This window comes from Drosophila simulans, chromosome 2L, assembly GCF_016746395.2.
Source record: "Drosophila simulans strain w501 chromosome 2L, Prin_Dsim_3.1, whole genome shotgun sequence".
Classification (NCBI taxonomy): Eukaryota; Metazoa; Arthropoda; class Insecta; order Diptera; family Drosophilidae; genus Drosophila; species Drosophila simulans.
In genome coordinates, this window is record NC_052520.2 from 22,423,143 (window position 1) to 22,495,231 (window position 72,089).

The 72,089-nt window shown below is 40.3% G+C and overlaps 3 protein-coding genes and 1 pseudogene across 3 annotated transcripts; 2 read left to right on the forward strand and 2 right to left on the reverse strand.

The window, feature by feature from the left end:
* Window positions 1-20,565: 20,565 nt before the first annotated feature.
* Window positions 20,566-22,362, reverse strand: LOC27209015 (60S ribosomal protein L5). The gene is made up of 5 exons (XM_016184540.3): window positions 22,298-22,362; window positions 22,215-22,243; window positions 21,814-22,077; window positions 21,316-21,753; window positions 20,566-20,829 (listed from the first exon to the last, which is right to left on the reverse strand). Exons 2-5 carry the CDS (start codon window positions 22,215-22,217, stop codon window positions 20,635-20,637), a joined length of 900 nt encoding a protein of 299 aa, XP_016025847.1. The 5' UTR covers window positions 22,218-22,243; window positions 22,298-22,362; the 3' UTR covers window positions 20,566-20,634.
* Window positions 22,363-25,398: 3,036 nt separating this feature from the next.
* LOC6739541 lies at window positions 25,399-28,013 on the forward strand. The gene is made up of 2 exons (XM_002076403.4): window positions 25,399-27,479; window positions 27,533-28,013. Exons 1-2 carry the CDS (start codon window positions 25,467-25,469, stop codon window positions 27,641-27,643), a joined length of 2,124 nt encoding a protein of 707 aa, XP_002076439.1. The 5' UTR covers window positions 25,399-25,466; the 3' UTR covers window positions 27,644-28,013.
* Window positions 28,014-29,088: 1,075 nt separating this feature from the next.
* LOC123327150 lies at window positions 29,089-34,754 on the reverse strand (annotated as a pseudogene).
* Window positions 34,755-62,717: 27,963 nt separating this feature from the next.
* On the forward strand, window positions 62,718-64,029 carry LOC6739542 (caltractin). The gene is made up of 2 exons (XM_016174414.3): window positions 62,718-63,092; window positions 63,155-64,029. The coding sequence occupies exon 2, from the start codon at window positions 63,166-63,168 to the stop codon at window positions 63,712-63,714; it is 549 nt and encodes a 182-aa protein (XP_016025848.1). The 5' UTR covers window positions 62,718-63,092; window positions 63,155-63,165; the 3' UTR covers window positions 63,715-64,029.
* The last annotated feature ends 8,060 nt before the right edge of the window (window positions 64,030-72,089 follow it).

A 72,089-nucleotide genomic window follows, 5' to 3' on the forward strand; every position in this document is an offset into this window, starting at 1 on the left:
AGTAAAAGGGTATACGAGATTCGTTGAAAAGTATGTAACAGGCCGAAGGAAGGGTTTCCGACTATACATAAGGATCAGAATCAATAGCCGAGTCGATCCGTCTTTCCAACTGTCCGTCTGTCCGTATGAACGTCGAAATCTCAGGAACTATAATAACTAGAATTTTAAGATTCAGCATTCTGAATTCTAGAGACAAGGACCTAGGGCACCCATGTTACCACGCCCACTCTAACGCCCACAAACCGCACAAAACTGCCATTCCACACATTTGATAAATGTGTTGATGCACATTTCTATTAATCTTGTAAATTTCTATCGATTTCCAAAAAGAATTTTTGCCACGTCCACTCAACGCCACAAAAGCCGCCCAAAACTTCCACTCCCACATTTTTGAACAATTTTTAAATTTGTTCATTATATTCTTCATTTTTTTTCCCCAAATATCTATCGATATCCCAGAAAAATCAGGAAATTTCGCGTTCGCATTCACACTAGCTGCGTAACGGATATCTGATAGTCAAGGAACTCGACAACAGCATTCTCTCTTTTGTTATTTAACAATGCTATCTTTGTTGACAACTTCTAACTTAAACTTTTATATTTACTGTTAAACATCCATTCAAAAATTTGGTTTTCCCGACGGGGAATCGAAACCTGGTCCCCACTGTAGTATCGAGTTTGATATTTTTTTATTTTTGCACTTTACACACAGTTTTTTTTTTTTTTTTTTAATTTTATTAATTGCAATTAAACAAGTTTACTGCTACCTATGTGGCAACTTGACCAGGTTTTACATAAAATTTTACAGCATAGGCATACCAATATAACATTACTTATACATTACTTTATAAATTAAGTTATTCTAACCATATTTAATTGATTTCTTTTCTATGAACAAATAATTATAATAATCTCAATGGGAGATCATGTGGGTGGAATCTTTTTAGCCTTCTTTTTTTCGGGGGATGGATAAGCCTTCTCGCCAGGGTGTTGGGGTGGGAACCTAGTCGCCGCATATAAATTTCCGCATGGGTCCTCAATACATCGCCTTTCTTTGGAATATTAAGATCTCTTTCTATATCTCTGGTTCTCATGTACCAGGGGGAGTTACATAGTGATCTAACTACTTTACTTTGAGCAAGTCTTATTTTATTCAGGTTAGTTCTGGCCGTAATTCCTTATATTTGCAACGCATACTTCCAAATTGGGGTCAGGATGGATTTATACAGGCGAACTTTATTTGCCAATGAGAGTTTGTTTCTCGGCGATAAGAGCCACGACATTTTTGCAGCCTTTGAAAGTACTGCTTGCTTGATCATAGTCGTATGTCTTTGAAACTTTAGTCCTCTGTCCAAAATCACCCCGAAGTATTTGTAGAAGGTCTCGTGTCGAAGTGTGGAGCCGAGCATGGAAATTGCAGAGCAGTTCAAAGGCCTCTTTGTGAACGCAAGCACATTTGCTGCAATTAATGCGATATTCCATTCCGTTGCCCACTTCCCGAAGGCCGTCACATATTCCTGTAGGCTCCTGGTTGCATCACTTATGCTTGTACTCCTGACCATTACCGCGGTGTCATCCGCGTAGGTTGCAATAAGACCGTTTTCGTCTTCAACTTCTGTACAGCACAAGGAATCCGGCATATCAGAAGTATACAGCGAATAAAGAGTCGGGCCTAAAACACTGCCTTGGGGTACGCCTGCTGAGATTGTACGCGTAGACGATTTGTCGCCATCGACAACCACACTGAACTGTCTGTTCGATAGAAAGCTTTTGATAAGAAGAAATAGCTGTGGCATCAAAATGGTCTTAAGCTTACTTAGAAGACCATCATGCCAAACTCTATCAAAGGCTTGTTGTATATCCATGAATACAGCTGTTGTATACATCTTGTCCTCCATGGCCTCCAAAGCAAAGTTTGTCACTCGGTGTAGCTGTTCTGGAGTGCCATGACTTTTTCGGAAACCGAACTGCCACTTTGGTGTAGCTTGGCTCACGCTTGGAAGTTTGAGGATGCGTTCTAATATTACCCTTTCCAACATTTTCCCTAGCGCGGGTAGAAGACTAATGGGCCTATATGCATCTACTTCAGTGGGTTGCTTTCCAGGCTTCGGAATCATCGTTTTGATTGCTGATTTCCATTTGCTTGGAAAGTGTCCCAGCCTTAGAGCGCTAATGAACAGTAGGACTAAGAAAAGTACAGATTTGATGGGAAGGAGTTTGAGCGTCCTGTTATCTAGGAGGTCCTCACCAGGCGATTTTTTAGGTTTGAGCTTTTTGATTTGCGTTACTACCTCTTCCAAAGTAACAGGGTTTGTGGGAAGGGCCATTTGAAAAGGTTGGTCCAAGAGAGTTTGCACCCTGTCTCGGTATTCTGCCGGAGTAAGATTCAGTGGCCTAAATCTATCCTTTAAGCTGCTTGCAAAGATATCGGCCTTCTCCTGACTGGAGCCGCACCAACCACCAGCCGGATTTCTGATGGGAGCCTTTGGAATAACTTGTCTTTTAAGGTTATTCGTGATTTTCCACAGCGAGTTGTTAGTCGATGCATCAGGACTTGCATTTTCCAGCATTTGGTCAAAGTGGTCTTGTTTGTTTTTCACCAGAACTTTGTTAAGACGATTTTATAACCTTTTGTAAATGTTGTGGACGCGTGCGTCTCCTGTTCTGGAAAATTCTCGTCTAGCTCTTTGTTTGAGATGTATGAGAACTGAAGCGTTTTGTGGAAGTACACTGCGTCTACTCTGGGAAGGAGAAATTCTGCTTCCTGGTGTAGCAAGTATCGCAGCCACGGAATTTTGTCCATGAACATCACTATAGCATCTTCGATGTCTTCTGGATAATTTTTGTCCATGTTTAGGTTAATGCTTCTGTCTAGGACAATCCTAAATATTTCGACAGAGGAGCCGGGAGCTAGTAAGGATTTCTTTCTGGATTTATATTGGGGAGTGTGGCTTAATGTTGCTACTATAGGTAGGTGATCAGAAGATAGATCGTATTTTGTTTCAATTGAAAGTTTATTTATTGGCACCCCATTTACGATAAAAAAGTCCAAAGCTGTTGGCGTCAGTCTAGTGTTAGATGAGTAAAAGGTAGGTTTACCTGTAGCTAGAACTTCGCTAGAAATAGTTATGATGGCCTCTTGTAGTCGTTTTCTTCGACTGCATGCCCTTAGGTTGCCCCACCATTGGTGCTTAGCATTGTAATCCCCTCCTCCTAAAAACTTGGGGCCCAATGTGATCAGTAGCTGATCAAAATCGTTTTTAGTCCAACCCTTATTTGGAGGAAGATACAGAGAAGCTATTTTGGTAATACCACCACTAGTTAAAAAAATGGCTTGCCTTTTGTTGTTACTACCTGTAGCAGTCGCTTTTAGTGGTGTGAGTTGGGTTGTTAAAAGCGGGAGGGCGTAAGGGGGAAAGGAATGCTCAAGGAGGGAAAGGGTCAACCATCGAGTCGTCGGGCTCACAACACCAGGGAAACTGCAGTGACTTAACTTATATATAAACATTTCAAATAATTCCAAACATCTTCAATAGGTTGGTTATGTTCATTACCTCATAGGCGATCTGTCAATGGCTCATATAAAACACCGGCTCCACTTGCTCGAACGCGATACGTGTACTTATGACATAATGCTTTCAGTTGCGCTTTAAGTATTTATAGCTTGATTTTTATTTCCAGGAAAGCTTTTTATAAGTAGGCTGCGAAATTATTTTCAAATCAGACGAAATTCAAGTTTATTCCAGGATGCTATGCCATTGCCGCCGGCGGTAGTGCAGTGAGTAGAGCTCCGACACCCCAGTCAGTAGAGCACTACCGCCGGCCGAAGTTCAAACCCAGGTTTTATGGTATGTGGGATTCTGAAGCTAAAAAGCAAAAGCCAAAAATTACTGACGAATTTAGTTTTTAATCTAATCATAGAGACATAGTATGCGGTATTATGAAAAATTTACATAAGCACAAACAGACATAAATACAAATTATAACACAATTACACTTTTTATTTTATCAAAATCATACTTGGAAATCGAACTTCTGAAATTAATTCAGCAAGTTTAACCATATATTGAAAGAAAAATTGTACCATATATTTATTTTGATTATTGGCCGCAATCGGGATGGTTGTTATACCCCTTACTCGTAGAGTAAAAGGGTATACGAGATTCGTTGAAAAGTATATAACAGGCCGAAGGAAGGGTTTCCGACTATACATAAGGATCAGAATCAATAGCCGAGTCGATCCGTCTTTCCAACTGTCCGTCTGTCCGTATGAACGTCGAAATCTCAGGAACTATAATAACTAGAATTTTAAGATTCAGCATTCTGAATTCTAGAGACAAGGACCTAGGGCACCCATGTTACCACGCCCACTCTAACGCCCACAAACCGCACAAAACTGCCATTCCACACATTTGATAAATGTGTTGATGCACATTTCTATTAATCTTGTAAATTTCTATCGATTTCCAAAAAGAATTTTTGCCACGTCCACTCAACGCCACAAAAACCGCCCAAAACTTCCACTCCCACATTTTTGAACAATTTTTAAATTTGTTCATTATATTCTTCATTTTTTTTCCCCAAATATCTATCGATATCCCAGAAAAATCAGGAAATTTCGCGTTCGCATTCACACTAGCTGCGTAACGGATATCTGATAGTCAAGGAACTCGACAACAGCATTCTCTCTTTTGTTATTTAACAATGCTATCTTTGTTGACAACTTCTAACTTAAACTTTTATATTTACTGTTAAACATCCATTCAAAAATTTGGTTTTCCCGACGGGGAATCGAAACCTGGTCCCCACTGTAGTATCGAGTTTGATATTTTTTTATTTTTGCACTTTACACACAGTTTTTTTTTTTTTTTTTAATTTTATTAATTGCAATTAAACAAGTTTACTGCTACCTATGTGGCAACTTGACCAGGTTTTACATAAAATTTTACAGCATAGGCATACCAATATAACATTACTTATACATTACTTTATAAATTAAGTTATTCTAACCATATTTAATTGATTTCTTTTCTATGAACAAATAATTATAATAATCTCAATGGGAGATCATGTGGGTGGAATCTTTTTAGCCTTCTTTTTTTCGGGGGATGGATAAGCCTTCTCGCCAGGGTGTTGGGGTGGGAACCTAGTCGCCGCATATAAATTTCCGCATGGGTCCTCAATACATCGCCTTTCTTTGGAATATTAAGATCTCTTTCTATATCTCTGGTTCTCATGTACCAGGGGGAGTTACATAGTGATCTAACTACTTTACTTTGAGCAAGTCTTATTTTATTCAGGTTAGTTCTGGCCGTAATTCCTTATATTTGCAACGCATACTTCCAAATTGGGGTCAGGATGGATTTATACAGGCGAACTTTATTTGCCAATGAGAGTTTGTTTCTCGGCGATAAGAGCCACGACATTTTTGCAGCCTTTGAAAGTACTGCTTGCTTGATCATAGTCGTATGTCTTTGAAACTTTAGTCCTCTGTCCAAAATCACCCCGAAGTATTTGTAGAAGGTCTCGTGTCGAAGTGTGGAGCCGAGCATGGAAATTGCAGAGCAGTTCAAAGGCCTCTTTGTGAACGCAAGCACATTTGCTGCAATTAATGCGATATTCCATTCCGTTGCCCACTTCCCGAAGGCCGTCACATATTCCTGTAGGCTCCTGGTTGCATCACTTATGCTTGTACTCCTGACCATTACCGCGGTGTCATCCGCGTAGGTTGCAATAAGACCGTTTTCGTCTTCAACTTCTGTACAGCACAAGGAATCCGGCATATCAGAAGTATACAGCGAATAAAGAGTCGGGCCTAAAACACTGCCTTGGGGTACGCCTGCTGAGATTGTACGCGTAGACGATTTGTCGCCATCGACAACCACACTGAACTGTCTGTTCGATAGAAAGCTTTTGATAAGAAGAAATAGCTGTGGCATCAAAATGGTCTTAAGCTTACTTAGAAGACCATCATGCCAAACTCTATCAAAGGCTTGTTGTATATCCATGAATACAGCTGTTGTATACATCTTGTCCTCCATGGCCTCCAAAGCAAAGTTTGTCACTCGGTGTAGCTGTTCTGGAGTGCCATGACTTTTTCGGAAACCGAACTGCCACTTTGGTGTAGCTTGGCTCACGCTTGGAAGTTTGAGGATGCGTTCTAATATTACCCTTTCCAACATTTTCCCTAGCGCGGGTAGAAGACTAATGGGCCTATATGCATCTACTTCAGTGGGTTGCTTTCCAGGCTTCGGAATCATCGTTTTGATTGCTGATTTCCATTTGCTTGGAAAGTGTCCCAGCCTTAGAGCGCTAATGAACAGTAGGACTAAGAAAAGTACAGATTTGATGGGAAGGAGTTTGAGCGTCCTGTTATCTAGGAGGTCCTCACCAGGCGATTTTTTAGGTTTGAGCTTTTTGATTTGCGTTACTACCTCTTCCAAAGTAACAGGGTTTGTGGGAAGGGCCATTTGAAAAGGTTGGTCCAAGAGAGTGTGCACCCTGTCTCGGTGTTCTGCCGGAGTAAGATTCAGTGGCCTAAATCTATCCTTTAAGCTGCTTGCAAAGATATCGGCCTTCTCCTGACTGGAGCCGCACCAACCACCAGCCGGATTTCTGATGGGAGCCTTTGGAATAACTTGTCTTTTAAGGTTATTCGTGATTTTCCACAGCGAGTTGTTAGTCGATGCATCAGGACTTGCATTTTCCAGCATTTGGTCAAAGTGGTCTTGTTTGTTTTTCACCAGAACTTTGTTAAGACGATTTTATAACCTTTTGTAAATGTTGTGGACGCGTGCGTCTCCTGTTCTGGAAAATTCTCGTCTAGCTCTTTGTTTGAGATGTATGAGAACTGAAGCGTTTTGTGGAAGTACACTGCGTCTACTCTGGGAAGGAGAATTTCTGCTTCCTGGTGTAGCAAGTGTCGCAGCCACGGAATTTTGTCCATGAACATCACTATAGCATCTTCGATGTCTTCTGGATAATTTTTGTCCATGTTTAGGTTAATGCTTCTGTCTAGGACAATCCTAAATATTTCGACAGAGGAGCCGGGAGCTAGTAAGGATTTCTTTCTGGATTTATATTGGGGAGTGTGGCTTAATGTTGCTACTATAGGTAGGTGATCAGAAGATAGATCGTATTTTGTTTCAATTGAAAGTTTATTTATTGGCACCCCATTTACGATAAAAAAGTCCAAAGCTGTTGGCGTCAGTCTAGTGTTAGATGAGTAAAAGGTAGGTTTACCTGTAGCTAGAACTTCGCTAGAAATAGTTATGATGGCCTCTTGTAGTCGTTTTCTTCGACTGCATGCCCTTAGGTTGCCCCACCATTGGTGCTTAGCATTGTAATCCCCTCCTCCTAAAAACTTGGGGCCCAATGTGATCAGTAGCTGATCAAAATCGTTTTTAGTCCAACCCTTATTTGGAGGAAGATACAGAGAAGCTATTTTGGTAATACCACCACTAGTTAAAAAAATGGCTTGCCTTTTGTTGTTACTACCTGTAGCAGTCGCTTTTAGTGGTGTGAGTTGGGTTGTTAAAAGCGGGAGGGCGTAAGGGGGAAAGGAATGCTCAAGGAGGGAAAGGGTCAACCATCGAGTCGTCGGGCTCACAACACCAGGGAAACTGCAGTGACTTAACTTATATATAAACATTTCAAATAATTCCAAACATCTTCAATAGGTTGGTTATGTTCATTACCTCATAGGCGATCTGTCAATGGCTCATATAAAAGACCGGCTCCACTTGCTCGAACGCGATACGTGTACTTATGACATAATGCTTTCAGTTGCGCTTTAAGTATTTATAGCTTGATTTTTATTTCCAGGAAAGCTTTTTATAAGTAGGCTGCGAAATTATTTTCAAATCAGACGAAATTCAAGTTTATTCCAGGATGCTATGCCATTGCCGCCGGCGGTAGTGCAGTGAGTAGAGCTCCGACACCCCAGTCAGTAGAGCACTACCGCCGGCCGAAGTTCAAACCCAGGTTTTATGGTATGTGGGATTCTGAAGCTAAAAAGCAAAAGCCAAAAATTACTGACGAATTTAGTTTTAATCTAATCATAGAGACATAGTATGCGGTATTATGAAGAATTTACATAAGCACAAACAGACATAAATACAAATTATAACACAATTACACTTTTTATTTTATCAAAATCATACTTGGAAATCGAACTTCTGAAATTAATTCAGCAAGTTTAACCATATAATGAAAGAAAAATTGTACCATATATTTATTTTGATTATTGGCCGCAATCGGGATGGTTGTTATACCCCTTACTCGTAGAGTAAAACGAGTAATACGAGATTCGTTGAAAAGTATGTAACAGGCAGAAGGAAGGGTTTCCGACTATACATATAGATCAGGATCAATAGCCGAGTCGATCCGTCTTTCCAACTGTCCGTCTGTCCGTATGAACGTCGAAATCTCAGGAACTATAATAGCTAGAATTTTAAGATTCAGCATTCTGAATTCTAGAGACAAGGACCTAGGGCACCCATGTTACCATGCCCACTCTAACGCCCACAAACCGCACAAATCTGCCACCCCCACACTTTTGATAAATGTATTGATGCACATTTCTATTAATCTTGTAAATTTCTATCGATTTCCAAAAAGAATTTTTGCCACGTCCACTCAACGCCACAAAAACCGCCCAGAACTGCCACTCCCACATTTTTGAAAAATTTTTAAATTTGTTTATTTTATTTCTCATTTTTTTTCCCAAATATCTATTGATATCCCAGAAAAATCAGGAAATTTCGCGTTCGCATTCACACTAGCTGCGTAACGGATATCTGATAGTCAAGGAACTCGACAACAGCATTCTCTCTTTTGTTATTTAACAATGCAATGTTTGTTGACTACTTCTAACTTAAACTTTTATATTTACTGTTAAACATCCATTCTCGTTTCAAATTTTGGCACTTTCAAAAATTTGGTTTTCCCGACGGGGAATTGAAACCTGGTCCCCACTGTACTATCGAGAAACCACTTTTCAAAATTTCTTACTTTAATTTGTACATTTGCTATCTTTATGTTGGGTCATGCAGCCGGATGATATCTCATATTCTTTAATATTATAAGCCAAATTAGTTAGTGGTAGCAGTTGCGATGCCCATAGTGCAAACCGCTGCTCTCGCACGCATTTATCTCTACGGCGCTCATTCCTTGTTTGTTGTTGTTAGCTACCTACGTTAAGCGTGGGCGCTGCATTTCGGCTGCCTGCCCGCCAGTTGCCAATTCTTCGTGTTTCGGAAAAGACCAAACTTACGCATTCAATTATCGCTATCGTAAAAGAATAACAATTCGCAAAATAAAAACTGTCGTAATAAAAACAAACTTTCTTCGGTTTTTTATTATTCGCAACAGCTATTGAAAAAGCTCAATAGCTAAACATTTGGTGACCCCGACGTGATCGTGTTAATTTGCATGCATTAATTAATGCACTTATCTCGTTTATAAATAAATATAAATACATTAAATCGCAATCGGTTGGACAAGTGAGTGGAGATTTCGTTGATAGTGGCTGTGTTTAAGCGAGCTAGCATTGCATATATACATACATTGCTACATATATCGTTGCGTACATTGACCCCGCTTGCATTTTCGGCATCTATTTTGTGCTCATCTTCCCGCTGAACCGAATCAAAGGCGATTTGTTGCTATGCCCGCTGAAGGTAAAAAAACAGGGTGACCTTTTTAAAGCGCAAAGCCAATGCGCTGTTCAGCAGGTTGCAGAGGCTACAAACGTCGCTGTCTAATGAGACGCTTAGCGGATACGACGAACCCACTCTTACGGTGAGGCTGGAGCAGATTGATGAGCTGCAAGGTGCCTTCAATGTTCTGCATACAGAACTGGAGGAATTGGATTTCGACGAAATTGGCAGTGAAATGAGCGAGTCTTTTGATGAATTCATCGTTGAATTCAAGGCTAGTGTGCGCGCGGAAATAGCCAAACGCAATGTGCATTTCGCGCCGCACTCAACGCTTGCGGAAGGTGTTGTGCCCCACCAGTGTAGTGGTCCTCAAACGCAGCCGCGGCCGAGGCCGATGCCGTTGCCGCCTGTGCAGCTGCCAACGTTTGGCGGAGGCTACGCAAACTGGTCTGATTTTTACTCCGTGTTCACGAGCATAATCGACAGCCATCCGGACCTCTCCAACATTGAGAAATTTCAACATCTGCGGTCATGTTTGAGGGATTCAGCGATGGAAACTATCCGATCATTGGAGATTTCAAACAGCAATTACGAAGCGACTTTAGAGTTGCTTCAAAAAAGGTTTGATAATCGGCGTCTCGTTTTTCAGGCGCACATCACCGAGATTCTGGGTTTAAAGGTAGTACGGAATGGTTCAGTGGCATCGCTTCGGGAATTGTCGGACAAATTTAACGCTCACATTCGTGCGTTGAAGGGATTGGGCACCACTGAGCAAATCGCTGGCTGCATCATAGTTCAAGTGCTGCTGCAAAAGCTGGATGCGGCGAGCCAAGCTAAGTGGGAGGAGCGCTTGGAGGATCCGGTCTTTGCCAACCTTATTCCGTCGTGGGAATCGATGGCTGCATTCCTGGAACAGCGATGTAGGACTTTGGAGGCCGTGGATTGCGCCATGGCAACCTATGCTCCAGGCGTTCAGGTGGGCAGAAATCGTTCGACGCTAGTTGCTACCACCCAAATTCTCTTGGTTGCATGCTTTGCCATAGTGCAGAGCATGCCATATATTATTGCCCGCAATTTAGAGACTTAGCGCCAGTAGATCGTCTGCGCGAGGCAAAGAGACTAGCACTTTGCCTAAAGTGCCTAAAGGCAGGTCATCAGCTACGGCAATGCAGCTCGAGCCGCTGCCGCACCTGTGGAATCAGGCATCATACGCTGCTCCATCTGGATGGTCCGCCTTCCTCGCAGCCACATGTTCCGGTGTCTTCAAGCTCCCACGCTGAGACTTCTGCCCCGCTTTCGACTTCTTCTACTCTAATTGCCCAGGATCTCGGTAGTGACCTTGTGCTGCTAGCCACTGCAACCGTTCTAGTGCAGAATCGGTCGGGACTGTTCGTTCCCTGCAGGGCCTTGTTAGATTCAGGCTCTCAACTGCACTTGGTCACCTCTCGGTTTGCAAATCAACTGCAACTTAAGAGGTCGAGGTCGTCCGGCTCCGTCACTGGAATCGGGGATTCCAATTTCGCGACTGATGGATTCTCGGTAGGAATTGCGATTCGGTCTGTCACTTCGGACTTCTCAACGAACAACGAACCACCCTCCCCTTTATAAGGACCGTTGTCCCAAGGTCTGCCTCTATGGTCTCTCCTGAACATAGTGGGGAAAGCTTGTTCCCTAATCGTTTGTTGGTTTTTAAGAACACCTTTTCGCCAACTTGATAGTCCTTGTAGGTTCTATCTTTGTTTGCTTGATCAAGGGTCTTTTCCTGTGCTTGTTTAATTTTTCTGATGATTTTTCCTTCGAATCCCGCAGACTTCGAGTGGATAATTTCTATCGGTTTTTCATTAGTTACTGAGTGAATTGAATTGTTGTACTTGTTGGTTGCCAACAGAATCAATTCGGTTGTGTCATTTAGGCCAGTTTCCAGCTTTAAGCATCTGGCTATGTCTGCCAGGGTGCTGTGAAACCTTTCTACCTGACCGTTTGAGGTGCTGTGCAGAGGCGGGGCGTTGGAAATGGTGATATTAAAATGATTTAGCAACATTGTCTTAATGGTCTCGGAATTTAAGGATCTTTCGTTATCGCAGTAAATGGTTCTTATTTTTGGAAAGAAATTTATTATGTGTAATAGGGGAGATTTTACGTCCACAATAGCCCTCGGTGCGATGGTTTGCACTGTGGCAAATTTCGAAAATTTGTCAATGCACGTAAGAAAAAGAGTTCCATCTGTTGTAAAGATGTCGATGTGAAGGATTTCCCCCACATAGGAAGGTATAGGTGTTTCTGCTACCGCTTGTTTGGATGGATGACGATTGTATTTAGCCATTGAGCAGGTCTTGCAGTTCAAAGTGGTTTCTGTTGCTAATCGTAGCATCTTAGGGAAAAAATAGTCCCTCAAGATTTGCTTTACGTTTTCTTGTGCTGCTCGGTGAGCTCTGTAGTGCTCTGTTATAACAATTTCTCTCTGCTCAGTTGCATTCGTTATGTCCTGCACAAAGCTTTTCGCATGCTTGAAAGTGGTGCTTGGGAACAATTCAACTAATCGGTGCTGGATAAATGCCAAGATCGGTAGGGAGCAATGTATTGCGTTAACTACCTCAGCATTTACCACGTCTTGTAATGCATTAAGAAGATTTTCTCGTTTAGAAATCCTTATTATGTGTCTCACCTTGCTTTTAAACAAGATGAATGTGTCTACCGAAAAACTGCTTCCTTCTTCGATTATTATTTGATTTCTGAAACAGTTTACCGGGTTGTCCGTTGTGTCAATAGTGTAAGTTAGCTACTGTTCGCTGTGTATTGTTGCTACATCTGACTGCTCGTCAGACTCGCGAGACAGCGCGTCTGCAACAATATTTTCTTTGCCTGGTTTGTAGACCAATTTGGCGCCGTGATCATCGATAATTCCCTTCCAGCGTTTTAGTTTCGCGTTATGGTTTTTTTCCGAGACGGCAAAGGTAAGTGGTTGGTGATCGGTGAAGATCCGCAACCCTTTTACACCGTATAAGTAGTTTCGGACGTTTTTCAGTGCCCAAACTATGGCGAGGAGCTCTCGCTCGTTGGTTGCATAATTTTTTTCACTATCTCTAAGGGCGCGTGATATCATTGTGATCGGGCGGCCGTCTTGAGATAGTACCGCTCCTAGACCAAAACCTCACGCATCCGTTGTCAAATCAAATGGTCTCTTAAAGTCTGGGTATGAAAGCAGAACGTCTTCCGATGCCAAAATTTCTCTCAACCTGTTGAACGTTTCTTTCTGTTCTTTGGTCATATCGATGTCGATTTTCCTTGACTGATATTTGCTTGCTTTTCCATTTTCTCCCTTTAGGATATTCGTTAAAGGCCTTGCGATTGTCGCAAAGTCTTTTATAAAGCACCTATAGTAGCTTGCTAGTCCCAGAAATGATCTGAGTTCGAAAAGCGTTTTAGGTAAAGGGAATTCCTTCATGGCTTTGACCTTTTCAGGTGAGGTTCGTAGACCCCCTTGCGACACTATGAACCCCAAGTATTCAACGCTCTTTTTGAAGAACTTTGATTTCTCCTGGGATACTCTCATGCCCGCCTCCAAGAGTTTTCTTAAAACCCAATCCACGTCCTTAACGTGGTCTTCCTTTGTTTTGGAGAATATTATGACGTCATCGACGTACACGTAGCATATTTTTGAAATTCCATCTCTTAGGACATCGCCAATGGCCAAAATCGTATTTGCCGTTGTTTATTGAAAATGCCGTCTTTTCTCTGTCATTTTCTGCCAGATCTATCTGGTGAAAACCTGACTTAAGATCCAGTGTAGTAAAAAAATTGGACTCTCCCATATTTGACAGTATTGTCGCCCAACAATTGCGACAGGGGTATTTATCGTCGACTGTTCTGTGGTTTAGTTTCCTAAAATCGATAACTAGCCGTTTCTTTTTTACCCCATTTTGGTCTGTTCCCTTTTTATCTACAACCCAGATCGGGTTGTTGTAGGGAGATTCGGATGGCCTTATTACGCCGTCCGCTAGAAGTTGTTTAACCTATAAAAGCGATAATATATATAGCACTAATCTTTAATGCTATTTTAAGGATCCAAGTGTTCCCAAGACAGTGGAAAATGGCTGCTATTTTGATGATCCACAAGCCTGGAAAGCCGGAAGATGATCCTGAGTCGTATCGGCCTATAAGCCTCTTACCCTCACTTTCTAAATTATGGGAGAGACTTATTGCCAATCGGATAAACGACATTATAAGACAAGGCAATATCTTGCCGGATCATCAATTTGGATTTCGAAAGGGACACGGAACTATTGAACAGGTCCACAGACTGGTGAAACACATACTACAGGCTTTTGACGACTGCGAGTACTCCAACGCCGTCTTTATAGATATGCAACAAGCCTTCGACAAAGTATGGCATGTTGGATTATTATGCAAGATAAAGACCCTTCTACCTGCGCCCTACTTCTGTATTTTAAAGTCATATCTAGAAGAAAGACAATTTAAAATCACGGTGAGAAATAGCTACTCCTCTATATACCCAATGAGAGCTGGAGTCCCTCAGGGCAGTGTTCTCGGACCGCTACTGTATTCCTTGTACACTGCTGATATCCCTTGCCCGAGTTTCGAACACATGGCAGCACCGAACAGGACTCTTATTGCAACCTATGCAGATGACAACCTATGCAGATGACATGACACCTATGCAGTTGTATATAACTCTAGGGACAGCAGAGAGGCAGCTAACGGACTACAAGAATATATTAATGCTCTGGCAGCCTGGTGTAAACGGTGGAACCTAAAAATAAACCCACTGAAAACAACAAACCCGTGCTTCACGTTAAAAACGCTTATCCCAAACACCCCTCCAATTCGGCTAGAAGGAGTTACCCTGAATCAGCCCCTGCAAGCAACATATCTAGGTATCACCCTGGATAAACGGCTCACCTTTGGGCCGCATCTAAAAAACACAGTAAAAAAATGTGGCCACAGATCACAACAGCTGAGATGGCTCATGAATAGAAGGAGCACTCTTTCGATGAGGTGCAAAAGAGCTGTGTATGCGCACTGTATCGTACCGATATGGTTATACGGGATCCAGATTTGGGGAATTGCAGCCAAATCGAATTATAATCGTATCCAGGTGATGCAAAATCGCGCATTACGACAAATAACCAACTGCCCCTGGTATGTACGTAACTCTACACTCCATAAAGACCTCAATATTCACACAGTTGAGTCACAAATTGGGAGACATACAAGTCGATATAGTGACAGATTACTGAGCCATAGCAGTCTTCTTGCAAGACGTCTCATCCCCGCTCGACCTCTAAGAAGACTTAAACGGCAAGGCTTCGCCAAGACAATTGGGCAGCAGTAAAAACTCTTCATTTATGTTCCTACTCCACTTATTTTACTTTATAGTGTTTGGTAATTGATAAGAATACTTCTCCACACTGTGATGTTAAGATACAATATTATGATGTACGGATTCTTCACTTAATAAATATTAATAAAAAAATAAAAAAATGGCCCTTTGGAAAATGCTTGGGGCATTTTTAAGCCCAAATGGTAATCTACAAAATTCGTACTTGCCGTTGTTTATTGAAAATGCCGTCTTTTCTCTGTCTTTTTCTGCCAGCTCTATCTGGTGAAAGCCTGACTTAAGATCAAGTGTCGTAAAAAATTTAGACTCTCCCATATTTGACAGTATTGTCGAAATTGTTGGGATAGGGTATTTATCGTCAACTGTTCTCTGGTTTAGTTTCCTAAAATCGATAACTAGCCGTTTCTTTTTTACCCCATTTTGGTCTGTTCCCTTTTTATCTACAACCCAGATCGGGTTGTTGTAGGGAGATTCGGATGGCCTTATTACGCCGTCCGCTAGAAGTTGTTTAACCTCTGCATTGACGAATTCAGTCACACTCATGGGATGCGGGTATGATTTTGAGTATACCGGCTCCCCATCTGTTTTAATTGTGGCGATAGTATTTATATTGAATGGTAATGCCTCGTCTGGGTCAGCGAAGGCTTTGTGGTTTTTAACTATCATTTTATCGAACGAGTTTTTAATAGCAAGAGGAACGTCTCCATCATCGATTTTAATGAAGTTAACGTTTTCCGCCCTAGCAAACTGGATCTTTTCAGTTCCGTTACTAGTATTTAAAACATTTCCAGTAAAATCAAGTTTCGCATTTACTTGTTTAAGTAAGTCGAGACCAATAATACCGTCAAAGTCTTTAAGATTGTTCAGAATAAAAAAGGGTGTCTTTACGTTAAACACCGAAACTATACATTTTTTATCGATTTTGGTAAAGCCATGAATTGACTTTACAGTAAAGGGTTTTTCCGCTGCCACGACGCCTTTCAGCCCCGGGAGTGGAGTAATATAATTTTTTGAGGTGCCTGTATCTAGTAATAGTTTTATTTCTCCTCCTGCCACCGTACGTGTAATGTAGGGGAGCAGGGACTTTACTCTAAAAAATTGAAGGAGTCCTCAGCATCCAGTTCGTCCTGTATTTCTATGGCGCTTGCCTGGGCAACGGAGTCATAATCTTCTTCGTCGGTGTTTTCCTCCGGCATGAAGTTGATTTTTTGCTGAGACCGTGCCGACCGCCCTCTTTGCCATGTTGTGGTTTGTTTGGACCGGAAGGAAGGGTCAACTTCCATTGGCTCTAGCGCCGGTTGGCTTTGGCCATTACCTGCACTGTTGTGTGGCCCTTGCTTAAAGGAACCGCTTTGATTGTTTGTTCCCTTTAGAGTTCTAACAAAATGGGGGTTCTTTTTAATCGCCCCCGAATTTTTGTTGGGTTCTCCGTATGACTGCGAACTTTTCCAACCTGCTTGTTTTTGGTTGTTTGGCCTATAGGCTCTTTCTTCGTTATGTCGGGCGAACGTGGCCGCGAAAATACTTCTGTCGTTACTTGACTCAGCTTCTTGAGCTAACGCCAATGCTGATGGCAAGTCCCGCGGTTGTGCCGGAAAAACGGCAATTTTTAATGATTTCTTTAGGCCAGATATGAACGCGTGTAAAGCGTCTTCCCTGTGCTGTTCATTAAGGACGGCCCCTGCGGCTGCGTCGTGAGTCATTATTGTTTTGTTTGTAAGAAGCGTTAGCTTCCGTTCTATCTCATCATAGTATTTGAGTAGGGGTAACTCTCCCTGCCTTGACAAACTTAATTCTTGTTTTATTACGTGTGCCGGAGTTTTGTCCGCATACGTGAAGCCTAAGCGCGCTATTATGGCGTGAAAATTAAATACCGTGTTAAATGAGGCTAATACAGCAGACGCTGGGCCTCTTACTTTATTTTTTAGGATTCCGACGGCCTGATAATGTCGGCTGCTACCTTCGGAAGGCGCAAATATTTTGTAGGCCGCAGTGGCGGCCTGTCTCCAGGAAGCATAATTTTCCTGCTTACCGTCAAATTCTGGAACAGATTTGACCATATCAAGGGGCTCACTACACTCAATGTTTGGATTTAATTCGATTTCTTGGAATGTCTGGATTTTTGGTTTTTTATCTTTAACTAAACTTAACTCCCCCATAATTGTGGCTAGTTTTGCTTCGAATAGTTCTTCCTGCCTTTGAAGTGCGCAGGCTATGGCAGCCTCCATATTCGCAATTTGTTCCGCCTGCATTTCTGTTGCCCTACTGTTTGACGATATTTTAATTCTATTTATTTCTGGCACTTTTCTGTGTAAAAGTTCTAGGACTTCTTCTTCTGAGGAAATGTTCCCAGTATCCCTATACATGAGACAGTTCTTTATGTAAAAAATTTTGCAGGTGTTATAGAACTAAATCAAGAGTTTGTAGAATATTAATTATAAGTATTTGTTGTATTTCTTAGCAAGAGTTAAATATCAAATTAATTGTGGTTCGCTAAAATTTCAACTTCACAACTTGCTGGATATCATTTAATTGGTGTATTTTTTATTTATTATATTTTATTTGGATTTTCTAACACATGAGAACGTATTTATTAGGTTTTAAGCTCAATATTTTTATTAATTGGCGAATTTTTAGACAAAAAGCCTACTCACATGTTAATAAATTAATTTTATTGTCGAGGTGTTTTGCCGACGGCTTTCTTTCGCCACCAGTACTGCTGCTGTCGTCGCTGCCGATGTCGCTTCTGCCTCTCTTGGTTGAGAATTTTCTGCTTGGTGAAAGTTGGGACTTGTGCTTTTTCCTTTCGGGTGGTTTTTCGATCGGTCCAATTTTTTGGAATTTTAATTTTTGTGAATTTAGTTTTTTCACTTTTTTTTCACTTCGGGTGATTGTTTTTTGTACGCGAATTCCGTCTCGCGTGAGTCCGATTTCTACGTTCGGGCGCCAATTATAAGTCGGTTGGTTATTTTAGTTATATTTATTTACCACTCTCCCGTTAGGGCGAGGGTCACAATATTTGGGTATTTATAATTACAAGGCGTAAGCCTCGGGGTATGATTTATAACTAACTTAAGAATTCGTTCCCGGTTCAACTCCAGGCCTCTGGTCTGCAGCAGAAGGCCAGGTCAGCACTTCTGCGTCAGGTCGATCACTCGCTCCGCGAGTGCTCCGTGCGGGCACCGGGCAATTGCACCTGGAGTACGCGATCAGCAGTTTGTTTAGTGCGCGTGCAGACCACCGGATATGGCCTGCAATTCAGCAGTTTCACTCCGTGAGAACTGCTTGTGTTGACTTATACTTTATACTTTACTTTAAACGTTACTATTGAAGATGTTTGGAATTATTTGAAATGTTTATATATAAGTTAAGACACTGCAGTTTCCCTGGTGTTGTAAGCCCGACGACTCGCTGGTTGACCCTTTCCCTCCTTGAGCATTCCTTTCCCCCTTACGCCCTCCCGCTATTAACAACCCAACTCACACCACTAAAAGTGACTGCTACAGGTAGTAACAACAAAAGGCAAGCCAATCAGAAGTTGGTCTTCCGATCCAATTCAATTTGCTGACAAACAAAAAGTCGCTCATTCGCTCGACCGACCGAATTGCGCAACGAGCGCAGACATGGCCGAAAAGTCTGATCAGCACTTAAACTGGGCTGGTAGAAATATCCAGCGGTCAGTTACAATTAAAGTGGAAACGGGTCAAAGAACTTTCAGCTAAATAAAACATTATATTGTCAAAACCTATTCCTCCGAGACTTTAAATTGAAGTCATTGTTTTCCAAGGATACAACGCCGAATATTCTCCGAAACCTAAGGTATTATCGGCGCGGGCATGCGGCAGAAGTCGACCAATATGGGACGCCTTAGCTGGTGCCCGAACAGGCACGTTTTTTTTTTTTTGAAAGAACGGTATTTATAGAGACATTTTGGAATTTTTTTTTAGATGTGCAATGAGTGTGTGTAAAGTGCAAAAATAAAAATATATCAAATTAAAGAAAGCAAATGTACAAATTAAAGTAAGAAATTTTGAAAAGTGTTTTCCCGTCGGGAAAACCAAATTTTTGAAAGTGCCAAAATTTGAAACGAGAATGGATGTTTAACAGTAAATATAAAAGTTTAAGTTAGAAGTAGTCAACAAACATTGCATTGTTAAATAACAAAAGAGAGAATGCTGTTGTCGAGTTCCTTGACTATCAGATATCCGTTACGCAGCTAGTGTGAATGCGAACGCGAAATTTCCTGATTTTTCTGGGATATCGATAGATATTTGGGGAAAAAAATGAGAAATAAAATAAACAAATTTAAAAATTGTTCAAAAATGTGGGAATGGCAGTTTTGGGCGGTTTTTGTGGCGTTGAGTGGACGTGGCAAAAATTCTTTTTGGAAATCGATAGAAATTTACAAGATTAATAGAAATGTGCATCAACACATTTATCAAATGTGTGGAATGGCAGTTTTGTGCGGTTTGTGGGCGTTAGAGTGGGCGTGGTAACATGGGTGCCCTAGGTCCTTGTCTCTAGAATTCAGAATGCTGAATCTTAAAATTCTAGCTATTATAGTTCCTGAGATTTCGACGTTCATACGGACAGACGGACAGTTGGAAAGACGGATCGACTCGGCTATTGATCCTGATCTATATGTATAGTCGGAAACCCTTTCTTCTGCCTGTTACATACTTTTCAACGAGTCTAGTATACCCTTTTACTCTAAGAATAACGGGTATAAAAAAATATCAACACGTTCTAAAAAATGTTGGGCGTTAGAAAAGAACAAAACGTTTTTGGCATAATTTGCAAGACAAATATTAAAGAGTAAAATTAAGTTTTTAGAACGTCTGTGGGCGTTTTACTCTGCATAGTAATTGGCAAGAGCAAGAGTTTTGCGCTGTTTAGGGTTTTTAGATGGGCGGTGCCAAAATGTTTTGGAATGTCGATAGAAATTGACACGACAAATAACAGTGAAACAAATTTACGAATTTCCAAGTGTGGGGGGTATGGGAGGCATTCTTGCAAAACAAACTTGCTTGTCAACAATCTGCATGCTTATTCCAAACTTTCTTGTCCATATAGTTTCAGTTCATGCGGACATGGCCAGACCGATTCGAATAGTATTCCACTTCAAGAACATATGTACTTTATAGGCTAGGAGATGCTTATTCTTATTCAAAGATATACTAATATATATACTAAGATATACTAGATATATACTCGTCTTAATTTGCCGCTGTAATACATTGCCTACTAGAGAAATGTTGAACAGTGAATTGATAAAATAGTATTGCACTGCGGCCGAAATCCAATCAAGTACACAAATTCCGATTTTCCCATTCTTTACCAAAATGACTATAATTTGTAATTTGTACGGAGAGAGGTGGGGTTTCTCTAGATTAAATACTGCTCCAGTTCATTCCTCACTTAAAGTAAACATATAATTATACTAGTATTGCCCTATTTCTGTCAGGATTCAGAGGATTTCTCTGCCGCACACCACAGAAAAAGTTAAAAAAAAGAGTTTCCCAAATAATGGCTGTTAATCAGTATCAATTGCTGGTGTCATTACAACTGTTTATTTATTTTTACACCAATCTAAACTGAAGCTGATGACGATCACTTTCAAGCCTCAGTTTCAGACTGCAGCTTTGCAACATAAGCTGCCTTATGAGCTGCAATCTTAGTCTTCCGTTGCTCGTTTGTGAGTTTCTTAGCATTCCACCTTTTCTTCGTAACGGCAGAAGACTTCTTAGCGGTGACCTTGTGTGTAGGGTCGTTACGAATTGCCTGGTGGGCTTTTTTGTAGATATCTTCAAGCTGCAAAACCGAAATAATGAATTAGACTTTTAATAATTGTTGAAACTAAATAATATATATGGTTATCTGGAATTTCCAGGTTGAAAGACAGAGCAGTGAAATATGAAATATGGGTCAGGATCGCTAACACAGTCGATACGCAACTAAAATGTTGAGAGCTCGGAAACTGAAATTCAACATACAGATGCATGACGCATATTAAGATCAGCAGGAGCAAGATCAGCTCGGCTGGTGATCCTAATCAAGGCATATTATGGTCGGAACATGCTTTTTACCGAACCTATTATTTTATTTAATTCTGCGAGTATTTGGGTAATAATATGTATGAAATGTGTAACCATAACAGGAAGTGTGATCTATTGAGAGAAAAACTTCGAACATAGGTTGCAGGTTTTATGTTGTCCACTTATGGCACAGTTAGCGTTGTGTGCGAAACGCAGATGTAATTTTTTAAGTGGACGTCTTGAAAAACTATGTTGTACTTACATCATCAGCACGAATGCCCAACTTGATGTATCGGCTAAACTGCCTCTTAAAGCTCTCCTCATCCTCCTCCTCCAAAGAGCGCATATAGTCTGCAACGTGCTGGCCAAATATATGAGCGCGATGCACATCGGCATTAAAGCTCTTGGTTTCAGCAGAGTATCCAGGAAAGCGTTTTACAGAGTGAGGTATGTTTAGACCACCATCAACTGCTCCCTTCATAGCGCCAAACACACGTGCACCAGTTGTGGTACGAGCGAGTCCAACATCCAAGAAGCATCGGAATGCCCCTGGGCCGTCATCAACAGGCTCGACGTTGAACTCCTCCCCAGTCACTTCGGTGCATCCTGCATATAGGGAGTCCAGTCCCAACTTGTTAAGAACACGGCGGGCGACCAGCAGGCCTGTGCAGTAAGCAGCAGCGTAGTTGGTCAATCCAACCTTAAAAAAATATAATGGGCCATCAAGTTGAGTACGACAGAACGCTGTGGTAAAACTCACCTGGATCCCGTATTTGGGAAGCTCATGGGAATAAGCAGCGCACACCACGCGATCACCCTCGATGCGAGCATAGGCGATCTGTACTGTGATGTCCTTGTTGGACAAACGTACAATCAAACGGTACTTAGGAGTATTGTACTTGTTCTTGTCCTGAAATGTTAGGCGCTTCCTGGCATAGTAATCGGTCTTTCCTTCGCGACGCCTTCGGAACTTGACTTGGTACCTCTTAAAGTACTGCTTGTTCTTGACTACCTTAACGAAACCCTGCAAAAAAAACAAACAAATGCAACCAATAAGCCAAAATATTTAGGTGCCTGGACACATTACTTTGTCGGCTCGTCCAAATAATTTATTTAAGTATTCATCTTAATGAATGAATGCTGAATGTTTGAAGAACCTACCATTTTAAATCTTGATAACAATGTAACCGCTAAAATAAAAAGATTTATTAAAATCACGTGGAGTTAAAAAATTTTACACATACCTCGCCGGAAATTGCTAGCAAAAAGAAGGAAAATAGTGCGGCCTTATTGGATCCAACCATCAAATGTACTAAAAAATACCTTACTATAAAAATAATAAATGCCAATATAAGGCAAGACAGCGTCAAAGACAAAGCACGTCTTATGGAACACTTGGAAATAGTGTCCGCTTTAGTATTATTTATATTAGATATTTTAAAACCTTAAATAAGTTAATTGTTAACCTTCTTTCCTTCCCAGCATAAGGATGTACAAACAGATTTAGGTGTAACACAAAGCAATTTTTAAAGTACGAAACAAGCGATGTGAACGGTACTAAATACGGCAGGTTTACACAGCAAAACGCATTACTCTAATATATTTACAATCCAAGTAATAGTTTTGAAAACAAATTGATAAACAGCAAACAATGTATAAAATAAAAATCATGAATATGGTAATTGTTCATTAAAACCAAATCATAGCAATACATTAGGTTTCCTCTATCTTCGAACTATATTTAATATATATATAAAATATATTAATATATATATATTATATTATTATATATATAATACATATTAATATATATATATATATATATATATATATATATTAATATTATATTAATATATATTTAATTTCACTGCAATACTCATGTGAAATATGAATAATTTGATATACATATGTTATTAAATGCTAAATTATCTACTTTATCTTCCTGAGATCACAGATATGGACTAAACAGAATTTTCAGCTGCAATGACTTTACTATAATATGTACATATATCCTCTGCTGAGATATAGTACAGATATTTTACTCGTTACCCGTAGTCTACACTAGATTCAATGAAAAAAATGGAACAGGTAGAACGAAGCGTCTCCGATTTTGTAAAGTATATTAGGCATGCTCCGGTAGTCGTAATATATTTTCGATTTCGATTTGGGCAAAGTCTTTCGATTTCTTTTTTTGGTGCCCCGGTCTTCAAAAAATTGTTGTTGGCGGAATGTTTTGTAGATAGCAAACAGCCGTTTAAGCTGTTTCAGACATAAGATGGGCCAACTTCTTCACAGTTTTAATTCCGATGTTCGCAATTACGTATAACTTTATAACCACTTTGACCAGTTAAGTGAATAAATCAAACAACACTTTAGGCCTTTAAATAAATTATGAATTCTTTTACATTTTATAATAACTGCCTGTTTTGTTTTACCAACAGTATGGCAGTCTTCCCGATAACTTTTTGTTGCCGACGGCGAAATTTTGTTTGTCAAATTATAGGTGGGGTCAAAAAAAATTTTTTTTTTAAATAACTAAGTGGAATAAACCTCACTGAGTAAACTATTCTTCCCCTTAGAAAAAAAGATGTGATTTGATATAAAACAGGCATTTACTATTCATTTCGGCCAGATAAAATGCTCGTTTCACAAATTAAAAAATTCTTACGATTTCGAAAACCGGAGCACCAATTTTTCGATTTCAAATTAAAATCGTAAAATTCTTACGTATTCGAACCGGAGCATGCCCGTATAATCCGTATAATTTTCAGCAAGATGAAAAAATAAAAAATCATGGATAAAGCAAGAGAGATCGCTATAGTCGAGTTCCGCGATTATCACATACATCTTACTCAGCTAGTGGAAGTGAAATCGAGAAACTTCAAGATTGTCAAGGTATATCGATAGAAATTTGTAACAATAATAGAATGAAAAGAAACTAAAAAAATTTAAAAAGTGGGCCTATTGGGCGTGGTAATACTAGGAAACTTGTGCTGCGTCTACGACTCTGGAATCTGCATTCTTAATCCCCACTTTATGGATTTTATTGTTCCTGAGATGGCTAGATCAACTCGACAGTTGATCTTGATCATATGTATATATAATTTTTAGTTTGTTGAAATATTTTTATCTTTCAATAGTATTTACATTACATTCCTAGCCTGAATTAAACGATATTGGCATTCAAGAGGAAGCTTCTTGTAATTGAACCGACCGGCAGCTTTGGGACGTCCGCTTTAAGCTGCAGAGAAGTGTAAATGTATAGCTTACACATTGTAGTAAATATAAGTAACATTTATAGGTTTGGGAAGATAGGTTAATTTCAATAAAGAAATATACTCCACCTAAACCTAAACAGACCTAAAACCTAAAAAAATATTTAACGTCTATATGAACTCTATGTTATAAATTAACGAAATATTTTAACGAAAATACTCTATTTTTCCTGTGAAATACATTTATATATAATGTGCAGTTATATATAATGCGCAAGAGTATCGCGTAATAGCTATAGCCATTTGAACCAATCCAGTCTTTCCTTGACCCTATAACATAAACACCATATTGCCCAAACCATGTTTCTCAAAATTGTGAAAGTAATAATAAAAAACTAATGTATCGATTTTAAGAAAAAAAATTAATTTTAAAGAGCATAGCTTTTTTTTATTGACCGTCTTGACAGCAATTGCAATGAAATTTTTTGTAATAATCGCGAATTTTTTTTGAGGCTGTTCGCTTTCTCATTTTGCAAACATCGACGATAATAAACCCTCCGAGTTTGATTGGCGAGAGTGTTTGGCTTGACTATTTCTGACTCTAATCAAATTGTCGCCAAATTGTCACAAAAAAAAATAACTAAAACATATAAATCCTTTGGGAAAACATGTATTTGAAACAAAATGTCTTTATTTCTCTAAAAATCAACTGCAAAATGTACATTTTCTACAACCTTTAAGTGCGTTAAGCTATAAATTATGTCAGTTAGTTTTGTATTACAAGAAAGCATTTTGCAAACAGTTTTGTAAATTAAGAGTTTTTGATGTACAGTCTAGACTCTGTTTATGACTCGTTCGAATAGAAAAAGGTATTTGCCATGGCAATAGGTAAAGTGGTTAAATTTAAACCGTCCCACCGAATTATCGGCTTTAAGTTTTCGTAAGGCTTTTGTACTCGTAATAGTGAGAGTAATAGCAGATATATAATAAACCGGAAATACATGTGGCTGGATTGTTTCGGAACTGACTCTCGAAAAATGTCTTGGAAATGAGAGCCCGCGTACATCATGCCGTTAGTACCGAAAATGCTGGGATGTGCTTAGTGGGTCCTTGTTGTTACAAAAGTGAAGATTAGTTTAGGAACACCCCTTATAAATAAATAAGGTTTTACCGCTTTATAAAAGTCATAACATTAACCATGAACCCGCACAATAAGTTTGAAGATATGGTTTTAAAGCAATGGTTGGTCAGGGATGACGCACTTTTCCAAGCATGTGGGTTTTGTCTAGTTGCGGCATCTGATGACCAATCGGTGTTTATCACTTGGGACAAGTATTATTTGCTAAACATACGCTTTAAGATGCCAGAGGACAGCTGCAGGATAAAAATGACTGCTGTGCGAATTCCTGTGCCCAAAAGTGATGGAGGCTATATTAGGAGTGTGCATGCTATGAGGCACAACACGATTTTGCATATGTCGAATGGGGAGTTATACAGCTTTACCTCATTTAAAGCCCTGAGTCTTATAAAATGGCTCAGTGCAGTTCGTTGTTTAGCTATAGTGGATGTGGGATTCAGCGTGATTCGAATAGAAAGTCGCCGACTGCTTCTGCAGACGTATGTTGATCTTCCTGATTGGGAAAAGGACAAGTGTACACTGCAACATACATTTGACATAACTTTTGACCAGGAGAACCTATTTCAGAGCGACTGGCAGCATAATGAATACACCTTGACAACTTTAAAAGTGACCGAAAAGGAAGAAGAGTTCGTGCGAAGTCTTTTTGGCACACACGCGGCAGAACAAAATTATGTTCACATATTCAGCATAGGTGGACATGTATTTGCGTTGGCCTATAATCTTAAAACAAGATCAGATAGTACCGGTCCTGACTATAATATCGAGCTTCTATGCATATATGCAGCGCACGTTAAATTCATCAAATTGCTGCCAATCGAGAACCTTTGTTTGATTTTTCTCAGCTCTGGCAGTATAGACATTTGGTACACGTCCAGGCTCCTTTCTATAAAACAGCGTCAAATTTTTCACACAGGTTCTGAATGGCTGGACTACGATGCAACAAGTGGCAATGGCGACGTCTATTACACAGACGGGAACCAGCTGGTGCGACTGCGATTCAAGTACAACGCCCAGCTTGACGAGTGTTTTGTCTACACCTTGACGAAGCCAGTCTCCGGGATATACGGATGTTGTTGGATAGACCAAAAAGAAGAATTGTTCTGCCTGAGCGAGAACAACACACTTTATTGCATAGCTTTCGGGATGTCCGAAATGAATGATCAAACGCTGAGAAATTCAACGCCGAGCCTTGCAACATCATCTTTAATGAGACTGCAGCACAATGCCGAAGCCTTGCAGGAATATAAAAAACATCCCGATTCAGTTCGGCAAAAATTATATAAGGAGTATAAGCAACAGCAGCTTATATCTATGATTAAAAATATCCGAAGAGTTAACGCGCCCATTAAAACGTCACTGGAATACCACCTTCAAGTACCTTTTGATATTGTCAGGGACAATGTTCTTCTGCAGGCAGCGCAGAGTCTAGATCTAGATCAAAAAAGTTCTATATACGCTGTGCTTAACGTCAGACTTATCGATAGCCGGCCCCTGTTGCAGAGGATATTTTGGAAGCTTTTGACATACTATGACAACCGCATCAACGTCCTCCTACTGCCAACAGAAATAGTTGTTAATAAAAAATGTTGCATGGTTGTAGCGTTAAGTAAAATGAAAAACGAGCATCTGCCTCATTTTAAAATGCAGCTTCTGCAACTTGTGGAACTTAATCAGCAATCGTGTGCTGTAATTTTTCAGGTGCCGGTGGAAAGTAGTGGAAATTCATTCCGAGCTATTTTCAGTAGAAGAATAGTACCTGCGAAATACACGTCGAACAATGAGCAATTGATGCAAAGGAAGCCAAATATATCAAAAATCAGGCAGGCTAGCAGTCTTCGAAGTCAATTCACTTTTTGCAATATAGCGGATCTATTTTGCAATGCCGTTTCCATTAACAATGACTATTGCAAATTGCATTTTATAGACGAAAAGTTGCACTTCCATTTAAATGGAATGCTGGAAAGTAAAGATGCTTCAGCGATTTACTATTTTAAGCAACATATTATTCTAAACTCGGATCAACTGGAACCTGCATCCAAAGAATATAACATGATCTTTAATTCAATAATGGTAAGTAAATAATTTATCTATAACCTAACATTGATCTTACAAGAAGATTTCAGAGCGACGTTGACCGATTTCGGTACCGACAATGTAACGACATCTTGGCCTGTGGAACAAATTTTGCCAATTTAAAGTCAAAATATAAAATCATTAGAAATGACATTCATTAAGAATTTTGGGTACATCGAAACTATTCAAAAATCTTTTACATTCACTTTACTGTTTTATACACCATAGTTAAATAAACTAAATCTAAGTCTAGTAATCTAAATCTGAACAACGTTCCAAGGCTTGTACGTGTGATATTTTAGACACCAGACCCAGATGCAAAGTTTGTCATTGTATAATTCTCTTTTCTGCATTTTCCCATCAGAACTAAGCCACGTGATTTTCGAGGAAATATCGCAAACATTGTTGTTGTCTGAACTTTAGATGATAAATAAATCGACCAGCTGCAAGATAAACATGTTGTACAAGAAAAAAATAATGAGTATATATGGTTAGGTCAGAAACAAATAAAATATTCTTAATATGTTTTTACTGGGCTCGTTTGTATATTACACCTTTACCTACGAGCAGGTTTTTATAACCAAACAAGGCTGTCTTTTTTTGACTATAGTAAAGAAATGTTATACTTAAACATTTAAAATTATGCCGATTTATTTGTTTAAAAAATATTTATCGGCTGTTTATTAATTTGATTATTCACAATTTGTTGATCAACGTGTATTAAACTGAACGCATTTCTGAGCTGATCACCAAGCTGGTAATTTTAGACTAATACTGCTGCCGTCCGAACCATGAAGCTGAAATTGTAATCCAAACAGGGCACCTTCTCGAAATATACAAATAATTTTCGCTAAACGGAGAAATAAAACATCTTCGTTATTTAACTGGCGGACGGACAGAACAAAGACATTAGAATGGGTGGCTCTAGAGCCACCAAGTCAGAAGTTCGGAACGTGCACTTACAAAGTGCTTCTTTTTCCACAGAACATTGACAAATTTCTTTTTGTTCCACATTAAAGAAGCTTTGTTGAAGCATTCAATGGAAGGCTTCCTAGAATGCTACACTAAAAAGTATTTAGATGTACCTGTTGGGATGCTGTATGGATGATTAGTGCTAGGTACTAGGTACTAGGTACCAACTAAGGACGAGAGGAGCGCCTATTATTGTGGAGATTCGGAAGACTCCGTCGGCAAAAGCACCACTTTTGCCACTGGACGTTCAATAACTCCACGTGCAGTAGGGATATTTACTACACGGACGTGTCCGTCGGCTCCTGGGAAAACAGACTCAATTCTGCCGAGCCACCACTCATTAGAGGGCAAGTTGTCGTCCTTGATGACGACCATTTCATCGATGCGGAGATTTTTGGACGGGGCCTGCCATTTAGAACGCTTGTGGAGTTCTTTGAGGTACTCTTCTTTCCATCGCACACGAAACTGCTGATGGAGAGCTTTCAAATGCTGCCACCGATTAAGAAGGGATTTCATTTCCCCTTTTACTTCGGGTTCCACCGTGAACATAAGGGGTCCCCCGACAAGGAAATGCCCTGGCGTCAGAGCCAGCAAATCTGCCGGATCCTCAGACATAGGAGAGTGCGGCCTAGAGTTAAGGCACGCTTCTATTTTTGCCAAGAGCGTGGAGAGCTCTTCAAACGTGTATTTTCGTGTGGCAGTGCATTTGTAAAATAGCATCTTAAAACTTTTTACGCCTGCTTCCCAAAGGCCTCCCATATGGGGTGCCCTGGAGGAATAAATTGGCATTGCATCTCTTGATGAATATAGGCATTCGTCACCGACTCTTTTACGGCTTGAAGGAAATCGCGGGAAAGCAGGGTGGCAGCGCCAACAAAGGTTTTACCATTGTCTGACAGGACTTGACGTGGACACCCTCTTCTGGATACAAAACGAGAGAAAGCGGCAAGAAACTTTTCGGTCGTTAAGTCAGATGTAGGCTCTAAGTGGATGGCCTTGGTGGAGAAACAAACAAAAACTAACACATACCCCTTTGTAATAAGACATGCTCTTCCCGTATAGTTCTTTATATCGAACGGACCGGCGTAATCCATGCCAGTATACGTGAATGGTCGGGAGAACGATGCTCTTTCTTTGGGCAGGACACCCATCAGTTGGCTTTGCAACCGCTTTTTGTGGATCACACATACTTTGCTCGAATTTACTACTGCTTTCATCAGGTTCTTAATTCTCGGAATCCAGTATTTCGACCGGATGAGGCGCACCATTAACTGGTTACCACCATGGTGAGTTATGCGATGAGTGAAATTCGCAAGGAGGCGAGAAAGCAGGCAGTTATACGGAAGAATCACTGGATGGCGTTCATTGTATTGAAGGCTTTCGGAAGCCGCCACACGGCCGCATGCCCTGATCAGTCCTTGCGGATCTGGAAACGGGTTCATGCTTAGGATGGCACTTGAACTTGGCACTGGACGCTTTTCACTTAGGCAGTGATATTCCACAGGGAATTCTCTGCGCTGAGTGTTCGAAATTAGAAACCGCTCGGCGGCGGCGATTTCAGTGGCCAGCAAATGCACATCATATGGAGATGTCTGCTTCCTGCACCGCTGAATGAAGCGACGAACATAAGCAAGGACCCGTAGAGCTTTCTCTAGCTTGGAGAAACGTGCCAACAACTCTTCAGAAGGAGCTTTTGCGAGATGGACTTTTAGAGCACGCTTCTCCAGGTCGGTCACCGGTGCGTTGTCGACCTGAGTTGGCCATTGGTTGCGTGGATTTTGCAACCAAGTCGGTCCGTGCCACCATAACTGGCTATCGGCTAGATCTTGGAGGGAAACTCCTCTACTTGCCAGGTCTGCTGGATTATGCTCAGATTGAACATGAGACCAATTCTCTGTTTTTGTGGCCTGGGCGATCTTCGTCACCCTATTGGCTACAAATGTGGTCCACTGGCATGCTGGCTTGCTTAACCATGCAAGCACTATCGTGGAGTCCGTCCAACAGTAAAGTTCGGAGTTAGTCGTAGGCATCTGCGAAATGATGGCTGCAGCCATTTCGGAAAGCAATAACGCTCCGCACAGCTCCAATCTTGGGAGCGAAACCGTTTTGACTGGTGCTACCCGGGTTTTCGCGGTCAGGAGTTGCACCATAATGGTGCTGCCCACTTCTACGCGGACATATATGGCCGCCCCATAAGCCTTTTGCGACGCATCGCAAAAGCCGTGATGCTCGACCTTGAAATCTGGACGAAACGATAGCCAGCGTGGAATGCGTATCTGCTCTAACACTGAATAACTTTGAAGAAAATTCAGCCATCGCTGACAAAGCTCATTTGGAATGTTTTCGTCCCACCCAAGTTCCTGCAGCCAAATCTCCTGCATGAAAATTTTGGCTCGAACGATAAACGGCGCTAACCAGCCGGCAGGGTCGAACAATTTGGCAATTTGGGACAGGACTTGGCGTTTTGTAAAGGACGTTTCGATAGCCAACTCTGGCGGGACGAAGAAGAATTCGTCGGAGGTTGCTTTCCAGCGAATACCGAGGGTTTTGGCAGTACTTTCTGCATCGATCTCGAGAAAATCAGTATTTAAAAGATGGTTGCTCTGAATGGCCGCTAAAACTTCCTTTTGGTTGGAGGTCCATTTCCTCAATGGAAATCCGGCAGAATTCAGAGCGTCTCGGAGCTCTTGCACCATGAGCTGAGCTTCTTCTGTGGAGTCCGCTCCGGCTAAATCATCATCCACACACATGAAATTTTGAATGACATTGCCAGCTTTTGGATGGCTGAGTTCTACGTCAGCTGCTAGCTGCTGCAGTACTCGGATCGCCAGGAAAGGCGCGCAATTGACTCCAAAGGTTACTGTTTTCAGTTCGAAATCTCTGATTTCCCCTCTATTTTTACGGAAAAGTATTCGCTGGAATGGAGTGTGTCTCGGATCTACCCAGATCTGCCGATACATTTTCTCGATATCGGCGTTGAACACGTATCGGAAATAGCGCCACTTCAGAATTTGAATGGTCAAGTCGGACTGTAAGACAGGGCCAGCATGAAGGATATCATTTAAACTGGTACCATTCGATGATGGGCTGGAGGCATTGAATACTACACGGAGTTCAGTAGTTACGCTCTCCGGTTTTAAGACGGCGTGATGTGGCATATAATAGGCGTTGCAATCATGGGTAGGAAGAACTGGTCGCATGTGCCTTAAGTCGAGATATTCCTGGATCACCGAATCTCGCTTTCAAGGCCTCATCTCTTTTTAGACGCTGCTCATTTCTTAAGAACTGAGCCAAGGCGAAAGACCTAGAATGCCCTAGCCCGGAACCGATATGTTCTGGGTCGCGAAAAGTCAGAGTAACGACATATTTGCCGCACTCGTTTCTCGTGGTCGTTTGAAGGAAATTCTTCTCGCACATGGAATCGGATTCTTTTACCAACTTTGTTGGTATATCCTCCACCTCCCAAAATTTTGTGAGGAGTTTGTCCAGTGAATTTTCGTACGCGTGGGAGATCTGTGTCGAAAAAGAGGAAATTCTGCTTTGGGCTGAGGCTGACACTGGCCCAGTTAGTACCCAGCCGAAAATGGTCTCTTGCCCTAAGAGAGCCACAGATGTTGGTTTTTGCTCCACTCAGAAGCACCGAAGGCAGGATGTCGGCTCCGATAAGTACATCTATTTGTGCGCTCTCATAGAATTTTGGATCCGCCAGTGGAAAATCGGGAAGATCCCGAAGGAAATTTTGCGGAATTGGGTAGGAAGGCAGATTTCCGGCTAGTTGAGGAAGGACATAGGCCGTCGTCGGTAGTCGGAGATCGGATGGTGAAACTGCAGAGCTTCTTGGACTGAGCAGCTACTGTTTGGTTTAAGCCCGAGACTTGGGCTTGAACCACCTGGAATGGCAATCTAATTAGATTGAACAGTCGCTCGGTTATGAATGTCGCTTCTGATCCGGAGTCGATCAGGGCGCGTGCCTTAAAGTTAGTGCCAAGATGGGAGATATTGATTATGGCAGTGCCAAGAAGGATAGCTCTTGAGCCCGTGGCGAAATAATTTTAAACACCGGCTTGCTCATTTGGAACGAAATTGGCCTGATTAGCGGAAATGGGCCTTGCAGGATTTGAAGGGCTTGAATTGCTGGAACAGAGGTTGTTTCGGTGCAACAACGTGTGATGCCGGCCACGGCAAGTAAAACAATTGTGCGTGCTTTTGCACTCACGAAGCTGATGTCCCCAAAGCAGTTTAAGCATAACTGCTTCCGTTTAATGTAGGCTGACCGGTCGTCAACCGACATTTGGAGAAAACGCGGACATACACGGACAGGATGGTTCTCCTTGTTGCACAAGTCGCAACTTTTCGATTTTGGGGCCACTTTCGTCTCATAGGAATTTAATTTTCTAGAGGGCCCACTTGAGTTTATCGCTTTGGAATGCGACTGACTTGGTACGGATGGTCTCACATCATCGATGGCCTCTAGGGTTCGATGACGTTCTGTGAGGAAGGTGTTCAGCTCTCCCCATGTCGGGATGTCGGCTTTCTTATGTAGCGACTGCTCCTATAAGGAGAGAGTTATCTTCGGGAGCTTGGATGAACACAGCAGGCAGTCCCAGTTCTCAGTGTTGATGCCTGACAGTTCTAAGGCAGTCAAGCAACCTTGAACAGTACTTTGCAGCACCTTCAAGGCCGCCCCAGAATCCTGTGGTATCGACTGCACATTAAACAGTATTTTCAATTGACTGTTTACCAACAATCGTTTATTTTCGAAACGCTCTATTAGGTTTTCCCACGCAGAGCGGAAACCCTCGTTGGTGAGAGGCGAAATCGAAACTATGGCATGCGCGTCGGCACTTGTTTTGGCATTTAAATGGATTAACTTTTCAACCGGAGTCAGCCGTGGATTATTGATATAAATGGCTGTGAAAAGATCCCGGAAAGTCGGCCAGCGAAGATAGTCGCCTGCGAAAACTTCTGTATCGCATGGAGGCAACCGACAGCCAGAGGAAATGTAGGCCTGGGGCGCAGCGTTCGCGGTTGGGATGGACTGAGACGTGCCCTGCTCGATTTTATCAACGAGCTGGGCAACACACCTTTCATAGACTGAATAGCAATAACTGTATTTAGCCCTGAGAATAGGCATGTTGCTTGCTGCCGCTTCGCCTGCTGACACAAGGCACTCTGAGCAGAGATCGTATTCCTTTTCAACCTTGTCCCATAGGGTTCGGACTTGGTCGCGACGGACGCCAAGCATCGTGACAGTTGGAGCTGCGGATTCCGGAGTGTTGATCTGAGCCTCAAATTCGCTTAAGCGGTCAGAAACCGAAATGAATTTGGCTAGCGCTAGATCGGAAGCAGCCATATTTTTAGCTGTGCGCTGTACTGTAGACAGATTCCTCAGACTGCACTTAATAATTTAAGTGGTGTAAAATTTACGAAGTGGAAACGCCGTAGTTTAGACTAATCGGACAGGTGACTCGGAGTGAACAGCGAATTGTATTAATGACCTGTGATTTATGGTAATTGGGTCCACCTTATTTACGGTTGGAACCCTTGGAATGTGGAACACGGTGATATAAAATGTTTATTAGAACGAAGAAAATTTTATTTTTTTGTTTACTACTGGAAAACGGAGAAAATGGAATGTTGGAATTGGAGTTGTAAATACTTATAAAACACCCACAAATTAATATTCAAGCAATACGAAAAAAAAATATTTGTCGGGTGAACGACTTATATTTGGCGGTCGTATTATTTATTTATGGATGATTATTTTTTTTTTGAAAGTTTTCAAAAAAATTAAAAAAAATAATTTAATAAATATTTAAAATGTTTAATTTAATTTAAAACTTGGAATAAATTTTATTTGTGGTTTGGATTTGCCGACGGGAAACAATTTAAACTTTGGTAAACTTTGGTTATACGCCTTTTCCGCGTCGGCACTTGGAATAAATTTTATTTGTGGGTTGGATTTGCCGACGGGAAACTTTGGTAAACTTTGGTTACAAGGAATGAAGATAATATGCGCAATGTATGTCGGTAATATATGTGGATATAATATATGTAATGTATATGGAGATGTATATGTATATGTCGCAGCGTTGGCATTTTCTTGCTCCTGATCTTCCATATTGGCAAATAAACTATTTGAGTGAAGCGAATTCCAACCGGCGTGCGCGATCGTCTGTATGCAACTGATCGTATTTTCTACGCATCAATCTATCCTTTACACACGCTAGCTAGACTACACTTGGCGACAGCGCGACAACGCTGTCGCCTCACTCGTGACGGTACTTTGGCGCCAGTCATATTCTACGTTGTAGTCAAATTCTAAGAATGTCCTCACAATATACCAAACTCATTGCGCAGCTGCATCTTGCAAGCACAGTGGTCAAACCATGCTAATAATATGACAGACACGTACAGTGGTCAAAATACATTCGTATTGCGACATATATGTATGTATATGGAGATGTATATGTAGATGTAATGCATGCAATGTATATGAAACTGGCGGGTAAAATATTTAATCAATATTTTATTTGGAATGGCCAGAGGGTATGTGTTGTTTGTTTTGTTGTTGTATTTGTACGTATAGCAAAGCAAATTGTATTAAGCGGACGGCGGAGTTAAAGCAAAAAAAAATGTGTTGCGAAAAGAATTTTGCTTGCGTTGGACACAGTGAAAAGAGAACTGAATTTTTGCCACTTTTGGCAGAGTCTTGGACTTTAGAAATTTTCACTGAACTTGGCACAAATTAATTTCACTTTTTTCAGATTTGGAATTTTGCACTGTTCGGACTGGTTGAATATTCGGAAAATGGGACTTAGAAATTTAGAACGGTGGGTAATATGGCGGCGCCCGTGAAAATGGATAAGTAATTTCCTTTAATTGCCTTTTGTCGGAGAAATCCGTTAGATTTCACAATAAATCTTACAGCAAATTGAACGAAATTGGATTTTCGAACCTTTTGCTGCAGACCGGCAATTAAAAGGAATGGAGATTTTGTACTTATCTTATAAGTTGGTCGCTGGTGGACAAACTTGAAAAATCCAGGATATCCGGCTCGAAGGACCAAAATGTTGGGATGCTGGGGGTTGCTGGTCCTTTAAAATTCCTAGTTTGCTGAAAATAGAACACTCGGAGAAAAGCGAACACTTGACTTTTGCGCGGGCGCGACCGGTCGTATCTTTATTGTGCGTGGTTAGTTTTTACACTAAAGCTTATTCTAATGAGTTGGGTTCTCCCAAGCGCAGCGGAGACTCCTCGGAGACTCTGTGGTGAAGAGCGGGAGAGCGTAAGAGGGAGTGGAGAGCGTAAGAGGGAGCGGAGAGCGGGTGACAGTCCAAACCCCGTAACTTGAACAGTACCCTTTTGAATATGTTAAGGAAAATAAGAACTCGATGTTCAATCGGCGATTGTTCATATTTTTACAATCGTGCAATCAATCGTTTTTACAAGCCGAACTGGCAGCATCTTTTTCGTTTATATTTATTTTACAATGTGCTTATTTTAGAATTGTGAATATGAAGATAAACATTTTTTTTAAATACATATGTACATACCTTTTTCTAACATACATACATATGTACGCACATATGTACATACAAATTAAACCGAATACGTTTGAATTATTAAATGGTTCTTTTATTAGAGCCAACTGCTCTGAATTCTGGTCTGTTACGAACTAGCTACAAATCAAATTTATTAAGGCCGCCAAGTCTTCGGTTGGAGGCAGCCGACTCAGCAGAGCGCCTAGTCAGCGGCTCGTGCCAACTGGAGTTTCATGCCCTCAACGGTCACCCAGTGCGCACATGCCCGCATCCCATTACGCTGACCCTTGGACGTCGCTTTCGCTAAAGCGAAATGCGTTACTGGGCTGGGCGTCAATGTTATTGTTGGCACATCCGGTCTTGGATGGCATTTCGCCGTCGTTGCACCCCTCTGACTTGTTCGTGTTAACTCCTCCTTGTCTTAAGATGAAGACGTCCCCGGATTCAATGGTCTTAGACGGTTGTTGACGTGTGACTTTCAGACTGTAGATAAAAAAGATGATGACCAGTGTTATTGAGGCTGTGGAGGAGACAGAGCAAAAGATCCAGGTGTTGCCTGATGGCAGTCGGGATTGAAGGTGGTTGATGTGCTGCAGATTTTTATCGCTCATTCCGTGAATTAATGACAGACTAAGGCGCTCTAGATGTCTCAGAACGTTTACTTGAGCCATGGCTGAGACTGCGGCTTTCTTCTTTGATGTTCCGATATTGTTGACGTAAAGGGTGCCGTTTATTTTAATTTTTTTTTTTGGAAAGGGTGATTGCAAGTATTAAATTTTCAAGTTCTTGAATTACAACACGGTATTTTGCCAAAATCGTCTCGTACAAATGGTCTGTGTCTAATTTGTCCGATTTTAAAATAGAATTCATGGATGAGGTAAATGTGTTTAATTGCAATTGTATTTTGTCGTTTATTTCTATCTGTCTATCTGTCTGTTTACCAATTCCGTTAGCTGTCTCTGTCTAATCCTCACCTGGTCCCAGTCGTCAGAGTCAGATTTCCCCGCTATTGCTTTCAAAGCAGTCCCTATGAAATTAAGAATACGACCATGTCGGTGACGTACCTTTAGTGTGTCCAGAAGAGTCTCTATTCGTTCCAAGTCCGTTTCAAGTACCCGTCTCATGTGCTCCTTCACGAAGAAGTCCATCGCGTGTTTCGTCTCATCCGCGTGTCCCATGTAACCGTACTCGTCCCATAAAGTAATGTCTCTGTCCATTATTGGTATGTGGTTAGCGTGTGAGTATTCGTTTAGTTTTATGGTCCAGGAGGGAGTTGTCAGTAGGACTAACGGGAGTACCAAGTTTCCTAACCTAAGTGCGAAAAATATAAAATATAGAGAGTAACAAACTTCACCAAAGTACAAAAAGGTGATAATATAACAAAATGTATAAAAAATATAAAATTAAATTGGGCACCATCTTACCGAAGATTGTCCTTATGGACCACCCTCCCTTTAATAAGCACTGTCGTGCCCAGATCAGCGTCGATGACCTCTTCTGAGCAGACTGGCGTTAATTTGGTACCCAGGCGTCTGTTGGTTTTTAACCAGACTTTTTTGCGTACGTGGTACTGCTTATTGCCTTTGTGTGCATTTGAATACCTAACTGTTTTCTCTTGAGCTTCTTTGATTTTGTCTCTTATTGTGCCCGAAAGTTCTGTTATATTCATTTGTTGCGAATAGAATAAGGTCAATCGCTTCGGTTATGTTTTGATGCAGCTGGTCTATATCAGATAATCTCCATGAAAGTGACCATCCACATAAACACACCTACCCGTCCCGAAAATACTTTACCCCTGCCTAAATACAAGACAGACCTAGCAAACTGGAAACGCTTTAATGAAAGTTGCGAAAAATCAGCAGCATATTGGACTGACGGTTGCTTAAATCAGCAAGTCGCACAAACGACGAAAGTCATAAGAGCAGTTGCAAACTGTAGCATTCCCCAATGTAGCATTTCCCCCGAAGTCAACAAAGCGGATTCCCTGTTTTCGCAAGGCAAATTTTCGGAGGCTAAACAATTTTATAGCTGGCTTTAATTGGTCCGATCTTTACTCCTGCAACATAATGGCGGATGCGATTAATATGTTTTGTACCGCATTTAAATCATTTTTTGACTCTTGTGTTCCGATGTACTATCCGTCAATCTCTAAACCTCCTTGGTTTAATAAAGAGTTGACACACCTAAGAAATGTAAAGTCCAGACTCTATATGAAATTTAAAAATACCGGTTCTCAGTCCATCCTTTGTAAATATTTAAGCGCTCAGTTAAACTTTACCGTGCTTAATGCTCAGTGCTACAAAAATTATTTAAACCGTTGTAAGTTCCAGTTCGCACAGGATCCGAAACAGTTTTATAATTTCCTTAACACTAAGCAAAAACAAGTTTTTACCCTTCCTCGCTATTTTTTGAAAACCCTACGGTTACATCGGATCAGGCAATAGCCGATCTATTCGCCAAGTTTTTTCAAACATATTCATTCAACTTTACCTCACTCCCTCCGAACAGCCATACTCTTATGCGGTATCTAAGTCGAATCTAATATTTTGCCCCACTATAAACGAAAGCTCACTGCTTAACGATCTTCCGCGTGTTAAACCGGTCTATTCGCCAGGTCTCGATGGAATCCCTGGCTGTGTGCTCAGATTCTGTGCGGAAGCCTTGTGCAAGCCTCTACTGAAACTGTTTACCTTATCTCTGGAATCTTCACAATTCCCGCATATATGGAAGGAGTCCTTTGTGATTCCTCTTCACAAAAAAGGTAGCAAACTGGATGCAAGCAATTACAGAGGAATCTCTAAATTGTCGGCTATCCCAAAACTTTTCGAAAATGTTATCTCTCCTCATTTGCAGCACCTTTGTAGATCAATCATATCACCGTGTCAACACGATTTTATGAAACGCAGATCTACAACCACTAACCTCTTGGAGCTACCTTCTTTCGTAATACAGGGTTTCAAAAATAATCTTTAAACAGATGTCATCTACACTGATTTTAGTAAAGCATTTGACTCTGTTAATCATTACCTTCTAATAAGAAAACTTGATCTTATAGGTTTCCCTGTTGATCTTCTAAATTGGATTTCAAGCTATCTGAATGGCAGGACACAACAAGTCCTCTTTAAAAATTCTTTATCTTCTATTCTCCGAGTCACATCCGGTGTCCCACAAGGGAGCCATCTTGGTCCGCTTCTTTTTACCTTATTCATTAACGACCTCCCCTTAATAATAAAACATTCGCGTGTACTTATGTACGCAGACGATGTTAAATTATGCCTCCAGTACAAGGACACTTCGTGCCATTTGGACTTACAATCCGATCTAGACCGATTTCAAATATGGTGCCGGGATAACATATTAGACTTAAATGGCTCCAAGTGTAAAGTTATGACCTTTTGTCGTGCCAACCCAATACGCACGACTTACACTCTAAGTGGGTGCTCTTTGGACAGAATAACACGAGTTGTTGATCTTGGTGTTCTTCTGGACCCAAAACTAAAATTTTCTGACCATATTTTGTCTATTGTCAATAAGGCCAGGGGTGTGCTTGGTTTTATAAAAAGGTGGTCTAAGGAATTTGATGATCCTTACTTGACTAAAACCTTATTTATTTCGTTAGTCCGTCCGATTCTCGAGTACGGAGCACCTGTTTGGAGTCCACAATACGCAGTCCACTCGGACCGTATTGAATCGGTCCAAAAAAACTTCTTACTTTTTGCCTTGCGGCGCCTAAATTGGGATGCAAACCGTATATTACCTCCTTATTCCAGTAGACTACTTTTAATTAATTTACCGTCCCTAGCTAACCGTAGAACTATGCTTGGAACAGTCTTTATTTGTAAGCTTATTCGTGGGGATGTTGAGAGTCCCGACTTGATTAGTCGGCTTAACTTCTCGGTTCCAAGTAGATTCACTGGAAACTATATACCCCTTATCTTAAATCATTGTAGATCTAACTATGAGTTGCATGACCCTTACAGAGTTTTATGTTCTGACTATAATAGACTTTATCCTATTATCTGTAATCTTGACTCTCTGCCGCTATTAAAGCAATCGATTTTATCTTTTCTATTACATAATTAGATCCTACTAACACTAATATTTAACATAGTTATATTACATTATATTAATTTCCTCGTTCCTGTTCTCTTTTTTATATCGCGTCTATATCTTCTCGCGAATCGAGCCGTACGATACACGGCAGCGCCCCTCGGTCGGTTGGGCGGGAGGTGTGGCCGTGGGACCCGTGCAAAAAAAAAAAGGGTGATCCACAAAGCCAAAGTGCCATGGTGGAACGCGAACCTTCAACAGCTTAGGGACCAAAAGCAACGCTTGTTCTCGTCCTCAAAGCCTATATGGATAATACAAACCTTATCAGATACAAAAAAGCAAACGCCCTTTTTAAAAAAGCTGTACTTTCGGCCAAGCGTAACTCCTTTGAAAAATTGACTCCCAAAATCTCCCCATATCCTCCACAAAAAAAGTCTGGTCCGATATAAAACGCCTAGCCGGCATCCCTCCCACACCATTCAAATATATCAAATCCAACTCAGGTACCCTAATTGCATCATTTGATATCGCCGAAGAGTTTGCCCTATCTTGGTCTAAATACTCTTCTGACCAAAATTTTTCAGCAGAATATATACAAGAAAAAAATCGGTATCTTACAGAGCCCTATGCCATCGACTCACTTTCCCCATCGGCTACATCCTTAGATTCCAAATTCACATTGCTTGAAATAGAAAATTCAGTAGCAAAAGCAAAAGGGAAAAGCCCTGGGCCGACAGAGTATTATACCCTATGCTCAAAAACCTATCTCCCCACCTAAAAACAAAACTTTTGGACATCTTTAATCAAATATTAAACACTGGAAAATACCCACATACATGGAGATCGGCTACCGTTATTCCTATCTCAAAACCAAACAAATCTCATTCCGATATTAACAGCTACCGTCCAATTTCTCTGTTATCCTGTCTCGGAAAAACACTAGAAAAAATAATAGCACAAAGACTTATCTGGTTCATTAAACGCCACAACCTAATTTCCCATAATTAAGTTGCCTTTAAAAGAAATCACAGCACGATGGACGCGTTATTGCGTATCCAAAATTTTTTTCGACCAAAAATCACGTCTCTATCTTGGCGGCGGATTTTGAAAGAGCCTTCGATCGCATGGGGATTCACGCCGGACTTTGCAGACTCGCTGGGGCATTGGTCCAAAACTTTATAACCTAATTAAAGCCTTCATGACCAATCGGTCCTTCAGGGTTCGAATAAACAATGTCACATCGAACTCCCACAATGGAATCCCGCAGGGTTCACCACTTTCGGTGGTTTTATTTATGATAGCTATCGAAGATATAAATGACATTGTAACTCGGCATAAAGATATTTACATCTCACTATACGCAGACGACGCAATAATCTTTACAAAAATAAAAAATATTAACACAGAGAAAAATTCTTAGAAATATTGCAAATATCAACTTGTGGGGAGCAACCTCTTGTCATTGAAAAATGCCAAATTTTACATATCTGTTGGAAACAACGTTGCAACCTTTCCGACATTGTCTTTAACAGCCGCACAATAAAAGATGTAAACTTCTTAAAAATCTTGGGGATAACCTTCGACTCCAAACTACTTTTTAAAAAGCACTGTCAGACTCTAAGAAAACAACTGGAAACTAGATTTAACATTATTAAATTCTATCATCTAAATATTCTTACATACATATTAAGACTCTCATAGATATTACGCGCATTAACGCGCCAATCTTCGGTTGGAGTGCTGAATTACACTTAAGAAAGCTACAAGCCCCATATCGCAGAGTAGTCCGTCGCGCCATTCACGCATTTCCTACATCTCCAGTAGCCTGCACATTGGCAGAATCGGGTCTTCCGAGTATCCAATCACGCGTAGAAGAAACTACATTGATGCTTATCCCGAAGCTGTACACCACGTCCAACTGCCTGATAACCAAAGACTTCGGAGCCATATTTAAACAAAAACGGATATTTTAGTGCATATCCACTCTAAGACGTTGCGCCAACTACATCGACCTTCCCCTCCCTAAGCCCAGGAGGGCCTTCAATTCGCCAGCACTTTGGCGTTCCAAACAGCCTGACATAAACCTTTAAATATACAATGCTGCCAAAAAGGATACAGGTCGCATAGAATACCAAAAACGTTTTATGAGCGCATAAGAAGATCTTGGTGTGAAAAACTGGATCTACACCGATGGTTCTAAAGTCACCGGCGCAACCACTTTTGCGGTTGTTGACTGTAACCGTAAAATCGTTGCAGGAGGTAGGCTTCCGTCATACAACTCCATATTCACAGCCGAAGCTTTCGCCATTCTCAAGGCATGCCAATTCGCTTCCAAAAACGCTGGTAAATCTGTTATCTGCACAGACAGCCTCTTCTCTCTCTCCGCTATACGCAACTGGAACCATAATGACCCCACAACACAAGAAGTTAGGCACATCCTAAGTTCTCATCCAACGAAAATTACCTTACTCTGGGTTCCCAGTCATCAAGGTATCCATGGGAATGAACTTGCTGACAAAGCCGCCCAAGAGATGAGGCTTACACCATCAATCCTTTTCACTCCGTTTAACTCCAAGGATTTCCAAAGTCGAATCAAGATATACGTCAAAGAAAAGAAACTCTCCGAATGGGCACTCTTCATACACAGGTACCAGTCTATTAATCCGAATTGCATCATGTTCAAGCCACCAACGAACGTACATAAACGGGAATGCGCGACCTTCATCCGCCTACGCATCGGGCACACCCAATCCACACATCAACACTTACTGAAGAGAACGGCGCCACCAACATGCCAACTATGCGGGGACGAGCTCACCGTTGACCATATTCTCGACGCCTGCAGTCAATTGCACACAATTAGATCTCAATTATTTGGTACACATAGTCTTTCGAATTGTTTAAGTAACCCGTCCTGTGAAAATATCTAAAAAATTTACAAATAGGTTCAAAAAGCTAAGTTTATTATATAAAAGAAATTAACCCATAAGTCTCGAGTCGAAGGCCCCCGTAGCTAGTACTCATTAGATTTAATTAGGTTTAGTATTGTATACTATATTTAATTTTCAATTAAATAATTAAATAAATAAATATTTTTGTCAAATAAAATAAGAAATATTAACTAACACAAAGATACTGCTATTTAGTCTTGGAGTTATTCAGACAATTTTTGACTTTTTGATGCTCTTCTAAATGTTGAAAAAAAAATGTAGCTTGTTGGGGTGGTGGGGGGTGTCCGTTGTTTTAGTTTTTGGCTCTGGCAATCATTTCGAACAACATTGTACCAATTAGGCTGTCTAGAGTCTGCATTGTAAATATATATTCTATCAATCAAATTAAATAAATTGTTTATAAAAAACAAAACTATGTTATCAATCAAATAATAAAAAAATATTTTTTTTATTTTGAAATTTCTTTGCAGATTTCAAAACGTTTAAAAAAATTTTAATATTTTTAGATTTAATTTATAATAACTGAATACTTGATCTACCATTTAATAAACTGTATATATTCATTTGTTACGACCATATGAGGAAATAATATGTTTCTGGTTGTTTGTTTGAGTTTGCTCAAGCGCCCGATGATAACTCAAATTTTCCCTCTTCACGCTGTCAAAAAAAAAACTTTCTCGTCATGCAGTTGCCAAAAATGGAAAAGAACCATATTGGCACTCGGATCCTGGTGGAACCCATCTCTCCTGGAGAATCAGCTCTGTTGCCTCTTTCAGTCCGAAATTCCTGACCCGAAGAATTCTTATTCTGTCCCAATTTCAGTTCTGGAAACCAACCGTAGATGGCGGCCCCAAGCCGCAAGCGCTACAAACCCACTCCACAACATCAAACATGGGAGCCAGACTTCCAAGGCTGATACCCCTAAGCTTGAGGCAGGTAACTTATTGCCTCACGTCTTCCAACAAATCGACCCTGTATTACGACTTTCCAACCTTATTCCGGACCCGAGCTTTCAGGTAATTCCGACCCAATTTGGCATTATACCCCGTTTGGAAATTACTCTGCCTGTAATTCTTACGAAACACTTACTGACCCAAATCATAGGATATTACTCTTGATCGAAGGTTGTATAGCCGATCATTCTTATCATTTTACTTTTTTATTACTTCCATGGCCTTATTCCACACTAACTTCAATGAATCTAGCCTAGTGAAAACCATGGACCGATCTTGAATCAACCCCAAAGCTCTCAACAGTTTATATGTAGATCCTGAGTCCAGAAAGTGCTGTCCAAACACCATATAAAATAGAGTCGGTTCCCAAACTGGAATGCACCGCGGATCTCAACTCACACTCAGCCTACTACTCAGCTTTTTTCCCAATTTTTTTGACCCGGCCTGACGTAACCGTGAATTCGTGGCCTTCCACATAGGCCTTAAGCCGATTGATACAGACGATCGCTGCTAAACATTCCTGCTCCGTGACTGAGTAATTACTTTAAGCTTTGTTGAGCTTCTTAGATACGAATGCTATTGGGTATTCATCTCCTTCAGTTCTTTTTTGAACCAAAACTCCTCCGACTCCAGTTTTGCTAGCGTCACACTGCACAAAAAATGGCTTTCTGAAATCCGGGCTACGAAGAACAGACGCTGAACATAACATCTCCCTCAACTTCTCAAATGCTAGCTTTCCTACAGGAGTCATACCAAACTTCTGTCTTGGCTTTAATAAGTTAGTCAAAGGCGCTGCAACTAACGCAAAATTATTAATACGCTTGCGATACCAGCCAACCATTCCTAAGAACCTTCGAAAACCTTAGATTCTGAGATTTTGAAGACTAACGAAATAAATAAGGTTTTAGTCAAGTAAGGATCATCAAATTCCTTAGACCACCTTTTTATAAAACCAAGCACACCCCTGGCCTTATTGACAATAGACAAAATATGGTCAGAAAATTTTAGTTTTGGGTCCAGAAGAACACCAAGATCAACAACTCGTGTTATTCTGTCCAAAGAGCACCCACTTAGAGTGTAAGTCGTGCGTATTGGGTTGGCACGACAAAAGGTCATAACTTTACACTTGGAGCCATTTAAGTCTAATATGTTATCCCGGCACCATATTTGAAATCGGTCTAGATCGGATTGTAAGTCCAAATGGCACGAAGTGTCCTTGTACTGGAGGCATAATTTAACATCGTCTGCGTACATAAGTACACGCGAATGTTTTATTATTAAGGGGAGGTCGTTAATGAATAAGGTAAAAAGAAGCGGACCAAGATGGCTCCCTTGTGGGACACCGGATGTGACTCGGAGAATAGAAGATAAAGAATTTTTAAAGAGGACTTGTTGTGTCCAGTAGTGTCAGTTCGTTGTAATTATTAAAAATACCGTGGATGTTCCATTGTAATATAGTAATTGTCATGATTAAAATTTTCTTTTTTTTTTTTTGTTGGACTATTATTAATTTGTGGTGTGTGTATATGAAAGTAACGGTGAGAGGATCGGGACTAGGAGTCGGGATCGTCAATAGTGTCATCTGATTCTGTTGTGTTGATTTTTGTTTGTAGGTTTGAGGTTTGTGAAGCAATTGATTCGTTTGAGTTGGATCTTGAGGTCATTAATGTATTGTTTTCGTCGTCGTAGGTTTGTCCTAATAGAGCATTTGCTTCCGCCTGAGGGAGCGAGATCGTTCAATGCATGTTTTCAGTTTACTTCTTGTTCTTAAGTAAGAGAAATCAGTTTTGGCAGAGGAGCTTGGGGAGGAAGTAAGATTCTCTTCGAGATTCAAAGAGTTGGTCCGAGAAGTGGGATACGTTGGTGAGAGTGGAGATGGTACTTTTGTCGAGCTGGTGGGCAAGTCAGTGTTTGTAATCGTGTCTGGGTTTCGGGATTTTTTGACAAGCATAACGGATGCTGTGCTTTGGTTTGCGAGCATCGAGTAGGTAAGCGTGGGGTTATTTGTTGTGTTTTGTTGTTGTTTTAGTATAGGGCGCGCTTCATGGAAACTCCATTTTTTGCTTGTTTTAATGTGAAGCAGTTGTTTTTGTGTTTGATATTGTGGGCATTCGGGTGAAGAGGCTGGGTGTTCGATGGTGCAGTTTGCACATAAAATGCGAGTGCATGGCACGGGATGGTGGGGGGTGAGATTGCATGATACACAGGCGGGTGGGTTCTTGCAGTGCTTTGATGTGTGGCCTAATAATTGACAAGACTCTCATCGGGTTGGGCATATATTTTGACACCTTAACTGTGTGCCAGGAAACCGTTAGTTTACTGGGAAGAGTGAAACGGTCAAACGTTACGAGAATTTTTCCAAAAGGTTTGGGGGTGCCGTCGAACATTTTGGTGAATTTCAATACGCTGTGTACATTTTGAGATTTTAGTTCCTCAACAATTTCGATTTCTGGAATGTTAATAAGAAAGGGAGCGTAAATGGTGCCTTTGACAAAGTTAAGAGCGTTGTGGAGCAAGCACTCGATATCGCATAAGCCAGGAAAGAGGTCACTTTGATAAATTTGTCACTTACTTCCCTGCAGTTAACCAGCAAGAGAAGGTTACCATCGCGAAGATTAGAGATGGATGTGATGTCTTTGCTGATATACTCAACGGCTCTATGGACGGCAGTTATAGTCGGATATGGTTTTCGGAGAGTACACAATTGGAAAGTCACAGACGTCCGCACTCGAAGAGAGATAGTCGGTGACTGACAACAATATTTGAATATATAACATATTTAATAAGGCGAAGTGAGAGCGACTAAGACGACTTCCTAAGTATGTTGCTTACTTGGCATGTCTTGACAGATTTCCCCTTCAGTGAGCGCATCACGGATAAACTCGGTTGTTTGGAATATGTTTATACCCTCTCCGCAGCATTTGAAAGGCTTTTGTTGCTATCATCTAATACAAAAGGTGTCTTAAGTCGGTCAACAGACATCGACATTTCCTTGTTGTTTCAATGAAAAAGATATCTGTATGTCGATTGGTGCCTACGTCATAAAGGATATTGTTGAGAGCAGCCTCGAACTGTTTTCCTGATCCGTTAAAATGGTTTTCGTTGTACTAAAACGCGCAATTCAATGGGTCCAAAAAGCGGTCTCTATCGTCTCGGCAGTAATTCTTAAAGGTTGGCTTCTGGCCAACTGGAGGACCGATCAATCAGTGTTAGACATATCGCAAATTTTGATGAGCTGTCATGAATCAGTTCAGAACAGCAATCAGTTTTCGTTAGTCTCCACAAGCCCCATCTTTATTGGCTACCATATGGAGTTTACTTGTTTTCAGAACTATGCGATCTACCAGAATATCGTATAGCTGTAGATTCCTTTATACGCTCGTATAAGATCGTACCGAATTTGCAACATCTTTGATCCCGGAATTATTATTATAAGTCCGAGTCATAGATGCTTCGAACATCTTATCGAAAGGTTGTCCAAATCGGATTCCTCCCAGACGGTTAAAATTAGTCGATTTATTTATGATTGTGGTGTCTTTGACAATTTGTTGTTCACCAGAGGACGTGTTACTAGATCCTGCACAGATTAAAAAACACCTTCCTCCGAGTTGATGGTTATCAAATCGTTGAGTTCAACTACAACAAGATTCGTAGGTAAATATTTTTGAAAGGTGTGTCCGATCGTTTTACGATCAAGCTAACAGCAAGCTTGTGAGACAGTAAGGACTGATGACTGACGAACGATACAAACTCATTTATTTTACAGGCACTTAATTTTTATTCTCTTTATGTTGATGAGGTGAGAGGCTTACCAAGATCCCATGAACCAAATACGCGAGCTTAGGCTTGCAAACTGGTGTCTGAACATCGGATGCCTCTCCCTCTGCCCAAGTCCTTTTCCACGCCGACGGCAATTATAAGTCGGCGTAGCAAAATATAAATCCATCGGCATATGCTTACAATGCAGAATTGCTGAATAGATAACGGGACAGCTTCAGCGAGAGAAGAAAGAATGGTGAAAAGAGGGACTCGAAGAGCGCTGTAGGTACAGTAGTACACATATTCGCGCATGACTATGCGCTGGCGATCTGCTCCAAGCGTTTAATTAATTGAAAAATTAAATTGTATACTCCTTAGGTAAAAAAAAGGATTTCCTTGTTATAATATCGAAGCTAAAAGCAGACCGATTTTTTTAATTTAACTTACACATAACTATACATACAGGTTCGGGTCCAAAAATGCGGATGTATCGCTTATTTGTCGATGCAGTACAGAGGGGGTGGGGTACTGACCGGAAAACGTTAAGCCGACTGCCGTCGAACTAGGCTAAGGAGCCGTGCCGTTTGACAGGATAGAGTCTTTACGGCTTTCCATGACGATTTCAGTTTCTTTGGACGACGCTGCCGACGTACTACCCCAAGTAGCTAGGTTGCTTGTGAGGTTCGAGTCCGGGGAAATAGGAAAACTATTGTGGAGGAGAGGCTCGTGCACCGCGAAGTCCAAGCGCGGAAGACACCCGCCGACTATGTGAGAGTCTCGAAAACTGGGAAAACCAGCCAGAGGAGGTAGGTGGTCGGAGGTAGGAGGTGAAGCAGCCGGAGGAATAGAACTACCACCCCTAGGGTATCCTAGGTGTCGCGCCAGTGTGCTTCCGCGATGCTTCCACCGGTTGGACAGGCGGGAACGAGAGCTAATGAAAATGAGCGCACAAATAAACGCTCTGAAGAAGAAGGTGGCTGAGTTACACGCCGCATAGACCTTTATGGACTACCTAGAAACCCTACGGATAGCTTTCTAAGGCATCAAGACACCCCGACACCAGAACAAGTGTCACAAGAGTGCTTTAACGCCTAGATGCATCGATTGAGGGAGACCGAGCAAACTTCGACACCATAGCAGATACGATACCACAAGAATGCGTTGCAGAGGAATCCAGTCACCAAATTTACCCCAAGTGTGGAAAGGGTGCAAGAATTATATCGAGTAAGCCGACAACAAATTTTTAGGGAATTTAGAGGATTGAGCGGAGAATTACGATTTTGTCTACTATTCGGTCACTGAAGAAATGAAGCGAACTTTTTCAACGACTGGAAGTGACTTGATGAAGGTTAAAGAGTTGATGGAAAGAAAACAAGGGTATACCGAGCCGTTTTACATTTTGCTTGTAAAATTCTATCGAAAAAAAACTTTTTGCCACTCCGCTCTAACGCCCACGAACCGTACAAAACTACCGCACCCACACTTTTGAAAAATGTTTTGAAATGTTTTTGTAGTTGTCTTGTCTTTTGTAGTAGTCTAGTATCGATATGCCACAACACGCTCGCTCTAACCCCAAAACTCTCACGTCAAAACAAAAATAAAAAATTGATTTGTGACCACACCTAAGATTTGACATACAAAGTTTTGCCGGCAACAAAAATTTTCGATTGCGCAAGGGTTCGATAAGTACGTTAACAAAAGTTATCACGAAGGCTGCTATACTGTTGGTGTACCGAAACAAGCAGGTAAAAATACTTAAAAGAATTAATTAATTAATTTAAATGAGGACCAAAAGCGTTGTTTGTAAATAATGCTTTTTAATTTAATTACTTTAAGGGTATATAAAAGTAATTACAAACATCGGAATTAAAACTGTGAAAAAACGCTATATTGTCTCTTAATTGTTTACAAAAAATTGTGATAGCAAAAATTTTGCGAAATCGAAAGATTTTGCGGAAATCGATGCGCTGCACGCGCAGAGTGGTAAACTTATGTCCGCATTACTAGGTGGTGGCGCTTGATCTAAAGCTGTATTTTTTTTCTATATCACATGACTTTACGGTTTCTGTAAGCCAAAAAAAAACAGGCTATCATGCCCACAATTTTTAAAACAATTTCATTCTTCTTTAAACTGAAATTGATTCAATAAGCTTAACCAAAAATGAAATTTTTATAGATTTTTTTTTTCAAGCTTAAATCAATTATTATAATTCATTAGTCAATATGAATCGTTCAGTTCCTTCTGATCTTAACATAATGTGTAGCTTAAAAGAAATTATGGATTCTGTTCCTTAATTATAGTGTATACAAATGTACCGTGGAAAGATTATGCTATCTCACGTTTAAGGAGTTCACGGGAATGTATTCTCTTCAGACGTCGGAGGGAAATTTTATCTGGTTTATCTGGTCTCCCAATGGGACAACTTTTAGGTATATTTCGATGGCTCGTTAGCTCACATACTAGGGTAGCCCAGACGCATGTCGTGCCGCTCGCGATTGTATTACTCTAAGCCTATTGAGCTGAGCCTTAGGGGCAGTTCCCCACACTTGAGTGGCGTAGGTCAGTGTTTGACCTAATATGGCTTTTGTTAAGAGAGCCCTAGTTGCCATATGGAGTTCGCTTGAGTGGAAAAGCCAGCCCAGCTTTTTCAGTTTCCAAGAGGAATTGGCTCTAACTGCCGTTATAGGGGCTTTCCAACTCAGCGTACGATCAAGGTGAACTCCGAGGTAGCAGTGGGATGAGACGCAGTCAATGGTATTTCCGCCGAAGAGAAGACCTAGGCAGGTTTGAGGTCGCAGGGTAAATGTGACACAGGCCGACTTAGTGCAGTTAATGGCTATGTTCCATTTGGCAGTCCATCGCTCGAATGCATGCAGCCATTCCTGAACTGCATTGGAAGCGAATTGCAAGGATGAGTGCGACGCAAGCATTGCGGTGTCATCAGCGTAGGTAACCAGGATCAGCTGAGCAAGAGACGCTTCATCGGTGTTGTTGACGGGTGTTGGCATGTCAGCAGTGTACAGGGTATACCGGAAGGGTCCAAGCACACTTCCCTGAACCCCTGCATGAATGTGTTCCATGCTTGACCGAGAGTCTCGTACTGCAACATCGAAGGTCCGATCAGCGATGAAGGAGCTGAGGATGGAATAATGGGCTGCGTGGAGGAGATCTTTCATTTTATATAGCAGACCTTCATGCCACACTTTATTAAACGCTTGTTTCACGTCCAAAAATACGCCGACTGTGTAAAGCTTGTGCTCAAAGCCAAGCGTGATATGTTTTACAAGGCGATGGATTTGTTCGGGGCAACCATGAGACTTCCTGAAACCGATTGGTGTTGTGGGATGTGTTCTCTTACCTGCGGCAGTTCCATCAAGCGGGTAAGCAAAATTCGATCAATAACTTTGGAGAAAGTATGAGTCAATCAGTGTTGGTGAAATCCCCAAGATCATTACAATTCGTGCACGCTTCCATTGCCAAGGGAAATTACCTAATCTTAGCATATCATTTAACATTTTCACAAGAGCAAGCACTCCTTTTTAAGAAGTGGATCTTTGTCTCAGGCCATAAAATTTTTCTTCTGGTGTTCTGCAGTACCATGCTTACTAGAAACTCCCCTGCTCATTTTTAGACAATGCTGCATATAAAATAATTTTAGGATTTTCTTTTCCCCATATCTTGCTGCATTGTTCTGATTATTGATACTTCAATATACAATATGTTGATTTTTAGCGATGTAAAGATGTTTTCAGCGAAAAATCAGAGCAAAGTTAATTTGTGTGGTTTAGCTGTAATATTAGAGTATACATGAAAATAATATAAATGTACTTACAAGTCTTTGTTTGATCGTGGTAAAATGAAACGAAATTACCTTGGCGTTTTTCAAGGGTCGTGATGGAGATAAATATATTCCACATATAAGTTAAAGTAAACGTTGGTTTATTTTCACAAGAAGGTAATTAGGACCGGTGGTCCGTCTTTATTTTGAAAAAAATCGGAAGTAAATTTAAAGTACAAAATTGGGTGATATTTATACCCCCCAGCACCGTCGCTGCTTCTGCTAGAGACAGTGCCAACTGCGTTGCTGGCTCTGCCATCGTCGCTCCCACGGAAGCGCTCCAGACGCTGATCTTGCATTTATTGGCTACTGCCGGTGCACGGCCGGATGCGCGTGTAAGCCTTCGCAGATTGTTGTTGCGAATTCTTTTGGTGCTAACTTATATTCTATATAATTCGTATGTATGGCTTAAATGAATGTCCTGTTGAAACATATTTGTTCATCGAATTAAAATACATATAGTGACCAAATTGCAATAAAAATAAGAAGAAGAATAGTAAAATCAAATAAATCATAATTGTGAGTATTGGAGCTTTGTCTGCAAAAGCCATATCGGCTGAAAATATCAAAACAATTTTCAATAGTGTAGACGTTTTAGCTTTTGGCGTATTGTGGGCTTAAGACTGGGAGTGGCAAAAAATAAATCGACAAAAGCTTACAAGACTGTTCAAATGAAGCTACCGACCGCAAATCATGTAGTTAAAACGCATCTGTAGGCGATATTTGGAATTGTAATTGTATACGTCTTCGCTTTAGTCCGATTATTTTTATCCTAAATAAGACAGGACATCTTCGGTGTAATCCAAACTTAAATATCCAATTCCGCTTGTAATTTTGCAAGGTACATTTAAGTATGTTATTAAAACACAACAAAGACGCGCTGCGTCTTTGTCTCTAGGATCTGTAAGCTGAATCTCAACCTTCTAGTTTTTATAGGTCCTGAGATTTCGACGTTTATACGGACAGTTAGAAAGGCGGATATGGCCAGATTGACTCGGCTATTGATCCTGATCAATATGTATGGACGGAAACCCTTCGTTCTGTCTGTTACATACTTTTCAACGAATCTCGTATACCCTTTCGCTCTACGAGTAACAGGTATAACATACCGATTTCGGCCTTTAATCAAAATAAATATATGGTACGCGTCTGAATCAGAACTTTTCGACTCGCCGTATATTTATCAAATGTTTATATATTTAAGACAGTTTTTTTTAATAACGTGATCTTAAATTAAGATCGTCAATTAACATGGATTTAAGACGGGTTCAACTTTGGGTTGGTAAAACCCAAAGTTTTTTTTTCATTATATGGTTAAACTTGCTGAATTACTTTCAGAAGTTCGATTTCCAAATTAGCCTTATTTGTTTGATAAAATAAAAAGTATATTTGTGTTATAATTTGTATTTATGTCTGTTTGTTCTTAAGTAAATTCTTCATAATACCGCATACTATGTCTGTTTTTGATTAGATTATAACTAAAGCCGTCAGTAATTTTTGCCTTTTGCTTTTTGTCTTCAGAATACCACATACTACCATATCTGGGTTCCCTCGTGCCATACCTTGTCGAAGGCTTGCTTAACGCCGAAAAAGACTGCCACTGTTGATTTACAAGACGGTGAACTTGTTACGGGAAACCATGTGACTTCCTGAAACCGAATTGATGTTGTGGCATGTAGCCTGATACCTGCTACAGATTCATCAAACGCTTCATCAGGATTCATTCAAAGACCTTTGAAAAGGTTGGAAGAAGACTTATGGGGCGATAGGAGTCTATCTGCGTTGGGGGTTTGCCGGTATTGGGTATCATGACAATCAGCGCACGTTTTCATTTCTTAGAAATGTGCTCTAGTCTCATCATGGCGTTATAAATTTTTACTACTCCCTTTGCGTGGGAGAATTTGGCTGTGGTATATCTCATGATGTGGGCGTCGTGGGTGGGAGTCGTCCGTCAGTTGAAAGGGGGAAGATGGAGAACAAATGGTCAGAAAATGCATTCGCTTGTCATCATCCGTTTTGAGCCATATGTCATTGTGTTCATGTACTGGCGATTGGCAGATCGGCTGCCTATTTATTCCTCTCGTTAATTTCCAGACTGAGAAGTCGCTGTTATTTTCAGGGTCAGGGGGGTCAGCAGGGTGGCGCGGATTTCGTGCCGGTTCTTGAGATGGACTGCTTACTTGCAGGATCCCCTTAACTATGACCTTCATCCTAAGGCGCCTTTTGAGGTTAAAAATAGCTCTTGGCTAAGAATTTAGTATGCGTCTTCTAACAGTTTTTGGGTCGACTTGGCGCGGTGGTGGCGTAGCCCGTCGTCCAGTCTTGATGACAGTAGCAGTGAAGCAGTGAACAAAGCATCCAGTTCGTCGCTAGATGATTGGCATATGCAGCACGACGGCATCATTGACGTGTGTCTTAAAAAGGGCGCAGTACTGATTTACTTGGTGATGGATTCATATTTCTGCATAGCAGGTTCAGAGACCGGCAAGTCTTGTAGACCAGTTAAAAGCTTAAAGCTTGTGATATTGAAATTAAAACCTCTCTTTTAACCTGCAGCACGTACAATAAGCGCGTATTACAACACTTTTTAAATTTTTCAAGGTAGCTGAGCTCCATTAAGATAAAGCACGGCTACGTTCAGATACCTTGCTCTACTATGAATCGACCCTGGCGTTGGAGCGGCGAGTCCAACGACCGATAGCGCATGAATCCTATCGACGATAACTGCAGTGTTGTCACTTGTAACCGGCTGTTAACGCTTAATACAAATCTTCTGAGCTAGACGCACTTATCTCGTACCGAGACCAAGAAAAATCAGTCTGTTACAACATAATTATCATATTTAGGCAAGAAAAAATACAAGTATGATGATAAGTAGCCAAAAATAAGACTGCCGATCGCCTCGATCTCAGGAACCATAAAAGCTAGAATGTTGAGATTAAACATGCAGCTTCCGGAGACATAGACGCAGCCCTCAACTGCTACTCCCACACTTTTGTAAAATGTTTTGATATTTTTGTATGATTTTATTAGCTCAAAAAATTTCTATCGGCTTGACAAATAAATTTTGCCACGCCTACAAGCCGCCCAAAACTTCCACGCCACACTTTTGAAAAATGTTTTGATATTTTTTAATTTTTGTATTAGTTTTTTTTTTTATATTTCGCACGGGTCCCACGGCCACACCTCCCGCCTAACCGACCGAGGGGCGCTGCCGTGAATCGTACGGCTCGATTCGCGAGAAGATATAGACGCGATATAAAAAAGAGAACAGGAACGAGGAAATTAATATAATGTAAAATAACTATGTTAAATATTAGTGTTAGTAGGATCTAATTATGTAATAGAAAAGATAAAATCGATTGCTTTAATAGCGGCAGAGAGTCAAGATTACAGATAATAGGATAAAGTCTATTATAGTCAGAACATAAAACTCTGTAAGGGTCATGCAACTCATAGTTAGATCTACAATGATTTAAGATAAGGGGTATATAGTTTCCAGTGAATCTACTTGGAACCGAGAAGTTAAGCCGTCTAATCAAGTCGGGACTCTCAACATCCCCACGAATAAGCTTACAAATAAAGACTGTTCCAAGCATAGTTCTACGGTTAGCTAGGGACGGTAAATTAATTAAAAGTAGTCTACTGGAATAAGGAGGTAATATACGGTTTGCATCCCAATTTAGGCGCCGCAAGGCAAAAAGTAAGAAGTTTTTTTGGACCGATTCAATACGGTCCGAGTGGACTGCGTATTGTGGACTCCAAACAGGTGCTCCGTACTCGAGAATCGGACGGACTAACGAAATAAATAAGGTTTTAGTCAAGTAAGGATCATCAAATTCCTTAGACCACCTTTTTATAAAACCAAGCACACCCCTGGCCTTATTGACAATAGACAAAATATGGTCAGAAAATTTTAGTTTTGGGTCCAGAAGAACACCAAGATCAACAACTCGTGTTATTCTGTCCAAAGAGCACCCACTTAGAGTGTAAGTCGTGCGTATTGGGTTGGCACGACAAAAGGTCATAACTTTACACTTGGAGCCATTTAAGTCTAATATGTTATCCCGGCACCATATTTGAAATCGGTCTAGATCGGATTGTAAGTCCAAATGGCACGAAGTGTCCTTGTACTGGAGGCATAATTTAACATCGTCTGCGTACATAAGTACACGCGAATGTTTTATTATTAAGGGGAGGTCGTTAATGAATAAGGTAAAAAGAAGCGGACCAAGATGGCTCCCTTGTGGGACACCGGATGTGACTCGGAGAATAGAAGATAAAGAATTTTTAAAGAGGACTTGTTGTGTCCTGCCATTCAGATAGCTTGAAATCCAATTTAGAAGATCAACAGGGAAACCTATAAGATCAAGTTTTCTTATTAGAAGGTAATGATTAACAGAGTCAAATGCTTTACTAAAATCAGTGTAGATGACATCTGTTTAAAGATTATTTTTGAAACCCTGTATTACGAAAGAAGGTAGCTCCAAGAGGTTAGTGGTTGTAGATCTGCGTTTCATAAAATCGTGTTGACACGGTGATATGATTGATCTACAAAGGTGCTGCAAATGAGGAGAGATAACATTTTCGAAAAGTTTTGGGATAGCCGACAATTTAGAGATTCCTCTGTAATTGCTTGCATCCAGTTTGCTACCTTTTTTGTGAAGAGGAATCACAAAGGACTCCTTCCATATATGAGGGAATTGTGAAGATTCCAGAGATAAGGTAAACAGTTTCAGTAGAGGCTTGCACAAGGCTTCCGCACAGAATCTGAGCACACAGCCAGGGATTCCATCGGGACCTGGCGAATAGACCGGTTTAACATGCTGAAGATCGTTAAGCAGTGAGCTTTCGTTTATAGTGGGGCAAAATATTAGATTCGACTGAGATACCGCATAAGAGTATGGCTGTTCGGAGGGAGTGAGGTAAAGTTGAATATGTTTGAAAAAACTTGGCGAATAGATCGCCTATTGCATGATCCGATGTTACCGTAGTGTTTTCAAAAAATAGCGAGGAAGGGTAAAAACTTGTTTTTGCTTAGTGCTAAGGAAATTATAAAACTGTTTCGGATCCTGTACGAACTGGAACTTACAACGGTTTAACTAATTCCTGTAAGACTGAGCATTAAGCACGGTAAAGTTTAACCGAGCGCTTAAATATTTACAAAGGATGGACTGAGAACCGGTATTTTTAGATTTCATATAGAGTCTGGACTTTACATTTCTTAGGTGTGTCAACTCTTTATTAAACCAAGGAGGTTTAGAGATTGACGGATAGTACATCGGAACACAAGAGTCAAAAAATGATTTGATTGCGGTATAAAACATATTAATCGCATCCGCCATTATGTTGCAGGAGTAAAGATCGGACCAATTAAAGCCAGCTATAAAATTGTTTAGCCTCCGAAAATTTGCCTTGCGAAAACAGGGTATTCGCTTTGTTGACTTCTCTGAATTTACTTTTAATACCGTACCTAAGTCGACTTCCACCTCGAAAGTAGGATGATATTGATCTTCAGGTTGAGTAAGAGGTACTACCCTGGACAGAAACACACTTTCAGGACTTGTTACAAAACATTGATCCAAAAGTCGACCAAGAGAATTTCGAATATAATTAATTTGCGACAGCGATAAGTCGAGCAAGCCGTCAATAAAGTCATGTTGTGCTAAAGGGAGAAGGATATTCTATTGTTTTTCTGGGGACCACATTGTGCCAGGTATATTAAAATCACCTAGAACTACTAATTGGTCCCTGTCAGAAAGTTTTTTCAAGATGGACATGTTCTGTTCGAATACTTTCTGTTCGAATACTTTCTGTTCGAACATGTTCTGTTCAAACATGTTCCGTTTGAACATGTTCTGTTCGACCATGTTCTGTTCGAACATGTTCTTTTGTTTTATAGATTTCCAAAATAACTTTTTGCCACGCACGCAAACCGCCAAGAAGTGCCTCGCCCAACACTTTTTGATTTTTCTTTTTATTTATTGTATGTCTTGCCCATTTCTATCCCTACACCTACAAAATTTCCAAAACGGTCACGACCACACTTTTGAAAAATTTTGAAAAATTTTAAAATATTTTCTCATTTTATTCCCCAATATCTATCGATATGTCAGAAAAATATTCAAATATCTCGTTCGCACTGCTGAGTAACGAGTGTCTGATAGACGGGGAACTAGACTATATAGTCATATCATTCTCTTTTGGCTTATAATTTTACTTATTGATGTTGTTGACCAGTATTTTTTTTATCTTCAACTAGAGTACCAGGGTCCCAAAAGTGTCTTCATCCTTAGTTTAGTCTCCTTGACAAGAGTCCCCACATGTTTTCAATAATGTTAATGTCAGGGGAGCAATTTGACATTTTGATCCTTAATCCACTGTTTTAAAACCTGAGGTAGGGATGGGAGCGGTATCATATTGGAACGTCCGTGTAATATGACCATATATATCAGTAATTGATAGTAAAGCCATTTGAGGGACAGTCTTCTACGCATTTGCGTTCATCTTTCAGGTAACAAACTGGAGCCCACATGTTTCATAAAAAGATACGGCTCCTCCAACTGGACTTACGAAAAATTCTTTCTGTCTCATATCGAAGAAGTGGTTATTTTAACCACCCAGTCCATCAAGGTTGAAGACCACAGTCTACCACGTCATGTGACCTCAACCAAATCAAAGTCTTGCTTTTTCGAGCACGAGAGTTATGAGATTTATTTTATTTTCAATCTCTTCAATTGTTTGGCACTTCGAATAAATCGTTTTACCGTGAAAAAACTAGAATTTACACCATATTCTTCCATCGCGTCATCTATGGGGGTTAGACACTAGAATATTCTAGTGTCTTTGATAAGACCAACTTGTTGCCCCTCCACCTCAAATGGATGAATGTCACACCTATGAATATATTTATATATTAAATTTTTGTTTTTAAAGGCTAGTAGCCGTAAGGGAAAATATATACCCTGTATTTAATTCTCTTGTTTTTAAATCATACTTTAAAGCCTAGTTTCAGTCTGTCTCACAGGAAGATCAGAGGCTTAAGAACATTTAAATGAAAAATTAACAAAAGAGTATCAGACAGCCCTCACTTGTGTGAGAAAGTTCAATATTATTTTTGGAATACCGATAGATAAATAAGAATTTTTAAAAATGTGGGCTGGGAGTTTTGCGCGTGGCCAAAAATTGTTTATTATATCAATAGAAATTTGAAAGACATATAAAATGAAAAAATTTCAATACAATTTTAATAAAAATGTGGGAGTGGTAATACAAGCAATATAACGAAGAAAAATCAAAACATTTTTCAAATGTGGGCGTGACCGGCTTATGTGCTTTGTGGGTGTAGCAAAAAGTTTTTTTTGGCAAATCAATAAAAATTTACAAAAAACAAAATATATCGAAACATTTTTAAAAAGTCTGGACGTGGCAGTTTTGTACGGTTTTCTAAATATCTATCGACTTGCCAAAAACGTTGTGGTACACCCACAAACCACCCAAAACGTTCACGCGCACACATTTAAAAAATGTGATATTTTTCATTTCTTTGCCTTGTATATGTCGGAGAAGCCGAGCGCGATTTATCATTCACTTCAGCGTCCATACCGTCCAGCACAGCAAGTCGCCTGCGTGTTGTCCCTTCGATCGTTCGAACCAGATTGATTTACTCAAGCGTCGCCCTCACGATGCTTTTCTTCTATTCCTCAACTTCACGAAACTCTACCAAAAACAACAACAGGAGCCATGCTCTTTTGATACATACACAAATCAAAGACACTAGAATAACAAAATGCGTAACGGCCATACACATTGGTTTGGCACTATGCAGCCACTTTTTTGGTGACGGCCAAATTTGCTCTCTTTCCACTCGCTTACGCTGAGAGCGTAAGAAATCTAAAAATAAAATTTGATTGCCTGTGTGACTAAAAAACAAGACACGAGTACGCGTATGCGTGCGTGTTGTGCTAGAAGACTATTTTCGGGACGAAATCAATTCTGATCGAAGAAACGAATTTACATATTTGGGCCAATTTCGTAGCAATATAATGAAATGCGCGCTTTTTTAAAATATCAAATTGGAATTAAAAAAAAAAAAACTGAAAAACAACTGAATCTAATGTGCATTTTAAATAATAAAAATTGTTCATTTACATACATCATATTAAGACAAATGACTTAATAGATATACTAAATAATTAAAGCAAATACAAACGAAAATTATTATAACTACTGTAATTTAAAACATAAGTTTTCCAAATAGAAGACATTACACTGAGAAATAAATATTTCATAAAAATAATAAGTAGTAGAAAATAAAAATTTATAAAATAAAAAAAAATATGAAAAATGTTTATTGCAAAAGTCATATCTTGAGGCATGAAGTGCGGACACAAGCACTCAACAATAATTGCCTTATTAATTTTTCACACGTCACATGCTGAATACTCTATTGGCGAATATTCCAATATAAAGTCTTTATTAAATTTATTTTGTGATATTATGTACATAGATTCGACTATTACTTTTTCCAGCCCAAATTTAAATAATAATAACGTTAAGGCAATACAAAACAAGAATTTTTCACGTGGTGCCAATCGATCAAAAATAATATAGATTTAAAGTCTAAGAACTTCTAAGATGAATGTAAAAATTACAATGCTCGGCTGTTACTATATGCGTAGAAAAGAACTGTTCGCTTTGAGCTCTCCGCTCTCTCGCTCTTGTTATTCTTGTGTCTTTGTTTGTACCAACACGGTATTCGAGAAATAACAATAAATATTCATTTGAGGATGGCACGGTGCTTCCAAAGACACTAGAATAGAGCCACCTTGGTCCGCTTCTTTTTACCTTTTTTTTATTAACGACCTCCCTTTAGTAATAAAAAATTCGCGCGTACTTATGTACGCAGACGATGTTAAATTATGCCTTCCGTACAAGGACATTTCGCGCCATTTGGACTTACCGATGGACTTCCGATCTAGACAGCTTTAAAATATGGTGCCGTAATAACGTATTAAACTTAAATGGCGCCAAGTGTAAAGTTATGACCTTTTGTCGTGCCAACCCAATACGCACGACTTACACTCTAAGTGGGTGCTCTTTGGACAGAATAACACCAGTTGATGATCTTGGTGTTCTTCTGGACCCAAAACTAAAATTTTCTGACCATATTTCGTCTATTGTCAATAAGGCCAGGGGTTTGCTTGGTTTTATAAAAAGGTGGTCTAAGGAATTTGATGACCCTTACTTGACTAAAACCTTATTTATTTCGTTAGTCCGTCCGATTCTCGAGTACGGATCACCTGTTTGGAGTCCACAATACGCAGTCCACTCGGACCGCATTGAATCGGTCCAAAAAGACTTCTTACTTTTTGCCTTGCGGCGCCTAAATTGGGATGCAAACCGTATATTCCTCCTTCTTCCAGTAGACTACTTTTAATTAATTTACCGTCCCTAGCTAACCGTAGAACTATGCTTGAAACAGTCTATATTTGTAAGCTTATTCGGATGTTGAGAGTCCCGACTTGATTAGTCGGCTTAACTTCTCGGTTCCAAGTAGATTCACTAGAAACTATATACCCCTTATCTTAAATAATTGTAGATCTAACTATGAGTTGCACGACCCTTACAGAGTTTTATGTTCTGACTATAATAGACTTTATCCTATTATCTGTAATCTTGATTCTCTGCCGCTCTTAAAGCAATCGATTTTAACTTTTCTATTACATACTTACATCCTACTAACACTAATATTTAATATAGTTATTTAACATTATATTCATTTCCTCGATTCTGTTCTCTTTTCTATATCGCGTCTAACTTCTCGCGAATCGAGCCGTACGAAAAAGGGCAGCGCCCCTCGATCGGTTGGGCGGGAGGTGTGGCCGTGGGACCCGTGCGAAAAAAAAAATGTGTTTTACAAGAAAATAAAGAATTCGGTGAAAAAAATTAAAAACATGTTTTTAAGTGGGCGTGTCGACGATCTTACACAGAGTTGGACCAAAGACACTAGAATAACAAGATGCGTAACGGCCATACATTCGTTTGGCACTATGCAGCCACTTTTTTGGTGAAGGCCAAATTCGCTCTCTTTCCGCTCGCTCACGCTGAGAGCGTAAGAAATCTAATAATAGAATTTGCTTGCTTGTGTGAGTAAAAACAAGAGACGAGAACGCGTATATGTTGCGTGTTGTGCTAGAAGACGATTTTCGGGCCGAAATCAATTCTGATCGAAGAAACGAATTTACATATTTGGAGTTGTGGCCAATTTCGTAGCAATATGATGAAATAAAATAAAAATTCCCTGACTATTATAATTTTAAAATTTTTTAAATTCGTTTGTTAAAATCGCCGCTCGAATTAGCTACCGTTTACATATTTATATTTTATTTTTATTTTATTTATATTATAAATAAATAAATATGAAATAAATATTTCATAAAAATAATAATTATTTTTTAATTTCATAAAAAAATAATAATTTTATTCATAAATAATAAAAATAATATTTCATAATAATAATTCATAAAAAATAATAATACGTAGTAGAAACTAAAAATTAATAAAATAAATAAAAATATGAAAACAGTTTGTTGCAAAAGTCATATCGTCAGGCACGAAGTGCGGACACAAGCACTCAACAATCATTGCCATATTAATTTTTCTCACGCCGCAAGCTGAATACCCTAATGACAAGTATTCTAATATAAAGTCATTTTCGAGATTTATTTTGTGATGTACATAGATTCGGCTATTACTATTTCTAAGCTTTATTTAAATAATAATAACGTTAAGGCAAGACAAAACAAGAATTTTTCGCATGGAGCCAATTAATCAAAAATAATATAGATTTAAAGTCAACGAACTTTTAAGGTGAAGGGCATATTTTGTCAAATTTACAATGCATGAGCACACGTATGCACACATACAGTTGTATGCTATCACTGTATGCGTAGAAAAGAGCTGTTTGCTGTAGCGCTCTCCGCTCTTTCTCTCTCGAACAAAAACTCAAGAGAGCCTGGAGCCACCTCTAGAGCCACGGCCAAAAAATCGCGTGCCAAAATTTGTATGGCCGTTACGCATCTTGTTATTCTAGTGTCTTTGCTTTGGTGCTTCATTATACCAAAAGGATGTGTGAAACATACATATGTACATAAGAACTAACTGTTCGTTTCGCACAGCTACACTAGCTACACTACACTAACTACACTAGTACGATAGTTAGTAATTGTACTCAATTTTGAGTGTCTACTACTATTCATTTGCTGTTGTGGAAATATATGTGTAGATGTTTCACAAGTGTGAACAGGCCTTTAACATTGTGTTTGACATTCTAGTCGGCTTTATTAGAGCCGACATATGACTTTCTTGAAATCGTGAACTGCAAACTATTTGTTTGAGCTAGTAACAGGGTGGGCTGTGTAGAGCTCTTAATGTTTATGTGTAAATATTATAACAAAAATAGGAGCATTCAACAAATCAACCCTCACTCGTACAGTCTATGCGACGTAAATCAAGAACTTATACCAACATCTGAAATTACGTGAGTTTCAAATAAACCTGAGGCCTGCACAAAATCACATATAAACGTTTTCCCAATTTAAGCCAATCGATTAATGGAGCAAAACTCAACTGCGGCTGGCAACGCCAACCCTGCTACAGTTCCTGCCAAAAGGGGTACGCAACAAGGTCGCAAGAAGTCTGGACCCAAGTTCGAACTGTCTGAGGCCCAGAAATGCGACATTAAGGAGGCCTTTGATCTATTTGACAACGAAGGCACGGGCTACATTGAGGTAAAAGAACTTAAGGTGGCCATTAGGGCTCTGGGATTCGAGCCCAAAAAGGAGGAGATTAAAAGGATGATTTCCGACATTGACAAGGACTGCAGTGGACGCATTGCGTTCAACGTCTTTCTGCAACTGATGACTATAAAGATGGCCGAAAAGGACACTAAGGAAGAGATACTTAAGGCTTTTCGGCTTTTTGATGATGACGACACTGGAAAAATTTCATTCAGAAATCTAAAGAGGGTAGCTCGCGAACTTGGTGAAACACTGACTGACGAGGAACTACGAGAGATGATAGACGAAGCCGATTTGGACAATGATGGCGAGGTAAATCAAGAAGAATTTCTGCGAATCATGAAGAAGACCAGTTTGTATTAAAGAGCAGCGCTTAAGCTTCATTTTTAAACACTTTGTGCGTTCCTCTGGTGCACTTGATGAAGCATTCTTAAAATAATTTGGCGTTTTAAGTCATCAATTATAAATGTACGTTTTGGGATATTTTTAAGTTTTACGTATGAGTATAACATCAAGAAAAAAATTGTTCAGCTCGTTTTGAATATTAAACAAAAATACTTCTTCCCGAGGTGTGATAAAAGGGCGTAGCAACATCAATTGCAAACATTTCTAATATCAAATTTCATGATGATAAATAGTAAAATTTAAAACAAAATATAAAAGAACTAATTATTGGTATTCGTTATTTGAATTTGGTCACAACGCTAGTTTTTACTGCTTATTGCTTAAATTTAAACAAGGTAAATAATTCATAAATTTTTGAGATAACAAGGTACAATATCACATCATTCAAAAATAAATTGCAATGTTTATATCAGAAGTGTAACAAATGAAATTTGCTGGTGTTTTTATTAATATAGGTCAAAACCATCACAAAAAGCTGTTTTTAGTTAAGCATACTATTTAAAAACTAGAACCAAATTTCATTTTGAATTAAACAATGAAGCTAATAAGAATAAGTGAATCTTATAGCATTTTATTTAGATTTGGGAAATGCGATTAACTAATCCAATATACATATTTTTTTATTTATCAATTTGATAAATAAATTCGTACTCGTAGAGTAAAAGGGTTTACTTGATTTGTTGAAAAGTATTAAACTGGTAGAAGGACGTGTTTCCGACCATATAAAGTATATTTATTCCTTATCACCTTATATAATAGATTCAAACTGGACATGTCCGTCTGTGAACGTCGAGATCTTAGAAACTATAAGAGGTACACAAGCAGCCCAAAACTGTCACACCCATATTTTTGGAAAATGTTTTGATGTTTTTGAATATTTGTTTTTATTCTTGTAAATTTCTATCCATATATTATGTTATATGTTTTTTTTACCAATATCTATCGATATCCCAGAAAAAATATGAAATTTCTCGTTAACATATCCACTAGCTGAGTTACGGTATTTGATAGTCGGGGTTGTCGACCATAGCATTCTCTCTTGTTTCATATATTTATTAGTCCTAAATTTCTATCGTTTTTTGTTGATATTTTATTATATATATTTTTTTAGTCTTAGTAAATTTCTATCGATATACAAAAAAAGCACCCCAGCACCGTCGCTGCTTCTGCTAGCGTCAGTGCCAACTCCGTTGCTGGCTCTGCCATCGTCGCTCCCACGAAAGCGCTCCAGACGCTGATCTCGCATTTATAGGCTACTGCAGGACGGCCGTATGCGCGTGTAAGCCTTCGCAGATTGTTGTTGCGAGTTCTTTTGGTGCTAACTCCTCCGCCTTTAAAATCGAGTGTCCCCACTCGTTGCGGTCATTGGTCGGTTTGTCGTCGGTGGTTTGGTTTATATGGAATTTTGTAACCTTTGTAACCTTAATCAAGATGCGGATCGTTATTACGACGATTCCGGTGATTAGGACGCAGCCCATCAGTATATCGGCTGTGTGGGAGGTTGTTTTTAACCGCTCCAAGGTTTTAGTATTATTGACATTATGTTCCTTGACAAATTCTAGTGATTGTTTCTCTTCTAGGTTTTTAATTGTCATCTCGGTTTGGAGGATTGCCGGCATAGGTTGATGGTGTACGGTGTACTTGTTCGTAAGGGCTAGTTCATCAATTTCTATTGTGGTATTGCTGAAGTAAATGACCCATTAAGTGTTGACGTTGTACCGTTGACTGAGATCTTGCCGCTGAATTTGTTGAGTAATATAACTCCGGGTGCGATTTCATCAATTTTGGGGATGTGTTGATTGTTGATTATAATGCAGGTGGCAGGGCGACTTTTTAGGAGATTTGGTAGGCAAGATGAATTACTAATGTCTGTCATGATCTTATGTTTACAAATTGTCATTTCATTATAAGTGAATAGTTGTGATGCCTCACTGCTTTGGCATCATAGTAATGGGGTTCGCAAATACGAATCATATATACACTATTTATCTTCAGTTTATTTCTCCATTTAAATGCATTTTTTTTTGTATATGTCGCATTACGGATGTATTCTGACCACTGTACGTGTCTGTCGTATTATTAACATGGTTTGACCACTGTGCTTGCAAGACGCAGCTGCGCAATGAGTTTGGTATAATGTGAGGACATTCTTAAAATTTGACTACAACGTAGAATATGACTGGCGCCAAAGTACCGTTACGAGTGAGGCGACGGCGTTGTCGCGCTGTCGCCAAGTGTAGTCCAGCTAGGGTGTGTAAAGGATAGATCGATGCGTAGAAAATACGATCAGTTGCATACAGACGATCGCGCACGCCGGTTGGAATTCGCTTCACTCGAACAGTTTATTTGCCAATATGGAAGATCAGGAGCAAGAAAATGCCAACGCTGCGACATCAGAAGTGGGATCTGCTTTGCCTACAAATATCACCGATGCATACCTGGCAGCTTTACAAGTGCAAAACAACAACCTAATGGAGATCATCAAAAATATGCAGACACCAAAGGCATCGGCAACTGATGAAAAGGGAAAACATATAACTCTCCCAAAGTTTCATCCTGAGGGAGCTGGTGCAGATGCCTCAGCTTGGTGTACAACAGTGGATCTCATTTTTGCTGATAAAATGCCCGAAGGTAGCAGCCTGATGATAACTTTAAGTAAGGCGCTAGAGGGAAGTGCATCACAATGGCTGTCCCAAATATGCTTTGCTGGCATCACATGGCCACAATTTAAAGAACTCTTCGTTCAACGCTTCGTTGGCACCGAAACATCTACTGCCACACTGATTTTGAACGGGCGACCAAAGTCTGGAGAAAGTTACACCGAATATGGAAGCCGAATCGTCACCTTACTTATGTCCAAATTTAAATCTATTGATCTGGAGGAAATTGCGGTTTCACTTACTCTGGCTCACATGGCACAAATTGATGACAAATTGTCGCGCTGGGTTTTTACAAACAATATTAAAACTCGAAATGACATGCAACAACAACTACAAGCGCACACTTTTAAAAAACGGAACCTTGATGACGACGCATCTACAACAGACCCGGAGCGTAAAAAGTCTAAGTATCTCTCTCAAGTGGAATGCAATTATTGTGGAAATACTGGACATAAATATGCTGAATGTCGTGCTCGGCAGAGGTCACAAAATCAAGGAGAAGGTCACAACGGAAGTTCAACGCAAGGATCAAAAGACCGATTAACAGTCAAATGTTTCAAATGCGACGAGCTTGGGCACTTCGCATCCGCCTGTCCAAAAGGACGATCACGAGGAAACGACCAAGTAACCGAGAAACGTGTTGACATCTGTACTGTAGCTCATCAGGAATAGTAAGAAGTTCAACCGGTGAGTCCGTTCCATACTTTTTTTTGATTCCATATTGAAAGAGGGATTACCGGATGTGTTCATGGAAGGATGAATTAGTGGTGCAGTGCTTATGAGTGGCAAATTCTAGCTACGTAAAGATTTGTAATTTTAATTTTATAAATAAAAAAAGATTCAATATAAGAAATAAGATTCAATGTAGGCGACCATGTCTTGCTCAAGAGTGAAGAGCGGCATCAAACAAAGCTAAACCCAAGGTTTGGGGCCATATGTAATGGCAGAAAAGCTTGATGGTGACCGATATGTGTTGAGATCTTTGACAAGCAAGAGAACGTATAGTAGGCCCACGAATAGTTATGGTCGATGCCTGTTGAGGTAGACGCAGACCAATGCGAGAGATCGCCGACTGAGGCACTCGTAGTGACCAATGTGAGAGATCGCCGACTGAGGCACTCGTAGAGACCACTGCGAGAGATCGCCGACTGAGGCACTCGTAGATACCATAGACTCTGAGTTAATTATTCACAAGGCTACAGATATGAGGGTCCGGAGAGACCATGGCGCACGAGGATGCGTGAGATCGTTGCAAGGAGTGCAGCAAGAGCCTGACAGTGTGACATAATAGAGACAAAAGAGAGAGAATGGTAAGGTACAGAATGATAAAAAGAAAGAAGTGCGTCAAGAGATACGATTACTGTTTGATCAAAAGAAATGAAGTCATAAAATGTAAATTGCTAAGAAAAGTTTGAGCAAGGCAAGGGATGCCGATATGTTATTTGATAAAAATGTTTCGGATATTGGTGAAATATTACGTTGAGTTAAAGATTGAAATAATGAAGTGAAGTTGAGAAATATAAGGAAAGCAACGAGAGGGCGACGTGAATTAGTCTGGTCGAAGGGATCGAAGGGACAACACGCAGGAGACTTGCTGTGCTAATCAATATGGAGCGATCCTGTTACATACAATTGACAATAAACCTCATGTTGTAGAGTATTACAGGACGTAAATTTGTAGTATATACTGACTGTAATTATTTAAAGGCCAGCCGCACAAAACTAGGTTTAACACCGAGGGTGCATAGATGGTGGGCGTTTTACAGGCATTTGATTTCGAAATAGAGTATAGAAAAGGCGAGCGAATGGCGCATGTGGATTTTCTCTCTCGAAATCCTGTGCTTGAACAACAGAAAGAACAACAGCGAGATACTGAGATACAAGATATAATTGTAAAGTTAAAAAATAATGAGTTACGTTATTATGCATCTTGGATTGGAAAAGACGCTGGACAAAGTCTATTGTTATTATCGGTTCGAAAATATGTCTAAATGTGTGCGTGGATTCGTAGAAGATTGCATTACATGTAAAGTTTCTAAGCCACTAGCGGGAAAAGTGCAGACTGAGCTGCATCCTATTCCTAAAATAGAAGCCGAGTCTAGTCAGAGATCATGGCAGGATGCGTTGGCTGAAGTGCAGCTAGCAATGAATGGCACGATTAATCGTGTGACTAAGTTTAGCCCTTTGGAATTATTGATTGGTAAGGAAGCTCGACCTTTTGGCTTGTTGCCGCTAAAAGAAAATAACGATGATGAGGTAGACAAAGAAAATTTGAGAAAGGAGGCTAAAAAGAACATGAAAGCTTAAGCAGAATACAATAAAGATGAGTTATGTAAAGACAGGGGCAGCACAATAGGAGTTGTGTCTGTTGGCCAATAGAGAAACTGAAGACCGCACCATAGCAGAAGAGACTTGTTATGGCGGGGGTCGTTTGTGTAAAAGGAACTACACAAAATATAAGTTCAGTTTGTGTAAAAGGAACTACACAAAATATAAGTTCAGTTTGTGTAAAAGGAACTACACAAAATATAAGTTCAGTTTGTGTAAAAGGAACTACACAAAATTTAAGTTAATTATGTGTAAAAGGAACTACACTAAAGATAGGTTTATTATGTGTAAAAGGAACTACACAAAAGATAAGTTAATTATTTGTAAAAGGAACTACGAAATATGTTTGATTTGAAAGATTAAGAGACAAATGTGTTAAAGGAATTACACGAGTGGTATGATTTGTTAAATTTGAGTTGTGTTACGAAAATTTAAGTAATTTAGTCATGTTATGATAAGACTAAAGTTGAAACTAATTTGAATCAGAAAAGGATTAAATGGAAATAATTCTTTGAAATATCCAGAGAGTCTTTAAATCCTGAAGTGTTATCACTTATGTGTTAGATTTAAGACAACACACGAGGACGTGTATTATGTCAGGAAGGCCGTGTCGCATTACGGATGTATTCTGACCACTGTACGTGTCTGTCGTATTATTAACATGGTTTGACCACTGTGCTTGCAAGACGCAGCTGCGCAATGAGTTTGGTATATTGTGAGGACATTCTTAGAATTTGACTACAACGTAGAATATGACTGGCGCCAAGGTACCGTTACGAGTGAGGCGACGGCGTTGTCGCGCTGTCGCCAAGTGTAGTCCAGCTAGGGTGTGTAAAGGATAGATCGATGCGTAGAAAATACGATCAGTTGCATACAGACGATCGCGCACGCCGGTTGGAATTCGCTTCACTGGAACAGTTTATTTGCCAATATGGAAGATCAGGAGCAAGAAAATGCCAACGCTGCGACATATACATAAAAAAACTACGTCTTATCGCTATGACCGCAAAATTACAAGAGCCCTTTCGAAAGAGTACAGCTGAGTTCAATTAGCATCGACACATAGAATGTTAATCCGCTGTTATGACAGCTGTAGCACCGGGTGACTCCGCTCATAATCCGTACATGCCGCCCGCCAATGCGTCGTCCAGCATGAAGGCTCCTTGTTATTCTTGATCCGTGTGTTGATCATAATTATGTTGAAATAGGAAGTGGACAAAGCTTTGTGATTGACCTCTTTTGAATGCTAGATTTCGTCTTTAATGTAACCACTCTGACTAGCGAGTCCGATCCAGGCTTCCAAGTGGACTGCCTTGGTTGCTAAGCATATAAAAATGGCTACATAGCCATAGGGGTAGTAGATCCTCGTACACGCGCGGCTTGAAGTTCAATCGCACCAGTGTAGTCAACTCCTGTTGTAATGAACGGACGAGTTGGGGGGTTGACTCGATGTAATGGCAAGTCACCCATTAATTGCTTCGCTACGACTGGAGCTACCTTAAAACATGTGACGCATTTCCGGATGATTCGCCTGACTGCTTGTCTGCCTCTGGGAATCCAGAATTTGTATCGTATGTGAGCTAGTGTTAATTGAGCGCAGCCATGTAGAGTGAGCTGATGAGAGTGTTGTATTACCAGATCTGAAAATAGGTGACAATGAGGTAATATAATTGGATGTCTTCGAGAAAAAGAGAGATTTGAATGCTTGAGACGGCCACGGGGTGGGGTTTGCATAGCCAGGATGGGCCATGCCACCAAATATCAGGTATTTGGCTCGGTGGTAAGCCTCTGGTTGCGCAATCTGCTGGGTTTTCCGACGTGTCTATGTGGTGCCACTGAGCCGCCGAGGTGTGGTCGATAATGTAAGACACCCGGTTGGCTACAAATGTTTTCCACCTAGTAATGTCTCCTTTAATCCAGTGCAGAACAATGGTAGCATCGGTCCAGTAACGGGTAGATATGTGTGCATTGGTCCATCGGTTATTCTCCAGCACCCATTTGGTGAGTTTGGTAGCTAATACTGCACCGCATAGCTCAGTGCGCGGTATTGTTAACGGCTTGGTTGGCGAAATTTTTGATTTTGCAACGATGAGAGTTGTATAGAAAGTCGCATCAGACTGTTGGGTGCGTGCATACACTGCTGCTGCGTAAGCACTGGAGGATCCATCGCAAAAGGTGTGTAGTTGTATCTCACTACTAAATTGTGGTATAAATTTGACGCTGCGTGGTATTTTGATCGTGTTAACATTCATTAGTTGCTGTCGAAATTGTTGCCATTTGACGGCAATGGTGTTGGGAACTGGCTCATCCCAATACAGTGATCCGTCCTCGCGATATTGCTTCGCTAGTGTAATTTCTTTCAATATAATCTTTGCTGAAATTACAACTGGAGCGATTAATCCAAGAGGATCAAATAAACGTGCTATGGTCGATAGGATTTCCCGTTTTGTTATACCGGCTGGAGTATTTGCTTGTAATTTATAAGTGAAGCAATCTTGCTTGGGCAACCAGTACATACCCAGTGTTTTGATGGTGTCCGCATTGTCCCAACTGAGGGATGCCATAGGATATTTTGTCTGTGTGTCTTCAGCTATTTGATGGATGACTCTTATAGCTGTATAAGGTGCAGACGCTGTTCCAAACGTGACGGTAGTTAAGCAATGCTGTTTGATGACTCCATCCACCGCCCGCCATAAAATCTTCTGGTACTGCGTGTCATCAGGGTGGACATTGATACAGCGATACATTCGTTGTATATCGGCAGTGAAAACAAACTGATATTGTCTCCAATTTAAGAGAACGGCTGGCAGATCATTTTGCAGCGTGGGACCTACACATAGTACATCGTTTAACGATCTGCCATTTGAGGTCCGGTGCGTCAAAAACGATACGTTGTTTTGTGGTGAGGCTTTCTTCTTTGAAAACTGCATGATGTGGTAGCACGCATGATGCAACATGCTGACCGTAGGAATCCGTGGTTATGGTTGAGTTTTCGCTCGTCTCTGCCAACGTGATTTGACCTAGTTGAAAATATTCTTCAATTCCTTTGCAGTATCTGCTCCATTTGTCTGGGTCCCTTTGAAGGCGCCTTTCGAGTTGAAGATATCTGTTCAGGGCGATCTGATGAGATTTTCCGAGCGTCATACTGGGATCAAAGTTCCTCTTGAATGGCAAACGGACTTGATAACTGCCGTCTGGTTGACGTTGATGGGTCTGTTTAAAGAAAGACTCGCACCATTGATCTTCTTTGGAGACCTTTGGGCGTTCTGGAACTGATTCTACCTCGCAGAATACTTTAAGCAGCTCTTCGGAGTTTATTATGGCATGATTACAACGATTGTGGCG

Excerpts from the sequence above, each read along its gene's own strand:
- LOC27209015 (XM_016184540.3), bottom strand. Across the intron at positions 21,754-21,813 it reads TTCCCAAATACGGGATCCAG|GTTGGATTGACCAACTACGC; the intron begins GTGAGTTTTACC and ends TATTTTTTTAAG. Across the intron at positions 20,830-21,315 it reads TGGGCATTCGTGCTGATGAT|CTTGAAGATATCTACAAAAA; the intron begins GTAAGTACAACA and ends TCGGTTTTGCAG.
- LOC6739541 (XM_002076403.4), top strand. The coding sequence starts at position 25,467 with ATGAACCCGCACAATAAGTTTGAAGATATGGTTTTAAAGCAATGGTTG. Across the intron at positions 27,480-27,532 it reads TGATCTTTAATTCAATAATG|AGCGACGTTGACCGATTTCG; the intron begins GTAAGTAAATAA and ends AGAAGATTTCAG.
- LOC6739542 (XM_016174414.3), top strand. The coding sequence starts at position 63,166 with ATGGAGCAAAACTCAACTGCGGCTGGCAACGCCAACCCTGCTACAGTT.